This window comes from Glycine max, chromosome 12 (genome assembly GCF_000004515.6).
Source record: "Glycine max cultivar Williams 82 chromosome 12, Glycine_max_v4.0, whole genome shotgun sequence".
NCBI classification, from domain to species: Eukaryota; Viridiplantae; Streptophyta; class Magnoliopsida; order Fabales; family Fabaceae; genus Glycine; species Glycine max.
In genome coordinates this window covers 8,434,381-8,493,784 of record NC_038248.2, presented here as the reverse complement: position 1 = coordinate 8,493,784, position 59,404 = coordinate 8,434,381, and the positions used below count along the sequence as shown (strand labels likewise).

At 29.9% G+C, this 59,404-nt stretch overlaps 4 protein-coding genes, 1 long non-coding RNA gene and 1 other non-coding gene across 9 annotated transcripts; 2 read left to right on the top strand and 4 right to left on the bottom strand.

The window, feature by feature from the left end:
* Nucleotides 1–17,175: 17,175 nt before the first annotated feature.
* LOC100776912 (probable beta-1,3-galactosyltransferase 2) lies at nucleotides 17,176–22,202 on the top strand. Its single transcript, XM_003539814.5, has 11 exons — nucleotides 17,176–17,770; nucleotides 18,627–18,726; nucleotides 18,831–18,901; nucleotides 19,252–19,463; nucleotides 19,578–19,638; nucleotides 19,899–19,971; nucleotides 20,099–20,219; nucleotides 20,349–20,436; nucleotides 20,526–20,651; nucleotides 21,413–21,522; nucleotides 21,627–22,202. Exons 1-11 carry the CDS (start codon nucleotides 17,661–17,663, stop codon nucleotides 21,773–21,775), a joined length of 1,221 nt encoding a protein of 406 aa, XP_003539862.1. The 5' UTR covers nucleotides 17,176–17,660; the 3' UTR covers nucleotides 21,776–22,202.
* Nucleotides 22,203–28,863: 6,661 nt separating this feature from the next.
* Nucleotides 28,864–30,145, bottom strand: LOC121173192 (uncharacterized). 2 transcript variants are annotated; one of them, XR_005887593.1, is made up of 2 exons: nucleotides 29,961–30,145; nucleotides 28,864–29,795 (listed from the first exon to the last, which is right to left on the bottom strand). It is a non-coding gene; the product is annotated as an uncharacterized lncRNA (long non-coding RNA). The 2 variants fall into 2 exon arrangements; XR_005887592.1 differs by having other exon boundaries at nucleotides 28,864–29,792; nucleotides 29,961–30,136.
* On the bottom strand, nucleotides 29,632–29,733 carry MIR171A (microRNA MIR171a). Its single transcript, NR_048609.1, has one exon. It is a non-coding gene; the product is annotated as a microRNA MIR171a (primary transcript).
* A 12,054-nt stretch (nucleotides 30,146–42,199) lies between the features above and the next one.
* ATG8d (autophagy-related protein 8d) lies at nucleotides 42,200–44,370 on the top strand. 2 transcript variants are annotated; one of them, NM_001249046.2, is made up of 6 exons: nucleotides 42,200–42,328; nucleotides 42,469–42,515; nucleotides 43,119–43,174; nucleotides 43,257–43,309; nucleotides 43,864–43,982; nucleotides 44,072–44,370. In NM_001249046.2, exons 2-6 carry the CDS (start codon nucleotides 42,479–42,481, stop codon nucleotides 44,167–44,169), a joined length of 363 nt encoding a protein of 120 aa, NP_001235975.1. In that variant the 5' UTR covers nucleotides 42,200–42,328; nucleotides 42,469–42,478; the 3' UTR covers nucleotides 44,170–44,370. The 2 variants fall into 2 exon arrangements, with proteins under 2 accessions (NP_001235975.1, XP_040862981.1); XM_041007047.1 differs by having other exon boundaries at nucleotides 42,251–42,328; nucleotides 42,466–42,515.
* A 4,143-nt stretch (nucleotides 44,371–48,513) lies between these two features.
* LOC100776375 (uncharacterized) lies at nucleotides 48,514–50,118 on the bottom strand. Its single transcript, XM_003539813.4, has 2 exons — nucleotides 49,960–50,118; nucleotides 48,514–48,989 (listed from the first exon to the last, which is right to left on the bottom strand). The coding sequence occupies exon 2, from the start codon at nucleotides 48,978–48,980 to the stop codon at nucleotides 48,723–48,725; it is 258 nt and encodes an 85-aa protein (XP_003539861.1). The 5' UTR covers nucleotides 48,981–48,989; nucleotides 49,960–50,118; the 3' UTR covers nucleotides 48,514–48,722.
* Nucleotides 50,119–51,866: 1,748 nt separating this feature from the next.
* Nucleotides 51,867–56,290, bottom strand: LOC100800101 (membrane metalloprotease ARASP, chloroplastic). 2 transcript variants are annotated; one of them, XM_006592308.4, is made up of 3 exons: nucleotides 54,664–56,290; nucleotides 52,477–52,640; nucleotides 51,867–52,184 (listed from the first exon to the last, which is right to left on the bottom strand). In XM_006592308.4, exon 1 carries the CDS (start codon nucleotides 56,136–56,138, stop codon nucleotides 54,792–54,794), a length of 1,347 nt encoding a protein of 448 aa, XP_006592371.1. In that variant the 5' UTR covers nucleotides 56,139–56,290; the 3' UTR covers nucleotides 51,867–52,184; nucleotides 52,477–52,640; nucleotides 54,664–54,791. The 2 variants fall into 2 exon arrangements, with proteins under 2 accessions (XP_006592371.1, XP_040863410.1); XM_041007476.1 differs by lacking the exon at nucleotides 52,477–52,640.
* Between the last annotated feature and the right edge of the window lie 3,114 nt (nucleotides 56,291–59,404).

Genomic DNA, 59,404 nt, shown 5'->3' with positions numbered 1-59,404 from the left:
GTTCCCCATCTTTATTGTGTGTACATAATCACATAGCTTTAGTCCTGTTTATAAAGAAGAAATAATCCTTGGCTTGGCTTATTGAGAGTGTGAGTGTTAGCCAAGGCAATTTTAACTAGTATGACAAAGCATCTAGAGCAAGTCACCAAACTACAGTTGGTCTAAATGGCAGCTTTGTGTTGCTTCAAGAAAGAACGAAAGAAGAGTACCAGCAGTGCTTTAAAAGTGACACAAGAATCCTATTACAAGCAAAATGAGGCATCTCTCTCCCTCACCAGTCACCATTTCCACACCACATGGTTGCCTTTGATTTCATCTTTTTTAATCTTCATGTTTACTAGTCCATTAACTAATGCATTTCTTCATTATTTCTTCTTTTTATATCTTCAAGTTTACAAATCCATTTACTAACCTGCTAGAGAACCCTCTACCTTTCACACAATTGTCACAATCATGGAATTTCAAGAAACCATTTTACCCTCCAAATATAGGGTATAGGAAAAAAACAAGTTATTTAAATTTAGGTTGGCTTAGAAACAAATGCAATCTAATTCAAATTGAAATCCGTTGTAGTGTGCTGATCAAAATAATAACGTGAGTGTAAAGCTACTTTAAGTAAAGTTATTAATTAGGTTTTAATAGAAAAATAGTTATTATCAGAAAAATTAATGTCTCCTTAAATGAGATTACTCAATTCAACTCAAATTAAATAGAAGTCCAAAAATATAGTTTAAAGATATTGATCATTTCATAAAAATTAAAACTTTTTTAAAACCCGACCCAACTTTTTTATTGCTTTTGTTCATGTAAGCATACATGAATTCATACACAAATATTAGTATATAAAATTTTGATTAGTCTCCTTCTTAAATTATGCATGATTATTTTATTTATCTTGCATACAAAATTTAAAATATTTAACAGTAAAAAGTTTTAATTAAGTGTGTTGGATATTTTTGATTATTTTAATTTTATATTGTATTGCCTTGATGTAGTAATGAAAGACAGGCTTGAACTAACAAAAAAAAGTGTATGAACATTTTAAATTCAATACAATGTTTTGTAAATTGTAGATTTTTAGGAGAAAAAAATTCTCTTGCTCAACCCCAACCCCCAGAAAATCTTGTGCATGCTAACCGTGTTATATAATTGCAAAATTTGTCTAGTAAATAGGTTTATCTGAACAAATATGTGTCATAAAGAAAATTTAAGGCAGTAGTAGGTGGTATGTGACAACAAACATGAGGACTCACATGTCATGTCGACTGCAACAAGATATTTTTCATGCAATTGATCACCAGTTAATTAATGTATATATTAGGATATTAATTGTACTTTTATTTTCTTTAATTTCATTATGTAAAAATTCTTTTTAATTTTTTAAAATCAAATATGTTATTTTATTTTAAAATCAAACAAAATTTAATCTCGTTATTCATTTTTTATTTTAACGTTTCAATTAGTATTTTGTATGCAAATATGTAGGAATTTATAATAAATTCAAATATAAAATAATTTTAAAAGTACTAAATTTTATAAAAAAAATAATAAATTTTAGTGAGTTTAGTACGATGTAAAATTAAAATTTGAAGATAAAAATAATTAGAAGTTATATATATATATATATATATATATATATATATATATATATATATATATATATATATATATATATATATATCATGTATGGATGAATGAATGCTATGTGATGTTTTGGATGGTGATTTTTAAGTGTAAACATTTATCATTCTTCTTGTAAGAAAAGGAAAAAAAAAAAAGATTCATCACGAAGGGGGAACGCCATAATTCCAGGAGCATGTTAGATGTTTTTTTTTCATTAGCATGCTGACGTGAGTTGAATTTTCCTTACCACACCGGACACTGGTGTGAGCCATGATCTATTGGAATGTTTGTGTGCCATGTGCATGTGCAGCTGATAAATGAAACTATAATGCAATCAATAGCTAGTATTTGTCAAGTTAATGTTAATGTAGGTATTCTAGTGTCTTCGAGGAATTTAAAGTAGTTTTTTTTAATATAATTTTTAATATTTTTTATTTCTTATTTTCTTAATTTAAATATTAAGATTCTTGGCATTTTCTATCTTAATTATGCCCCTGCGATAGACATAACATGTGAAAGTTGAACAAAAGCTAGCTGGAATCGGGGAACACACGTGGCGTTCATCACGATGCTGTAATGTATGTATAGTTAAAGTGCTGTCATGTACTCATGTTTCGAATTTCGCACCACATGCATGGCTACAGATAAATCCCAAATGTCGGCTCACAATAACAATAGGATAAATAAACAGTTAATCAATTCTAATTATACAGTGAAGATAAATTATTTCTTAGTCCTAAACTCTTTTGAATTCATGTTTTTAGTCTTTTAGATTTTTTATTTTTCTTTTCAATTTTTTGTTTTTTTTTTACTTTTTTATTTTTACTCCTTTAACTTATTTTTTTTCTTACTTTTCATATTTTTAGGGACTAAGCATATTTTTAGGGACTAAGCAAAGTTGGAGAAAAGTTAAAGGAGTAAAATTTAAAATGAAAAAAAAAATTAAAGGATTAAAAATAAATTAAAAAATTTAAAATTAATAAAAAAATTTAAAATATTTGTGAACTAAAAACACAATAAATCAAATAGGAAAAGTTTATGACATCAATTAGATGATAAAATTATATTTCCAAATAAATAAAACTTTTTCTTTCGAACATCTTCTAAGATAACTAATGATTTAACTCATTATGTATTCACGTGCATATTAATTTTTACATAGATATATCTTTGTCATTGGCTAGTAAAATGTTGGATATATTGAATGTGAGACTATTCGTTAATCAATCTAATTCAATATTATAAAATAAAATTGGAACATTCATTTTTCATTAGATTAAACTAAATTTTAGATTTAATTTTGAATTCCATCGAATTTAATTTAAACTAAGCTTATATATAGTTAGTAAGACCTAAAAAGAAAGTATATAATTTCTTAAAATAATCAACTAAATTCAAACTATGAAAAAGATAAATCTAAGTATTATTCGCTAAAGGATATAACTTTCTGGGAAAAAAATTTGGTATAGTGTTTGATTTTTATAGATAAAAAAAATTTAAATATCATTTTTAAGTTAATCCGAATAAATAAAAAATTTAATTTCTGAAAATATAATGAAATTAATTAAATTCAAACTTTCATCACACTTATTTAGGTTTAAATTTTCTAGTGTGTCAATGATATGCATACATGTGTCATGATTTCTGACGGTGTTGGTCGTGGTCGTGGCGAAACAAAGTGTCATGAGAGCAATGCAATAAACAAGAAGGATCTTCTTCTCATCTCAATCTCATCCAACCTAGGGGTGGGCAAACAGGTTCAGGTCCATGGACTGGCCGATGGTTCACGCGAACTATGGACCAATTTTTTTAAAAAATTCATGGCTATATAGGATTTTAAGTCCGCCTCGCATAATCCGTGGACTATGCAGGTTTGGCCCGTAGGGTCCGCGGGTTAAGTCCAGTCCAAAGTCCAAACCCAATTAATCTTATAAACTCAAACCAAAATTTCTTTGCATTTATGTTAAAAATTTATTTGGTTGTATTAAAACTTTTGTAATTAAGTATTTGTTAGAGATTTATTAAGACTTTTTAAATAAATAAATATATATATATATATATATATATATATATATATATATAATTGAGTGTAATTCACTATTTTTTTAAGAGAAAAATATATATTTATTTTAAAATTGCATTTTTAAAAAAATAGACTCACGGACCAGCCCATTTGACCCGCGGGATGGGGTGGACCAATATTTTAAATTAGTCTAAGAGTGTGAGACAGGCTAGCCTGATCCACTGTCAATACGGACTTATATGGGCGGGCCTTACACGGGGCGGACTGACCTGTTTACCCATCCTAATCCAACCAAAGTGTTGAACGTGCCCTCTCCCAAACATTATCTCATATATAAAAAATAAGCTTAATAAGTAGTGTAAAAAAATTATATGGTTAATTAATTAATATTACTTTTAATATTTTTAAGAAGAAAAATCATTTTAATATGATATTTAAAATTATTATTATGAAAATCAATAAACATATTCTTATATAATTATTTGTGACCCAAGAGAGATTAATTATTGATAAAATCAATAGATATTTCATATCAATAATTTGATAAAAAAAAATAGTTATTTTTTATTGTGATTTAATGTAAGTACAAAAAATGATGCCTTTTATGGAACCAACTTAGTTTTTTTTGTCTTATACAAGTATTAAATTCATATTTTATAAATTATAGGAGTAATTTTACATATTATTAATTATTTAGTTTAAATTTTAATAAATATATTTTAATATATTTGTTAATAAATATTTAAACACACACTCTAGAAAATTATTATTATTGAGAATATTGTCCTGTATATGATTTTCTTCACCTTAGTAATGTCTTACATACTTCCTTTTGACTTTCTTTTAAAAATAAATTCATTTTACTCATTTATTTTATCTACACGCTTAATTTGGAATAACTAAAATTGAATGAAATTGTTTAATTATAATAAAATAGATCATTGTTGATTTAAATTTTTTATTAGAAAATCAATTAAAATTATGCACGTGTATGTTTCATAATAGTAAAATATATCTGTCTGAATTGATTTAAATTTTACTTTATAAATTTTACCTGAGTGAATCAATTAAAATTGTTCTTATCATTATTACTAATAGAATTGTTTAAATTTTACATTGTATGTTTTATAATAAAACAAGTTATTATATTTTAAAGAGCAAATTATACTCGTCTCCTTAAGGCTAGTGCTTTTTACATTCACACTCCCTCCATATTTTCACCTATAAAAACACCCCATAATTTTTGAAAGTTTGTTACACTCACATGCCCTACGTCGTGATAAAGTTGAATTCATTAATAAAAAAAATGCATCACGTGTGTTACATATGCTTGATTAGTGAAATACTTGAACACTTATGTCCTCTTCTTCCTCATATAACTTGTTAAAAGAGGAGGCCATGCAAAAAAAGAAAAAAAAACTTTACATGTTTGAACATTTTTTTGCCTATAAAGCATTTGTTAGTGCATTTTTGTGGTGCATTTCAAGTGGATCATTGAAGGTTTGTTTGTTGTCTATATCTCCATTGTTGTAGTACCCCTCTTCTTCATTTTATTTTTTTTGGTGTTATCTATATCTCCTTCAAATGAGTTTTTTTAATTGTAATTGTTGTTATTTTAGGTGCACAGATCCTCCATATGTAGTCATCAGACTTACACTCAACAATCATCCTACTTTTTTCATTTTTAACCCGCCACAATTTAAATCCTTCTAGTATTCTAAATTCCTTTAGCATATCCCTAAAATGGGTTACATTTAGAAGCAACTGCCTAATCTTAAAATGAATCTTGCCATCACTGTCCAGCTCAAACTGCTTTCCATGCAATTCCTTCTCCTCATAATTTTCTTCCATGTCTAAATATGAATGCACAACTCTAATGACATCCATTGATTCATCAAAGCCACTTAGGGCATCCTCATCAAAGGTCAGATGAAGACCCTTCACTTAACCCCTCATAAGTAACATCTTCATCACTTACATACACTTCATCAACCTGCATTGTGCAATTTCTGTTGCTACCCATATCATCCTCAATTATAAGAACTTGTTCATTTATACCACATTCACAGGTTCATCGATAATAGGTGCAATAGCTTCAATCAGTTGAGGTTCATGCCAAAACTCATTTTTGTTTCTTGTCATATATAAATGAATATAACGACCCTTTCATTCTCAGCAAACATTAACACCACATCTTTATCTTCATTGAAAAGTCGATAGTTATCATTACGAGATCAAAACCATATGATAAAAGGATGACAAGCAGACAAACCTAACTCTTTGCAAATGAGCTGAAGTTGTTTGTTGCACAGTAAACACCAAATTTGTTAGGATTCACATTGTGGATTTGGCATGGTTCACTTTTCAATCCCACAAAATGGACCAAGACATCAACATTGCCTGGATCTAGACCCAAATATGGAAGGTCATCCATTGTGTTTCTTGCATGCTGACAAAAACAACAGTCAAAATTAAGGAAACCAAACAATGGTCCTAACAAAAACAACAATGATTGCAACAACAAACATGGTCCCCCATTGGAATCACACCAACACTCGCTTCAAATATTATAATCTAATCAACCTAATAAAATAGGTGTCTCGAGTTTGTAGCATAGATTGTACCTTAGAACTTGGTATTTAAAGCAGGACAAACCCCTGCTTGAAACAATACTCAAACCACTACAAAAGCTCAAACTAGGAAGATTAGGAACAAAGATTTGAACAAGTGTAAATGCTCGAACTAGTGCAAACACCTACAACACCTCTCCTACAAAAGCTTGAACTAGTGCAAACACCTCAAAATAGTGCTCAAACCACCATGTTAACTCATTGGCAAATGTATCAAATTGTCACAAGTAGTAAAGTAAAACGGAAGTCTGAATGTTGAGTCCATAGGAACTTTGTTTGTACTTAGATTGATACAAACCCAATTTACAAGCAAGAGATTAAGAATTGAAAGTAAAAAGTTAAAGTGCAAGTAAAAGGCAAGAAGATATAAAAAATAAACAATAATTTGAATGCAAAAGATGACTTCAAAATGCAAATGTGTTGGGGCCTAGCATGCCAAAACTACTTGTGATGCAATGTTAATAATTTTTATTTAGCTAATATTATCCTAGTTGTGACCCGCATCTACTATGATACTCTATCTTTGGTTCCTTGCATGACGAGCCTAATTTATTTATTGTCTCTCTCAAATTCCTTTGCAAAGATAAAGTAGTAAATTGCATTAAGAATAAAGATGCATGAAATAGGCTAAACAAACATCACTCTATTCCTAGACATGATTTCATTTAGATGCCTTTTCCCAGTTCTATAGAAAATAATCGTTTTTCAATGCATTACTTCCTAAACAATACATGAGCATGGATGATCAGATCACAATCAATATCAATAAAGCACTGAAAAGAACAATAAAAACTGGAATTGCATTAAATAAATAGTAAGAGTCACATTACAAGAGTTTGGCCTGCCAGGCTCCCAACAATGGGTGGTTAGCCTCTCATTGCCATGAGAGGCTTTACACTTTAGGGGTTGATGGGGATAGAAGAAGAAAAAGGATGGATAATGGAGGAGAGAAGGGGAGAATGACTAAAGAAAGAGAGTTTCCCCTATTAGAGATGCTCAGACCTTGGGTGTATTCAATAGAGAGCTCTGAGTCTCGGTGTATCTTTCTCGTTTGCTTCCTACTCTTTTTATAGGTTTAAGGTAGCTTAAAATTTACACGACCTCACGCTAAGCACTCCCTTTTGGGCTTAACGGGTATGACGGTGATCACGTACTTAGCGTAGTGGCATCTGGGCTTAGCGAGTATGGCGGTGAGCATGCGCGCTTAGCACGCTTGTGGGCTTCTTCATGGGTCTTTTTCGCCCTAAGCTTGATCTGGCCGCTAAGCGAGACAATGTGTTGTGCCTGTCTTGTGCGCTAAGCAAGCTGTCCCAATCTTTAATTTTTCTTCATGTTTTTGTATCAATTTTTCCTCCAAAGCACTTGTAATTTCCTTCTTTTAAATCCTGTTTTTCAAGAAGTAAAATGATATTAAAATCCTCATTATTACATTAAAAATAATAGTAAAATAGAGAAATTCTAATCATTCTTAGTCAAAATTGACTATCAATTAAATCCAAATTTCATAGTTATCACATTGCAACACCTTTCACCGATTTGGTTTTCTTACTAGCAACACAAGATTGGGAATGATTAGGGATCTCAATTGGGAATGTCCAGGAGCAATTGAGAATGATTGAGAGTGTTTTGGGTGCATTTGGGAGCGATTTAGAAAATACACAAACCTTAGCACGAGATTGGGTGTGTTTTCGAGTGAAGTAAACTAGATTGATTTTCTCTGACCGTGCACAAGATTGAAATAAACACTAACCTCAAGGGACGAGTGTAATTTGCTTTATTTTAAAATATACATATAATTAGATATTTTTCACATTTTTACTCTGACCAACAAAATATACCTTACAACTTACACGATTCTTATATCTATTATATAAATTAAAAAACAGAATATATAAAATCTAAATATTCCAATTTATATGATTCTTATGTACTATAATTTGTTTAAAATTTTATTAGAATTAAAATAAATATAAAATCTACATAATTAAATTATTTGGAGAGAATGGATATGGGTGTATCATGTGGTATTATCTCACATATATATACACACACTAGATAGTATCCATGTGATACACGGAGAAATTTGGAGGGGATTTTTTTAATAAAATTATATACAAAATTATATTAATTTTTTTATATTATTGAAAAAAATCTAAAATCAATTCAAAGTTTCACAATATAAAATTTAATTTAATATCCTATAAAATAAATATTAAAAACAAAATTAAGTGAATTAATTGGAAAAATGTAAAATTACTTAAATGATTAAAAATCAGTATAATATTATATTCATGTTTATTTATGTTAAATTTGATCATATATCACATTCAATATTTAATAAAAAAAAATCAAGATTTTTTTTAAAAATTTTTAAACAATAAAAGTTAGTAAATATGAATTTAGTTATTAATTTCAAACATTTCCTTGCCATTTATTTTTCTATTAATTAAAATTACTTAATTTCAAATGACTAATTTACACAGAACTATTCTTTGTTTTAAAAAACTATTTATAATAGTTTTAAAAGTTTAAAATTTTAAGAAAGCATTTATAATAATTTTTAGATAAATGAAATTATTAATTTGAATATAATTACTTAATCCTAACTATTCTCAATTTCAAGAAAGCATTCATAGTATTTTTTAAAAGTAACATTTATCCATACATTCTCTTTTATAAATATACAAGTATGCCTATTTGTGATTGCATAAAGTGTTATATAAATTGCTAAAGAATTTTCATAAGAATATAAATTTTAAAAATTTTCATACCCAAATTGATTTTATTTTATTTTGAATGAAATGGGCAAAAATCCTAAAGAACAAACAGACTACACAATACCATCTATAGCCGAAGCATCAGCTAATAACATAGTTGATTTTATCCGAGAATAAATTTAAATTTATACAGATAAATTTATATGAAAAAAATCTCACAATTTTATTGAAAATAATAATAATAAATTGTAAGGATTATTTTGAAAATAATGTATGCAAAATGATGATGATAAATTTCTCCCTTTTAATGTCACTGTAATATTCTAAAACAAACTTAATAAAATTTAATAGTTGCACTAAATCAACATGTTATCAAATAAAAATAAATTATATGTGAGAGTAATTAATAAGTTATTTATTTTGTTACAATTGAAGTATAAAATATAGAAAATTAACATCTTTTCATACATTCAACAATATATATTCAACGTAAAAAATATATATTAATAGTGAATTTTTTTTGAGATATATTATACAAAATAAATAATATTTGATAAAGTGAATAATGATATATATATATATATATATATAATTGATAATGTTTGCCACATACATAAAAAAATCTATTTTTTTTTTGGGTAGAAATTCATTGTAAAGTAGTGATGTACCGTACTCCGCACAATATACAATACATATATATTAGAATATTTAAAGTTTTCCAGTAAAAATATATTTAATATTTCAACAAAAATAATAATAAAAAAACAAATTCACATATTATTTTATTTAATGATATATATTTATACAAGTTAATGTTTGATATATATATGCATAATATTTGCAACGTACATAAATTCTAAAAAGTTTATAATGATTGTCATCTACATGTAATTTTTTCTAAAACAAATTTATAGAATATTTCCAAGAAGAAATAAATAAAAAAAATTATAATAAAATAAAACTTTTATAAATAATCAGATGCACATTTAATTTTTTATTACTATTTTTAATTACATTAATGATATATCAATATAATAGGCATAAATAAAAAATATTCTGCTTCCTTTTTTAAATTTTGAGAAAAAGCAAAACATTTTTTACCAAAACTTGACACATGTGTGTTGACAAACACAGTCTGTAAATGTGTTTTAGTAAATTATTCAAGTTAGGTTTCTCTTATATAATTTTGAAAAAAGTTTATTTTTGATTTATATTTAATGTCGATTATTTCAATTTTGATCTTATAAAATGAGCGGTAACTTTGTAGAAAAATAATATGTATCATAAAAATATAAAATATATCCTCATAAAAATGACGAAATTGTACATTTGTAGCTACCCTAAAAGAAACCTTTGTAACCGTGTCAGTGTCCCTCTTTTCTTCATTCTTTATTCTCTGAGCAGATCACCGTATAAGCGTTATACCTAAAACTAAAATTCTTAAAACTACATTATTGAGTATATCATTGTCAAGGATAATAATAATAAAGACGTGTTATGCTATTTTCCCAAAAAGAAAAAAGCAACCAAAAACTAGAGAACAAATTAAGACTTTTAAGTGTTTGCTTGATTGTATGAAAACTAGCCCTCATTTGTTTCTATGTCAACATAACTTGTGAAACTAATTTAACATTTTTCAAACTGAATTGTTTATTTTTTTTTCATAAAAAATAACAAGCAAATTTGCTTTAAAATTCAATTAACTAACAGAGTTCTTAAAAAAATTTAACTAACAGAGATATAGGAAAAAATTGCTTAAAAACAAGACATATAGAAAAAAATTGGGAGCATATCATTCTCTATAATTTCATGTCACACTCAATAATATCTTATCATAACGATGATATAATAATAAATAATTCAAAAATAAAATAAATATTTGAAGTAATTTGCTAATGTATGACTTTTTCCCCCCTTTCTTTTAAGTTTGTGTACTAATACATGTTTCAATAAAATTCCTAACAATAAAAAATAATGACAAAAAAGTCACTAATTTCAAACCTCATAGAAAATATGTATCTTAAAATTTTGGTGCTTAGCTAAAGTTAAGAAATTGTTAGATAATTTTTTGAAATATGAAACATAATATGTTATCATTACGGATAGTTCAATTGTAAATGAAGTTTTGGATGAATGTTAGTAATCTATTTTTTAATATATTTATTAATTATTACATAAAAATAGTGTGAGTTTTATTAAATAGATAGTCAACCTAAATTATTTCATTTTTCTAATAAATGATGGGCAATGTTCTAAAAGAAAATAATGAAAATGCAAGCAAATCTTATGCGAAGAGATATCCCCCATCTTATCCTGAAGCAAGGAAAGGATGCAAGCCAATGAGGCTTGGTGGATAATATAAAAATAAGTAGATAAGAGAAAGCAAAGCTCAATCCAAGGAACAGCAAATCACAAACAATAAGAGTGACTTGAATAGCAACCATAGCTTTGAACTCACATTCCACATAAATTCTACCATCAATGCATTGGAAGATCCTAAATTATTTAATTGAATTTCAATGAAATTCGCTTAAAATTAAGTGCTAGAAGTATATTATTAATATTTTTCTTAAGTAAAATAATTGAAGGTTTTCTTTGACAAGAGCTCCTAATTAATGGAAGTTTGTAAATTGAATTGGATTGATTTTATGAAAAAAAAAAGTCATTCAATCTAATTTTATGGTATTTTTTATTTTGATATCCGACAAATTCAATTCAATTGAATCTTTGAATGTGGTTTTTTTTTATCAACAATGACATTAATGCGAAACTATCAGGTTTTACTAATGATTTTTTTTAAAACTTTAAATAAATACTTTAAATAAATATAAAATTATTTTTTAAACATAAATAATTTAAATAAACACACTAAAAAAACATAAAGATGCTTCTTTTATTAAAATACACACTTATTTCAACAAATAAATTTAAATAAATTAAGTCTTAATTTCACTCGGTCTCATCACAAATTTTAGTAGGCAAGTAAATAAGTCATAAAATATAAAATAAATATAATAAAATTTTATTAAGAATATCATATATCTTGTCTCATAAATATCAATAAATTTCATTATTGAAAAAATAACCTATATACACAATATGCCACATTTTTATTTGTGTTGATATTCATATTTGAAAAAATAACATCTTATCTGTGAGAAACTTATTTTTTAGGCATGAGTTTAGTCTTTATATATATGTTTTCTTAACCCGTTAGTCTATTTAAATATTTGTTTTATATCAAGAAATATAAATAAAAAAATTCTATAACAAATTTTCTTTAAAAATATTTTAACATGCAATGAGCTATCAAAGTCTTTTAAGCACCACCAAAAAAAGAAAACTCATATTTCTCTATCCATCTATACTTATAGAATTAACATATTCCAAATATTAAAATAATTTAAATTGTCAAACCACTAAAATAATTATAATATTATATTAAAAATATTATTGTTAAATAGGTCATTCGTCAGGCTTAATAGATCATTCTAAGACTTATGACTTGATCTATTTAACTATAAATGTTTTTTAAAAAACTTAAACATGACTTTTATACTAAACAAATCAAATCAAATCAGACCTTAAATAAATTAGATGATATACCTTTTAACGAGATTCATCCTACTTTCATTCAAGTCTACTTCTAACAAGAGAGGTCATTTAAAATATGTTAAAAAATAATAATAACAATTTTTTTTAACAAATTACTTATTATTCAGTCACTAAAATTTATTTGAAATCAGAAATTGTTTGAGCCTTAGGCGTGTTTATTTGTGTTTTGTTGTTTACTTTTCCCAAGTTACGAAAAAAAAATCGTAAAAAACAGTTTTTTGCTTTTTATTTCATGCACAAATACTTGAAATACGAATGGATTGAGAATAAGATCACAGTTTCGTAATTAAAAAGTGAAAACATGAAATAAAACCGGAAATAGAAAGACAAGTAAACATCCATCCTTGTACTCTGTATTTAATGCCTCAACTCATAACCTCTTTGGCTTCGTGCCTAGGTGCATTATGCTCAATTGTGTTTGCTGATGCAGTGGGTACTGTTTTCACTAGACCTTGGTCTTTGTCTTTTAAGTTTTCATACAGATAAAAAAAATTCCCTCATTCATAATATTATAATTTTAAGAGGAAAAATGCTTAAAGTGGTGCATTAAATAATATAATGTTAAATCTCTTTGAAAATTAATTACATAAAGCATGGGATGTACTCCATAAGTGAGGAATAAGAAAAAAATCTAGCATGGTGAATCATTGTTGATGGATTGATAAGTGCACTAATTCGTCTCAAGTAGTAAAATTAAAACGGAAGTCTGAGTATCGAATTCACAAGACTTTGTTTGTACTTAGGTATATGAATATTTTATTAATAAAAGAAGTTAAAGAAAATTAATTTGAAAAGATTATGGAAAAAACAATAATTTAAATTGGTAGAAAATTAAATCAAACAAGAGAAGAAATTAAACAAGAATTTAAACTGATTAATTAAAGACAAAAAAATTAGAGAACCCAATAATATTGTAGAAGTAAATTCAAAAGATGAGAATGTTGGAAAGTTAAGCCTACCAGAACTACTCTTTGATGTAATGTTAATGATTTTTCTCTATTTATAATTATTTCTAATTTACACTTGCATCTATTAATATACTCTAACTTTGGTTCGCACATGAAAGAGCCTAATTTATCAATTTCCTCTTCCAATTTTTTTTTGCAGAACTAAATGAGTAAATTGCATTAAGAATAGAAATGTATAACAGGCTAAACAAATATCAACGTATCCCTGGTGATGACTTTATTTAGATATCATTTTCCAGTTCTATTAGAAAATAACGTCTCCCAACAATACCCCTAAAACTTACCATGTAAATGGGTGATCAAGCCACATACAATAATATTAAACACAAGAAAAGATAATGCAAATGTAATATTCATAAATAGATAGGAAGAGAAATTACATCAAGAGTAGTTGATTGTCAAGTTCCCAACAAATGAGGATTTAACCTCTCATAGTTATAGGAGGCTTTACAATTGCAAGAGAGGAATATTTAGTGAATGGGAATAAGATAAGAAAAGGGGATGGAAGAAAGGAATGACTCAATGATTAGTTCTTCTTCTAGCATTTGTCTTCTATAAGAAATTGTATTCTCTTGAAATTTTTTTGTGTTTCTTCTTCTTCTTTCTTCTTCTTTTATAGGTACAAATTAGCTTAGTTAAGAGGGCTTCTCGTGCTTAGCCCATCTTTACTTCCTTAAATTAGTCTGTTTTTCTTAATTATTCCTGCTGTCCTGAATTATCATGGCTTTTTTTGCTTTATTTTACTCACTAAGCATCATAAATTCCTCACTTTTAATACTTTCTGCACAAAAACTTAAATGATGTTAATTTAACAATTATTTACTCAAAAAGAAAGAATTAGGAGAGAAAAATTATAAATTCCTATATAAAAAAAATCCATTTGATAAAAAAATCCATCTAATTCATCCATTAACACTATTTTCATGGATGGATATTCATCCACAAGCAAAAAATTTAAACTTGATTATTTTTAGTTTAAAAATTTAAAAATTAATTATTTTGGCTAATCTCGGTCGAGACTAATTTTTTGTCAACATTGATCGAGACTATTTTTCAGCTAACGTCGATCGATGATGTTTTTTGTTTGACATCAACTAAGTTTTTTTGTCGAACTTGACTTGGGTTATTTTTCGGTCGATATCAGCTAGGAATTCTTTTTGGTCATGGTTGGTTAGGTTTTTTGGGTCAACGTTGGACGATTATTTTTTTAGGCAAACATCAACTAGGGTTTTTTGGTTGACATTGGTTTTAACTATTTTTTGGCCAACGTCAGCTAGTTTTATTGCTGACATTAGCTAGGACTTGATTTTGTTGGCATCGACTAAGATTTTTTTAATCGACATCATCTGAGGCTATTTCGGGGCCGACATCAACCATGACTATTTTTTGGGCCAATATCGACTAGGTTTTTTTTTTTCCATCTTTGGTCGGGACTATTTTTTGCTGGCATCAACTAGAGTTTTTATGGTCAATTGAGACTACTTTTTTGTTGACATCAATCGATGATGATCTTTGGCACACATCGACCATGACTATTTTTTGTCTGATATCGGCTAGGTTTTTTTGGTCAACATCGACCAAGACTATTTTTTGACTAACATCAGTCAGGTATTTTTGATCGATAGTCAGATGAGGCAACTATTTGGTCGACATCGGATAAGTTTTTTGGACGATGTTGGTCGGTGATATTTTTTAGTTGACATTGGCAAAAAAATAGCCCTAATTAACGTCGACAGGAAAAACATTGATTGATGTTAGCCGTAAAAAAGCCTCATCCGACATTGAAAGAAAAAAACCTAGCCGATGTCAGCAAAAAATAGTCATGACCGATGTCAACCAAAAACTCTAGTTGACGTTGGCCAAAAAATGACCTCGAAAAACATCTACCAAAATAAAACCATAATTAGCGTCGACCAAAAATAGCCTCGATCAATGTCGGTCGAAAATTTCATCAATCGACGTTGGCCGAAAAAACTCTGGAAGACATCAACCAAAAAATATCCCCGATCAAAGTCGGCTGAAAAAATCCTAGGCGGCACGACCATCGGTTGAAAAAAATCATTAGCCGAAGTCAGCCAAAAAACTCTGGATGACATCAGCCAAAAAATAGCCTCAAACAAAGTCGAACGAAAAATATCCTAGCCGACATCGTCTGAAAAATAGTATTGGCCGATGTCGGCTGAAAAATATCATCAACCAAAGTCGGCCAAAAAAACCCTAGTTGGCATTGCTCGAACAATAGCATAGACTGACATTGACTGAAAAACATCATTAGCTAAAGTTAGTAAAAAAAAAAACTCTATACAACATCAGCAAAAAAATAGCCCTAACCAAAGTCGACAAGAAAAAACAATAGTTGACATCGTCTAAAAAATAGCATCAATTGATGTCAATTGAAAAACATCTTCAATCAACGTCTATCAAAAAATAACCTTAGTTGACGTTAGCTGAAAATTAGTCTCACTCGATATCAAACAAAAAATATTATTGACCAAAACAATCGGGGTCGATGTCTGCCAAAAAATTGTCCAGACCAACTACAATCGAAAAAAATCCTACGTTGGTCAAATATTACCCGCAAATTCTTTTATTATTAATTTGGATCAATTTTAATTCATTAAGTATTGATTAAAGGTTCTGATGAATTTTGAAAATTAATGGATGGATCATTAATCATCCATAAAATTAAATGAACGAGTTTAGATCCATCCATTTGTTTTTTTTTTTGTTTTTTTTTTTTTGTACTGGATGGATTGGATGAATTTATTGTGGATGAATAATGGAAAAATTGATTCATTTGTCACTCCTAATCCTAGGTTTTTTTTGGTGCAACCGCCCAAAGCCCATGACTAAAGAGTGCCCAAAAGAAATCAAGATAGCTATAGTGTGAGAAGGAAAAAAAAATTCAATTTCTTTTTAGCTATAACTTTATCTTGTCAGCTCTTCTAAAACTCCTTTAATTCTTATATTTTAAGATTTTCAACCATTAAAGCTAACAACATTTTAATTTCTACAAAAAATTAAATATTTATTTATATACGATATTTTATATTTATATGTCATTCAATCACAAATCATCTTTAATATGATTTTTAGGATAATAATCATAAAAGTCAAATAAATTTATTATGCATGTTATGATTAAATAACATTGCCACACATAACCTATTTTCTCATAAAATATATTACTTTCCGTGAAATTGTATTTCTATTTTTTAATGATTTTTTTATTATCAAATTTATACAAAAGAACCTCTATCTATTGTTTCGACATGAACCAATATAATGTCATGACCAATGCTACATTTATGATTTCCAAACCACTAAAACAATTTTATATCTGGAAATAATCATATCCTTTAATCATATAACAAGAGGTTTGATTTTTAGATTTATATATATGAATCAACATATGTCTAAAAAAGAAAATCAACCTCTTATCTCAATTTTCATATGTATGAGTTTCTGGTTCTACCGGCACACAATACACCAAAAAGAAGAAGGAAAATGAAGTGAAGGGATCGACAATTTTTGTAGAATAGTTTATTGCTTGTGCATTACACATGTTATTTAAAGAAAGAAAGTGGTTGGTTACTTGGTTTCGCGAGGACCTGTGGTTATGAAGTGTTTGGGAGGAGAGAGAGAGAGAGGGGGGGTGGTGACAAGAACCTGTACTGTTGTTGCTAGAGAGTTTCCATTAAAGAAAGGAAGCCTCCGACAAGGATAGTTTGGGCATTACGGTAAATATAAAACCGGTCGGTTAGAAGGTCCCTTCACCACCCTTCAACGTCCCTTCACCAAACCTCCAAAGTCACTCACATAGAAATCTAAATTACACCGAAGCATACCTCAAACCTCAACACATTCATAACATAAAGCAAACCAACAACAACTTCAAATAAAACAGAGCATCTCTCTGTTCTCTGTTCTGTTCTGATTCTCTCTCTTTCTGACTTTCTCTTTCTCTCCCCCCTCATATATTCTTCTTTTCTTCAGAAGGACCACTTCACTTTCAGAAACCCAGTTTCGCATCTGGGTTTTTGTTTGTTGAAGTGCCAATTTTGAAGATTAAAATAAAATAACTATGACTTGGAAAAGCAGAGGAGAATTGCCTTCTAGAAGCGTTATCTCGCAGAGATGGGCACTGTTTCTCTGCTTAGGAAGTTTCTGTGCTGGAATGCTCTTCACTACAAGGTTCATTACTTTTTGTTAATTCCTATTGATTCATTACACGTTTTTTTTATTGGTATAGGATGACTTCTCAATTTTCAAGCTTTGATTCATCGTGGTTTATTTATTCTTCAAACCAGTGTTCTCAGATCTTCATCTTCATGACTCCTCGTGTTTTTATAATTAATTATTTGTTTTCGTGAGTTTAATTCATTGACTTGTTTGTATGGTAATTTTCTCACCTCTCTTGTGTTCACCAAAGCTCATAGAAGAAGTGGATTTAGATCTGGATTCAATTGTCATGAGTGACTTCTAAATCATGCCAATTTTCTTTTAAGATTTCTTCTTTACACTGTATGATTGACTCCTATTGACAAGTCCACTATGGTGCCTGGTCTCTGGTCTCATTTCCTAGTTCAGTTCTCATTGCTGATCTTATATGAATCCATCTGAAAATTTAACCACTATTTTTAGTAGCAGAAGGGGTTAGTTTCTCACATGGCGAATCATATTTTGAATCTTTGTTGAGAAAACATCCATATTTTGTGTCTATATCTCAAACAAGATATCCATCAAAAAGTATACCTGTAAAAAAAAAGGAAAAGAAAATACTTTTCGTGTTACTTGGCACTCAGTTCTTTTTCTTTACCTATAGTAGTTGTAATATTATAGCTGTTAGAGAATCTTAGAAGATGATTATTTAATTTTTGGATCTGCCTTGTTATTAATTCGGGCAACTTGTTTGTCGGTGCGTTAGATTTCAATAAATGCATGATTCATTGTGTATCAATATTAACCGTTGAACGTATTGCCTTGGCAACCGGTAAGGTGGTTACTGTGGTACTTTTTTTCTGACCATAAAAGTTAATGTTTATAACAGGATATGGACTATACCTGAAAACAACAAAGGACTAGCACGGCCAACAGCCTCAGAAGCTGAAAAATTGAGTTTAGTTTCAGAAGGCTGCAATTCCAGAATTGTAAGCACCGACAATCTTGTGGTGGCTGAACTTTTTCCATGTTTATAAATTATAATCTGAAATTCCTTATTTTTTTTAATTATGTCTGTTGGTGTACCCTCTAGTTGCAAGAGATGGAAATGAAGCACGATAAAGACACTTATGGTGAAGTTTTCAAGAGTCATAATTCCATACAGTAAGTTATATGTAGTTCCACGATGAAACTACAATAAGAGGCTATTTGGGTTAAGCTTATCCAGAAGTACTTTTAGGAGAAGAATAAAAAATGAGATGAAAGTTCAAATTAACTTATGCACAAGCTACTTTGTAGAAGGTCTTTCATCTTTTAGAGAAATTATATGGGCGAGTTTCAAAAAATTAGCTTATGCATAAGCTAATTTAAGCTTATGGAGAAATTTATTTCAGTTTTTCTTCTTATTTTCTTGTTCTAGAAGTGCTTCGGGATAAACTCACCCAAAAAGGCCCTTGGTCTTGTTATTTTTTATTATTTTGCATGTCAAACTTATGCGAGAGTATTGAATGTAGAACATTGGACAAGGCTATTTCAAACTTAGAGATGGAATTGGCTGCTGCAAGGGCAACTCAGGAGTCTCTACGAAGTGGTGCTCCTATTTCAGATGATATAAGGTTGAGTGAATCTTCGGGTAAGAGAAAGTACCTTATGGTCATTGGTATTAACACTGCATTCAGTAGCAGGAAAAGAAGGGACTCGGTTCGATCTACTTGGATGCTACAAGGTTCATAATTCAACCCCATTTCTTAATATTTTTGGTTATTGTTTTTATTTTATTTCGTCTATCTTACTGGTTACTGTTTGTGATGGTTGATTCTTTTGATAACATGGAAAATAGGTGAGAAAAGAAAGAAGCTAGAGGAGAAGGGCATTATCATGCGCTTTGTAATTGGACACAGGTAGCTATGTTATCTCTTTCTAAATGATTTTGTTGCATAATTAGCGACATTATCATGTTTTTGTCTCAATCAAAGTTCAACATGCTTTAGTTAAAGATTGCACTAATTAGATCTCCATGTCTTTAAGCAGTATTTTAGTCTTCATTGAGAGTGACTGCACACTTATTAATTGTTACTTATCCATTAATTTATCAGTCATAACTAATGAATATATTACACGAATTATAAATTTGATATGTTTTTTTTTCTCCTTTATCTAGTGCTACATCAGGTGGTATTTTAGACAGAGCTATTGAAGCAGAGGACAGAAAGCATGGAGATTTCTTAAGGCTGGTAATGTTTCCCTCCCACATGTCCCTTTTCACATTTTTTTTCACCCTTTCTAAACTCGCTTCAGTGTCAGCTTTTGAAGGGAAAGGGAAAAATGTCACAGATTTTCACTTCTTTATACTATGTGCAGAATCATGTGGAAGGATACCTTGAATTGTCAGCAAAGACAAAAACCTACTTTGCCACTGCTGTGAACTTATGGGATGCTGATTTCTATGTCAAAGTTGATGATGATGTTCATGTAAATATAGGTATTAATAGTAAAGTTTCTGATAATCTCTTATGTATAAAAGCATGAGTTTTATGTTTCTATAGTAAATAACCATGATGTTGTTTTAATATGTACTGTTTGTCTTAGCATTATATTCTTTCTGTTTCAGCAACACTGGGAGAAACTCTAGTTAGACATCGATCAAAACCACGGATATACATTGGATGCATGAAATCTGGGCCTGTCCTATCCCAAAAGTGAGAAATGCTTATTTTTGTTTTTATTGAATTGAATTACTAAAGCACTTTGACCTGTAGCTTCTAACCTGAGAAATACTTTGTTGCAGAGGGGTAAGGTACCATGAACCTGAGTACTGGAAATTTGGAGAGGCTGGAAACAGGTACTTCCGTCATGCCACAGGGCAGTTGTATGCCATTTCGAATGATTTGGCTACATACATATCAATTAACCAGTAAGTCCTACTTCATCTCACTTATCAGAGAAAAAAAGGATAAGGGTACGTTTGAGTAAATTTTATCTAAAAGGATTTTTAGGAGAAAAAAATAAGAAGAAAAAAAGAGATGAATTTCATAAGCTAAAATTAGCTTATGCATAAGTTAATTTGTAGAAGTTGTCTCATATAGGTTCTATAAAAGATGACAGATCTTTTACAAATTAGTTTGTGCATGAGTTAATTCTAGCGTATCGAGAAACTCATTTTATTTTTTTTCTTATTTTCTTATCCTAAAATGAATCTTTATGTACTTTGGTGATCACCTGGCACACCTTGTGCTTAACTGGATTTTAACGAAGATTTTTGTTTTCTGTTCAAAAAAAAATTCTTATCATAAAAAATCCTTTTAGATTAACTTATCCAAACATGCCAAATTATAAATTGGGCACATTACTTCCACACCACACGTTCACACCCTTTAAGGTTTAATTATGTTACACCTAATGTCCTCTTTTATGACATTACATCAACCTCCCTCTATTTATGTAACATCATAAGAAATCAAGGGACTTTTGGATTAATAGGAAGGGTATATGGTGTTATATTATTATATAGATTGAGGAAGGTATGTGTAGGGTAAAAGAAAGAAAGTGTTATTGGGTGTAATATCATTAAATTCCTGGAGTGAGTGGAATTCACCTTTATAAATTAAATCAAATCAATGAACTAAAAGGTTCTTATATTGTGCTCTCACCCTGTGTGTATATGTTTTCTTTCAGGAATGTTCTTCACAAGTATGCCAACGAGGATGTGTCACTAGGATCCTGGTTTATTGGACTTGATGTGGAGCATATAGATGATCGAAGACTTTGTTGTGGCACTCCTCCTGGTAAATACTTTTCCTAAATATATAAATCATATTGAATCCTTATCTGTTTAGTTTGTTTACAAATTATTATTAATTGTTAAATTGCAAATTGGTTATTCTTGCAGATTGTGAGTGGAAGGCACAAGCTGGAAACATTTGTGTTGCATCATTTGATTGGAGCTGCAGTGGAATTTGCAGGTCTGCTGAGAGGATTAAAGAGGTACATAGGAGGTGTGGAGAGGGTGAGAATGTTTTGTGGAGTGCCTCTTTCTAGGAGGCAACAAGTGACGTTGGAGTTCTTCCTAACTCAGGAAGATTAATACTAAAGGCAACGAGTCAAGCCTGCAAGATTTTCTATTTTTTTTTCTTTTTCTATAGTTTTGTGCAGTGTAGAGAAAAAAATGTCATTTTACACGAGAAAAGCAGGAGTGAGAGAGAAATATGATGCTTGCCCCATGGACCTTCAACATTTTAAGAGGAGATTGACCATGGTAGCAGCTAGTAAGAGGACGTGCGCACGAGATATATAGTCCACATCATATTCATTCTTTGATATGCTTGAAGGGCCATTCAGTTTGTTCATAGTTTCATGGCTATCAAGCACCTAATAAATAGAGATATAATTGGGTGGCTGTTGCTGCCTTTTATTCTGCATGAAATTGATTTTTCTGTTTTGGTTGAAATGAAATATGATTCAATGATATCTACTTGTTCTACATCTATATTTGGCACTTCCAACAAGCAAGTACACTAGAAAAAAAAAAAAAAAAAGACACTTGAGCTTCAACCTTCAAACAAGGATGGTGATTGGTAAAATTTTGTTAAGGTGCTATATCAGTCCCTATACTCTTATTCAGACTTACATACACTTGTTAAACCTATTGATTTTAAAAGGATACTCTTATTCAGACTTATACACACTTGTTAAACCTATTGTATTTTAGTTAACTTTAGCATGGAAAATCCTAATGTATTTATTTAACAGATTAGTAGAACATAAATACTATTATGATACTAATTAACTATGAAAAGTCAATAACAAATATTGACTAAAAATATAATATATAACTTGATTGAAAAATATTTGAAATTACAATTATTTAATTTAACACAAATATTTAAAAATATTTTAAACTTTAATAATAAAAGATAATAAAACTATTATGCATGCATGAATAAAGTAAGAAATTATAATATTTATATTATAAAATTTTGTAAACAATTTATTATTATATTTGAATCTAGACTTATTTGATACATAAACCTTCACTTAAATATATCTTTTTTATCTCGAGATAAAAAGTAATATTTTAATCTTTTAATTTGAAAATAACTTATTTTTAATTTCTAATAAGTATCTGAATTATTTCTAAATTGAAAGACTAAAAAAGTACTTGACCATAGCGTGATTTAGGGTTGGCGTTTCCTTAAATTGAGATGTAAGGGTAGATTAGAGAAGTTTGCTTGTTTATTTAGCATAAAACTCTATACCAAAAAATTAAACTCTCTAGACAACTGGCCAAGTTTGTTGCATTGTAATTTCCACTCGTACGCGGCACATGAAGTAATGGAGGTGTAAGAAAAATGTTGCAAACTGAAACTATCATTTTCCAAAACATTAAGGAGCAAAGCAAACTGAATCGGTAGCAAGAAGGCACGGAAACGGAAATGGGTAGTGTTGTTCTAGGAAATTACAACAGGTAGAACTGTGTTCCATTGATTGTTCTTGGTACAAATTCATTGCAGCAAGTAGCAGAAAACACGTGCAAAGATCAACATTAATAATGCTGCTAGAGCCTAGAGGATTGTACACAAATTGTACTCGAACTATGACATATCATATAATATATCTTCTAAGCAGTTTTAGTTCTTCTATGTCCAAATCTGAGGAAACTCATGTTAAGTCAGCAACTACCAAATATATGTTTTGGATATCCCTTGTAAAAATAAAAATAAAAATATTATAACTTCTTTTGGCAACGAATCCATGATTTTTTTTTATAACCTTTTGATATATATAAATGGTGTCTCGCCAAAATGTTTCATTTGATTTATAACATTCGTTAATCTTTTGGAATAATCTTTAACTAATTTGTTGTCCTTCATCTCCATTAACTGAAATTCTTTCTTCAATGCAAGGAGCCTAAGAAATTTGACTCTATTATCCTCAAAACCATTTTGGATATTGTCTCATACATGTTTAGGTGTTTTTAAGTCTGTAATTTTGGTAAAAATGTGATTTGAAAGTCCTAAAAGCAAACAAGGGATGATCTTATATATTTTAGCTTCTTCTCCTCACAAATTTTGATTTGAGAAATAGTAGGATTTTTTCTTAATGACAGTGAGTCAACTTCAAATATACAACATTATATAAACCTTGAGACCTTAAAAAAAACTTCATCTTGATAGCCTAGGTGTGATAGTTTTCACCATTGAACATCATAATTACAAATGAAGAATTGTTGAAAGTAGACATATCTGCATCACACTTGCTTGAAAAATAAATCGTTCCATCTAGTATTTGCTCTCAACCTCACTGTGTTTAGTAGTTAACAAAATTTTGTCTTGCAACTTGTAAGAAGCAAGCTCTTGATATCATTGTTGGAAATCTTTTGTAAAAAAAATATTGGAATTTGTACAAAAAAAAAAAAGAGCAGAGATTGAAATGGAAGAAGAAAAATTGCCATTAAAATCCATACAAGAATGTCTTTCCAACCAATTTAAAGTTACTAAAAAAATCTTTCTTTTTTTTAGATTAGAGATCATGAGAGATCCATACCCAATCAGGTTAGATATTAATTCCAATGGTCTTGCAAACTTTTTAGTATTTATTTTTAATTTCTATGGATAAAAAAGTATTTTTTTTAAAAAAAAATGGATAAAAAGTATTTAACTTTCCTAAATTATTATTTTAGTAGTAATTTTCACACTTATATATTAGTGTAAAAAATACACTTTTAATTTAAGATAATTAATTATACTTCCTCTTTTCATCTGTAGAAGCAAAGCTTTATGGTGAATCAAAGGTGATTCAAAGGTGTGTTGATGATAACAATGATGATAACAAAAGATGATGACAAAGGTGATGACAAAAAGTTCAAAGATCAATCAAAAAACAACTCAAGTGAATCAAGAACAATTCAAGAGTTCAAGATAAGAATCAAGAAGAATTCAAGACTCAAGAAGAAAGTTTATAGTCAAGAATCAAGATCAAGATTCAAGACTCAAGATTCAAGAATCAAGAGAAGGCTTAATCAAGATAAGTATGAAAAGTTTTTCTCAAAAATTGAGTAGCACATGATTTTTCTCAAAACATATTTACCAAAGAGTTTTTACTCTCTGGTAATCGATTACCAGATTGTTGTAATCGATTATCAGATTGTTGTAATCGATTACCAGTAGCAAAATTGTTTTGAAAATGTTTTCAAATTGAATTTGCAACGTTCCAATTAATTTCAAAAAGCTGTAATTGATTACAATGTTTTGGTAATCGATTACCAGTGCCTTTGAACGCTGAAATTCAAATTCAAATGTGAAGAGTCACATCCTTTCACATAAAAGCTTTGTGTAATCGATTACACTTATTTGGTAATCGATTACCAGTGACTGTTTCTGAATAAATCAAAAGATGTAACTCTTCAAAAGGTTTTTGACTTTTTCAAATTGGTTTTAAATTTTTCTAAAAGTTATAACTCTTCTAAATGGTCTTCTTGACCAGACATGAAGAGTCTATAAAAGCAAGACTTTGTTTTGCATTTTAAAGGAATTCATTCTTTCAATCTTGAATACTTTTCCAATCAATCTCTTACAATCCTTTACAAGCCTTGAATCTCTTTGAACTTCTTCTTCTTCTTTGTACCAAAAGCTTTCTGGTTTTCCAAACCTTGAAAACTTGTGATATTCATCTTTTCATTCTCTTCTCCCTTTGCCAAAAAGAATTCGCCAAGGACTAACCGCCTGAATTCTTTTTGTGTATCTCTTCTCCCTTTTCCAAAAAAACAAAGGACTAATCGCCTGAATTCTTTTATGTCTCCCTTCTCCCTTGTCAAAGAATTCAAAACGACACAGTCTGAGAATTCTTTTGATTCTTCCCTTTCCCTAATACAAAAGTGTTCAAAGGACTAACCACCTGAGAATTCTTTTGTATCCCCATTCACAAAGTATCAAAGGTTTAACCGCCTGAGATCTTTGTCCTAAAACATTAGATGGTACATCCTTTGTGGTACAAGTAGAAGGTACATCTACTTGGGTTTGACTGAGAACAAGAGAGGGTACGTCTCTTGTGGATCAATTCTAGTTGAAGGTACATCCACTAGGTTCAAAGAGAACAAGGGAGGGTACATCCCTTGTGGATCTTTGCTTGTAAAAGGATTTTTACAAGGTTGAAAGAAATCTCAAGGACTGCAGGTCGCTTGGGGACTGGATGTAGGCACGGGTTGTTGTCGAACCAGTATAAAAACTCTTGTGTGTTTGTTTCCTTCTTCCCTACTCTTTTACTTTCCGCTGTGCATTTAATTTCCGCTTTTACTTTTGGTTAAGTTTCTCTTCTACTCCTTATTCTCTTAACATCACAAGTAAAAGCCTTAGAATAATAAATTTTTAATTAGTAAAGGTTTATGAATAATTAATTCAACCTCCCTTCTTAATTATTCTGAGGCCACTCAATCCAACACCATCCATTTTAGAGTTAACTTTAACCATATTGAATTTTTTTACTAAAAAATATTTCTAAGAGAGAAAAATACGTTCTAAATTTTACTATCAAGATATATTATTTCACTAAATGATTAATTTTAAAAATGAAATAAACAGAAAGAAACCTAAATTACAACGTGATAACCATATATATCAATGACAAGCCCTCAAAACGAGTACTTAATAAGGGATTACTAGCTTCAGAAATTACTATTGTTGTGAAAGAAACAGCACTAACAAAGAAAGAAACAGCATTAACAAAGAGGTACAAATTTTTAAACTTGAAATGGCTAAATTAAATAGACTTAAATATATATTTTTAGTCCCTCAAATATACTAATATTTTTATTTTAGTCCTTTAAATTAAATTTTTTTTAGTTCTTTAAATTTAAGAAATATTTTTTTAGTCCCTGACAAAGTCATTAAACTGACCAAACAGGAAATATAAAATTTGTAATTTATGATGATTTTTGAATTTAATTTTTAATGTAAATATTAAAGCACAATTTTTGGGGTTAAAACCCCCACAATTTGTGGAAATTTTTTTTGCATGAATCAAATCCATCTTCTTTCTCCATTTTCTTGTTACGATCACCTCAATTGTTTTTTTGGTACAGTCCAAATTAAAACAGTTTTGTTTTTTTTGCTTAGTAAACTAAAACATCAAATTAAATCAAAGAGTATCACGAAATGGCTTCCAGCATATCAACAGGAGGCAAGTCCTAAGATCTACTATGAATTTTGTACATAAGGCACGACCACCTCCATTCAATTCCCTCTTTAACATTGAAACAACAAGCAGAGTAGCAAGCATTGAAATTGAAAGGTATATATATATAAATAAATAAAAAAAAACACGTATGAACAAACATATTGGGTCTGTTTTGTTCTTAAGTGTTCCGAGGAATATGGAGGTGGTGGTGCTGGGATAAGGTATCTTGGGATTCTAACGAAGAAGAAATTGAGGGAGAGAACTGAAAAAATTGGGGGTAAATAATCTAGTTTTTTTATATAAAAAAAATTGTCACAAATTAAGAACTTAATATACCCAGTTTGGCACATACTAATATGTTTGCGGAAAAGAACTAAAAAAAGTATTTCTCGAATTTAAAGTATAAAAAAAGAAATTTTTTACTTAAGGAACTAAAAAAACATAATATCACGTATGCACTAATTTAAGCGTTTCTTTTCAATTGGGCATAAGGTCCAATCCGCCAAACATATCACCTTGGTCCAAAATAATAGCTAGCCCAAGCTTTGTTGAAAGTTGAAACATTGATCAAAATCAGCCACGACCCCACTTAGGTGCAAGACCATTTTAATACACTCATTAACAAGGTTGTTCACCTCATAGAGTGTTTGGATCTGATTTATGCTTTCCTACATTTTTATCTTCAAAATCCTCAAGGTATGGTTTGATTGAACAAAATGGAATGAAAAAAATGCAAAATATTTAAATTAAAAAGTAAAAATTTTCTTTCAATTTATCTCTCCTTTTTAGTAACCAAACTCACTCTAAATGATGCAAAAACAAATATATATTTTTGATTTAATTTAATCTACTTTTACACCATGCCAATAAAGTTTAAACCAAAAGCATTTTATTCTTGAATAGGAATAGTATAGGATAATACTATTGCCCTTTTATGCATCTTATAAATTCCATCAATTGTCAAGAATGTCAGGTATAATATCCTCAAAATCATATTACTTATTTTTATTCAAAATAGTAATCATAGTTTGAAATATTTATGAAATAACTCATTTTAAAACCATATATATATAATTAATTTAGAAGTATGTCATATTAAAATTCATATTATTATATCATAAATAGTGTATTATATTATTCACAAGAAAATGTGCATGACCATTCATATCATAAATAGTATATTTATAATAACAATAATTCATGTCTTGTTAAAATTTAAAGAAATCAAGTACCACTAGAATAGGATTAAAAACTTCTGAATAAATTTTTTTTTTTAAATATAAATAATTATCAGAAAAACAATAGATATGGATAATTTTTAATCTACAACTAAAAAAGGGGCATAAGAATAAACAGCAACGGTTAGGAGCTAACATTTCAAACTTCTCAAACAAAACGTTGAAATGGTAAAAATAATATGGCAAATTACATATCATTTAATTATCAACTCTACATGGATGCTTCAAATATAATATATGAAAAATATATCTATACTTAAGCTTTTCCTTAATTTATTATCATTTATCAACTCTACATGGAGTATCAGCTATACCTTTGAAAAAATAAAAGTGAACATGAAATTCATTTGCTTGTAACTTTCACCTGTGACGTTGCATTCTGGTTTACTTGTAGCTTTTTCATCTTGTTCCTTACCATTGGGCTTAGGCACACATTGTGCTAGGTTGGTTAGCGGTTACAATTCTTTAATAAATTCATTTGTCTTAAAAGAAACGTGAAATTGGCAAACAACTTAATTAACCCGCGTTCTTTTCATTAATATAAAATAGTAGAAATGAATTGCTTTTACGTAAACAATTGACATGACTTTGAAGACGCGTTGTGTTTTAGCCTTGTTTTTCCCTCCACTTGTTAGATTCAAGCATTTTTTTTTTTTAATCTTAGTTGTAAACGTACTCTTACTCTTTTTTATATGCAATGCATACGCGTGTTGGATATATGATATAGTGATGAGTAAATTAATGAAATGTGCCTAGAAAAGCTAACAATAATTCATACAAGAAAGGAGAGAGAAGCATAGAGAGAGACAGTCACAGACAATGCTTCTTCAACCGCTCATGACTTTCCACGCTCTACTCTGCATCAAACTTTGATAACCATAAGTACTTAGTAATTAACGTCAGCAATGAGAAGTGTTCATGATATATATATATATATGTGTGTGTGTGTGTGTGACCCCGAAATCGTGTGCCTTAAGACAGACACAATATTATTCCACAAGCTTTAGTGCCTAAATTATTTCTTGATTTATAAAAATAACTGTTGAAAGAATAATCAAATAAAATATGTCGTGTGTAGAAATAAAACCCATGTCATAAGACATTAAGACTAAACAAAAGGGAAAAAGATATTTGGATAAACAGCTTAATTAAGATTTTAAAACTGCAGATAAATAATTTCGATAGCTACTATTCTTGTTTAAACGATTATAATTTCCATAAGCTATTTCAAAGAGTTTATTGAAATAAGTTAAAAACAGCTTATAGACATCACATAAACTATTTTTATATGCTCTTCCAAATACTTATACAAGTGTTTATGTTAAAAGTAAATACATTTTTTCAAACAGCAAAAAAACAAAAAATAAAACAAGAGAACGGGCTAAAGAAAGAGAATGGTGAAGAGGACACAACCTGCATATCAAAGGCAAGCCAAGAATGCAAACAGAAGAAGCATCTATGATGAGAAGATTTCAGGGGTATGAAGAGCAGTGGTTCGTGATATTGGCACGGCTCAATGAAAAAACAGGACCCAAAAACATTTTGAGCATTGCTTTCTTATTGAACCGGACCAATATCCCGTTGAACCGGTCCCCTCTACCCCTCATTGCCACCATGCTTGCCTTATAAACTTTCTCTACACACATCTGCTGCAAAAACAACCACAAAAAAAGCATCAAAATAATTATAAAAAAAAACAAAAAAAAATTTCAAACCTCAATTGATAAAAAAATTCAGAAGGGGCCCTATATGTTTTTCACTTGGGGGTAGGGGAGAGTACTAATAATAATAACAACACCAATAATGTAACATACCATAACATTCATATAAATAAGCCTTTTGGTTTAAATGAGTTGTGAAGAGAAACCAGGAAGGGACTGACAGTGATCTATGAATGAAGAAGAAATTAACAACACCATATAGGGTTGGACATGTTCAATGTTCATGTACAAAACACAAAGAGAGAGAGAGAGAGAGAGAGACAGAAAAGATACACATACTCTGAATATTACTAAGTCTCTAAAGAGTTTTAAAGAAGGTAGTGCCCAACATGAGACCACGAAATATGGGTATAGTGGTGGTGGCATTGAAGGAGTTGCATTAAATTCTCAACCACCTTGGCACTGAGGAAGTTGGAATATTAATTTAAGGAGGTACAGGAATCGTGAAAAGGCTCAGAGGAGACAAATCTACTGTGGCTTTAAATGTGGTGCATTTATGGGGTTATGGTGTGTGGAAGGGAGAGGGATGTTGGTTCAGTTCAATCAGCATTTATGAATCAAACAGTGTAAAAGAACCTTTGCTTTTTGTGGGTTTAGGCTCTTTGGTGTGGTGTTTACTCATAGCCATCATCATACCAAGCCTCTCATGAGGCACTTCGTAGGTTCAGTGATTCCCTCTATACAAAATGCAATTGATGATGCAGCAACAGCAACAGCAGCATCATCTGTGTATTAATGTATGCATGGCTTTCTTCTCACACGGTTAAGATGCCTCTCCAATTCTTTGCTAGAAATATGGGGAAAATGATGATTAAGAAGTGGGCATGTGAACTAGGAGTGCCAAAAGTAGCTAAGCAGTATTTGGTCTTTTTGGTTCTAAGTTCCCTTTGGTAACGTCTTGTTAGTTTTACATTAGGAAATATTGATGACCTAACCAAATGATGATGTAACATGCTTCTGCGAGATCATTTTCTAGGTAAGATATCCAAGAATCTATTTACACTTAGTTCTAATATACACCTAGAGGGCAAGAGATAGAAAAGAAATGAATAGAAAAGTAAGTTTTAATTACTCTTTTTGGTGTCTATAACATTTTTCCATTTTGTTCTTCATAGTTTAAAACATCCCATTCAATTTACCTTTTGGTTCTCAATATCTAAAATCGCTTAACGTCCTAAATCCTTTTAAATCATTGCAAAACTAAAAATGCAAGTGAAAAACTACAAAGAAAAAAAATCTAAATAGTTTCAACTTTGTAACAAATTTAAAGGATTTGGATGCAAAAACCTTAGGGAATTTTAGACTGTGAAGATTAAAAGAGTTAAAAAAAGTTACAACTATAACAACAAAAATGAAATATTTAATAGACTAAAATGAAAAGTTGTTACTACTACAAGGACCAAAAGGATAATTAACTGTAATAAGTAGTGCTATGTTTTTTTTAATGTATTGACTAGATGATTTTTTTAAAAAAAATAATATTTTTTTTATTTTTTGTTAAAGCAAATTCTATCTATTTCTTAACAAAATATTTTTTTAAAAGCAAATATTTTATGTAAGAAAAAGGTATATATATTATAATTCAAAGTATAAGATGTCTCTCTCAGATTTTCTTTTAGGCCTTGGTGACTGTTTAGTGTCTTGGTAATAAGTTATACAATGTAATAAGAAAAAAAAATAAAGAGTATACATGTGTCCATTTACTGAAATTATATAAATATGGAAGAATTCATAAAATTTTCTATATTTGATGAGTAATTAATTATAGAAAAAACAATTTTAAAACATCTTTAACAATAGAAAACATCGTTTTAAAATAACCTAATGTAAACATATCCTAGCTTGTAACAAAATAAAAGAAGAATGTTTCAAATAAACATGACATTATATATGTAAAAGTGTAAACATGGTAATTGTATATACATAAATAGCCGCACTTGTATTGGTAGACGACATAAAGCTTTTCATAATCGCCTTAGTCCTTTTGAGAGTTCTAAAAAGAGCATTGATGCTTATAGAAAGCTAGATTTTTCAATGAGGAATCTTGGAGTAAATTTTAGCCAATGTTTGTTTAATTTTAGTAATAGCACTATCCCAAACAAAAATAAGCAACGGTGTCCAATTATTGATTTTGCTTACTAATGATTATAAAATGATTATGGGATTAATTTTTTTTTTATGCTCAATAAATGATTATGGGTTTAGAAAAATTCAGTGATTTATGGAAAAGAATTGAATTTGTTAATTTTTTTTCTAAACCACCAGTATTCTTTATTGAAGGTGATTATTTTCAAGAATAAATTATTATGAGGTATAAAATTCTTTCTTTAATTATTTATAGCACTTAAATTTGAAACAACAAGTTTAAACAATCCCACACGAGATAATTATTGTACTCGATAATAACTTGATAGTACATTTAATGTTTATTTGATATAAATAGAACAGGAATAGGAAAATCTCATTACTTAAGTCATGTTAGACTCAAAACATGTCAGTTCTATTGGTCAAGACCTTTTAAAAGCCTATGTGATTAAGGAAAACTTAAGTTACTCAAAAAGTTTTTCAAATCTTACATCAGTTACATGCACTAAAAAAAAGCAGGATTACCATTATTTTTATACTATTTAAAATTATATATTCATTAATCTATTTTAAACAATAAAAATTTGTTAACCTAAATGTTTAGGCCACGAAATACAAAATTATAAATTATTTTAACCTTGTTGCTTAGTGATAGTAATAACACTATACTTTTCTCTCTTTCACCTCATTGTAATTGTGTCCAATTTTTTAGTATCCATAACAATCAAACTCAAGTATAATTTTTCTTACAAATACATACTACTTAACCCATTTATTTATATATATATATATATATATATATATATATATATATATATATATATATATATATATATATATATTCCATTACTAATTCAAAGATAAAAAAATATCATACAACTAATTAATGTATGATATGTGACAAAATTTGAATTATAAAACTGATCTAGCGAAGACTTTCTCTCTGCAAAGTCACTTATCCTCTCCCATAATTATGGCATCTGAACAGCAGCTACAAGGACAATACACAGTATACGCTTCAAACTTTGGATCCATATTACACATACATAATGTTAGTAGGTAGACACAAACATGTGAGAATGACTACACTGCACCATTAAATAGTGCTGCGACCTCTTGATGAGAAGGCAAGCACGTGAATGAGAGGGGAATAAAGTTCACCAAATTTAAATCTGTCATGACAAAGTAGCCTGTGACAAGGCAATGAGCCTCTTTTCTGTAATTAAACCCTTCCCCTATCCTCTTTTGACATTGCTAGCATCGTAAAGAATTGTTAAGACTCAAACACAAAAATTATTTGCTTGTTTTAAAAGTTATACACGTTTAAGGAAATTTTACTCAAGAAGTGACTTAATTTCTTAGTCGCAAGTTTCCAAGCACAACTCCCAAAAGTGCTTTTTTGTAATTAGATGACTTAATTATATTTTTTTTACCATAATTTTTTTTTAATTCTTAACGAATTTTAACCTTAACAAACTAACTTAGTGCATTTTATTCCATATTTTAAAAAAAATTTACAAAATTTATCTTTGGTCATTTTACTCCAAAACTTTGTTGGACATTTTAGTGTAATTGATCTCTTTATTATGTTAAAATAAGAGTGCACACTTGTTTTAATGTAATAACGAGATGTTCGGTTTAGGCAAAAGGTTGGAAGTTACATGGAAGTTACTAACTTCCATCAACGGTTGGAAGTTACATGGAAGTTACTAAAACTTCCATTAACGGCAATTTTTTAAAAATAAATAACTTCCATCAACCGCCAAAAACCACCTGTTCTTTGATTATAAATAATCATCCTGGTTCAGAAAGCATAACATGTGAAAAACTCACAAGACCAAAACAAAACTCTTGAATTATAATCTTCTGATTTTATCCGATTGAACAATTTTGGTTGAACCCCGAAATTTGATTCAATCTGAAAGTGTTTATACACGACTTCAGATTTATCCAGGATTATCTCGATATTTTCAAATTAACCAACAAAAGATTGAATCAAATCTTTCGAGATGACGAACGATAGTTCGAAGATGACAAGCAAGTTTGCAAAGTTGGACAAGTTTGAAGGGCAGGATTTCAGAAGATGGCAGAAGAAGATGCACTTTCTCTTGACAACATTGAATGTGGTGTATGTGTTGAGTACACCGATGCCGGTGTATATGGAAGGCGAAACTCTGGATCAAACAAGGAAGCGTTCGAAATGGGAGAACGACGATTACATTTGTCGTGGACACATTCTGAACGGTATGTCTGACTCTCTCTTTGATATTTATCAAAATGTTGAGTCTGCTAAGGAATTATGGGACTCTCTTGAATCCAAGTATATGGCAGAAGATGCCTCAAGTAACAAATTCTTAGTTAGTAATTTCTTTAATTACAAAATGATTGATTCGAGGCCTGTTATGGAGCAATATAATGAACTGCTGCGGATTTTGGGTCAGTTTACTCAACATGATTTGAAAATGGATGAATCCATTGCAGTTTCATCTATAATTGATAAACTGCCTTCTTCTTGGAAAGACTTCAAGCATACCTTGAAACATAAGAAGGAAGAGTTGACTCTGGTTCAACTCGGTAGTCATTTCATGATTGAGGAGTCGCTGAGGGCTCAGGAAATTGACAAAGTCAATAATAAAACCGTAGCAGGTTCCTCTTCCGTTAATATGGTAGAGGAAAGTGGAACAGTTAAGCAAAATTACAATGCTAAAGGTAACAAACGAAAATTTCAAGGAAATAAGAACAAAGGTCCAAACAAACAGACAAAATTGTCATGTTGGAAGTGTGGGAAACCTGGTCATTTAAAGAGGGATTGCCAGGTGTTCAAAGGAAAGAACAAGGCTGGTCCAAGTGGGTCTAATGATCCTGAAAAGCAACAAGGTCAGATTGTAGTGAATAATTTTAATTCGAATACGAATTCAAATTATGTATCACTAATATCTGATGCATTCTATGTGCAGGATGATGACGTTGCTTGGTGGTTTGATTCGGGAGCAACAAGCCATGTGTGCAAAGATCGTCGTTGGTTCAAGGAATTTAGACCAATCGATGATGGCTCTATTGTGAAGATGGGCAATGTTGCAACTGAACCAATCCTAGGATTAGGTTGTGTGAATTTAGTTTTTACTTCCGGAAAAAGTTTGTATTTGGATAATGTCTTATTTGTACCTGGTATTCGTAAGAACTTATTGTCTGGTATGGTTTTAAATAATTGTGGTTTCAAGCAAGTACTTGAAAGTGACAAGTACATCTTGTCAAGACATGGTTCGTTTGTTGGATTTGGTTATCGTTGTAATGGAATGTTTAAATTAAACATTGATGTTCCTTTTGTTCATGAATCTGTTTGTATGGCCTCGTGTAGTTCTATAACTAATATGACAAAATCAGAAATTTGGCATGCTAGATTAGGACATGTTCATTACAAAAGATTAAAAGATATGTCAAAAACAAGTATGATTCCTCCTTTTGATATGAACATTGAAAAATGCAAAACTTGCATGTTGACCAAGATCACTAGGAAACCTTTTAAGGATGTTAAAAGTGAGACTAAAGTCTTAGACCTTATTCATAGTGATTTGTGTGATTTGCATGCTACTCCATCATTAGGTCATAAAAAATATCTTGTTACTTTTATTGATGATGCATCAAGGTATTGTTATGTATATTTATTAAATACAAAAGATGAAGCTCTTGATAAATTTAAAATTTATAAGAAAGAGGTAGAACTTCATCAAAATGGGCTAATCAAAACTCTTCGTACGGATAGGGGAGGTGAGTATTATGATCCGGTTTATTTTCAATCTACTGGAATAATACATCAAACTACAGCTCCCTATACACCACAACAGAATGGTGTAGCCGAAAGGAAGAATAGAACCTTGAAAGAAATGGTGAATTCCATGTTATCCTATTCGGGTTTAAGTGAAGGATTTTGGGGTGAGGCTATGTTGACAGCATGTTACTTGTTGAACCGAATTCCTAACAAAAGGAATAAGGTTACCCCATATGAACTTTGGCACAAAAAGACACCAAATTTGAGTTATCTCAAAATTTGGGGATGTAGGGCTGTAGTCAGGCTTACAGAACCTAAAAGGAAAACCATAGGTGAAAGAGGTATAGATTGCATATTTATTGGATATGCTGAACATTCTAAAGCATATAGATTCTATGTGCTAGAATCTAATGATTCTGTTGCTGTGAACTCGGTTATAGAGTCACGAGATGCTATCTTTGATGAACAAAGGTTTACATCTATACCTAGGCCAAAGGACATGAATTCCATGTCGAAAGTCTCAGTTAATATTGAGGATATACCTTCAACTAGTACTGAAACTAGAAAGAGTACGAGAGTAAGAAAGGCTAAGTCATTTGGTGATGACTTTCAACTCTATTTGGTTGAAGGGTCAAGGAATGATATTCAATTTCAATATCAATATTGCCTTAATGTTGAGGAAGACCCAAAGACTTTTAGTGAAGCAATGGCTTCAAGGGATGCTGTATTTTGGAAAGAAGCAATCCAAAGTGAAATGGATTCCATCATGCAAAATAATACCTGGAAATTGGTTGACTTACCTCCTGGATGTAAGCCATTAGGATGTAAGATGATCTTTAGGAGAAAGATGAAAGTGGATGGTACTGTTGACAAGTACAAAGCCAGATTGGTTATCCAAGGCTTTAGGCAAAAGGAGGGTATTGATTTTTTCGATACATATGCTCCTGTTGCTAGGATATCCACTATTAGACTGTTGTTAGCACTTGCTGCTATCCACAATCTGATGATTCACCAAATGGATGTGAAAACTGCATTCTTAAATGGTGAATTGGATGAAGAGATATACATGAAACAACCTGAAGGGTTTGTTATGCCAGGAAATGAAAATAAGGTGTGTAAACTGATGAAATCTCTTTATGGCTTGAAACAAGCGCCTAAGCAATGGCATCAAAAATTTGATGAGGTTGTGTTGTCTAGTGGTTTTGTTATAAACCAAGCAGATAAATGTCTATACAGCAAGTTTGATACTCATGGCAAAGGAGTTATCATTTGTCTGTATGTAGACGACATGTTGATCTTTGGTACCGACCAAGATCAAGTTGATGAAACTAAGGCATTTTTGTCTTCTAAGTTTGATATGAAAGATATGGGGAGGCGAATGTGATCTTAGGAATAAAGATCAAACGTGGAAACAATGGTATTTCCATCTCTCAATCACATTATATTGAGAAGATATTGGAGAAATTTAATTTTAAAGATTGTTCTCCGGTAAGTACTCCCATTGATCCTAACCTGAAGCTATTACCTAATAAAGGTGTAGCAGTGTCTCAACTTGAATACTCAAGGGCGATAGGATCACTCATGTATGCAATGATTAGTACTAGGCCTGATATAGCTTATGCTGTTGCTAAACTCAGTAGGTTTACAAGTAATCCTAGTTCTCATCATTGGCAAGCTATGAATAGAGTATTCAAGTACTTAAAGGGAACCATTGACTATGGTTTGACATATACTGGATTTCCTTCGGTTATTGAAGGTTACTCTGATGCAAGTTGGATAACCAATATGGAGGATTATTCATCCACAAGTGGTTGGGTATTCCTCCTTGGAGGAGGTGCTATCTCTTGGGCATCCAAGAAACAGACCTGCATTACAAATTCAACAATGGAATCTGAATTTGTAGCTTTAGCAGCAGCTGGTAAAGAAGCTGAGTGGCTAAGAAATCTAATCTATGAGATTCCATTGTGGCCCAAACCTATACCTCCCATGTCTATCAGGTGTGATAGTCAGGCAGCTTTGGCTAAGGCATATAGTCAAGTGTATAATGGGAAGTCTAGACACTTGGGTGTTAGACACAACATGGTTCGGGAGTTAATCATGCATGGTGTGATATCAGTGGAGTTTGTGAGAACTCAGCATAATTTGGCCGATCATTTAACCAAAGGGTTAAGTAGAGATCTCGTGAAAAGGTCGGCTGTGGGATTAGGATTAAAGTCCATATGAAATCTCTTATGTTAAGATACCCAATTCCCATCTAATATGACATTAGGTGCTGAATTCAATGTGGAAAGCTTAACATATAGAGATTGGAACACATCATCGAAAGTATCCCAAAAGGAATGTGTTCGGTTCTGTAAGTTAAGGAGGTTGAAGTATAACTTCTCAATGGTTCTTTTGAAAAATTGCATTTGCAGGTGCAAGAAAGAAAAGGACTACCTATATAAGCATGAAGTTTAGCCGCTTCAAGAAGCTGGGACTTGGCTTTGATATGCTTATGAAGGATAGGGACACAGGCTAGTAAAACTAGTGTCGAGCAAGAGTAATGTTATAAACTATTGTGGAGATTATCTTCATGTATTCATTATGAATAGAAAGGGTTCAATCCTTAGTGACACCCTGATATTCGAATATTTGAAACGTGTAATTTGCTAAGATGAAATTCAATCGTCACGATATTTCATCTATGCAGTAGTTTGTGGTATGTTATGACTTTGGTGATTTGATCGGTAATTACACTAAAATGGGGGAGGTTTGTTGGACATTTTAGTGTAATTGATCTCTTTATTATGTTAAAATAAGAGTGCACGCTTGTTTTAATGTAATAACGAGATGTTCGGTTTAGGCAAAGGTTGGAAGTTACATGGAAGTTACTAAAACTTCCATCAACGGTTGGAAGTTACATGGAAGTTACTAAAACTTCCATCAACGGCAATTTTTAAAAATAAATAACTTCCATCAACCGCCAAAAACCACCTGTTCTTTGATTATAAATAATCATCCTGGTTCAGAAAGCATAACATGTGAAAAACTCACAAGACCAAAACAAAACTCTTGAATTATAATCTTCTGATTTTATCCGATTGAACAATTTTGGTTGAACCCCGAAATTTGATTCAATCTGAAAGTGTTTATACACGACTTCAGATTTATCCAGGATTATCTCGATATTTTCAAATTAACCAACAAACTTTTTATCCTAAACTTTTTTTTTAGTGAAACATGCCACAAAAATTCCCTACAATGATGTATTACGTAAGAGGATCAAATGATTTTTTTTCCACAAATTCAACATGCCAATTAGTTATATCTGTTGAGTGAAAAAAACTATAATATAATATATATTGGTGGGGACTAGCGTACCGCCATAGGGTTTGAGGTGTTAGATTTTACTTTCATCATGGGTCAATTATGAAGGACTGACCATACGAAAAATGAAATGAAGGAAAAAAAAATCCACCAATAGGCTACTTGCAATTGCATGGTGGATATTAATGCTTCCAAGATTCGATTAGGGACCAACAGTAAATAATTGAAATATTAACAACATTTTATTTTAATACATTTTATTAGATCATTAATTAATAAAAATAATTTTTTATGAGTATCGTAAAGAGTCTCTTTTTGTAATAATGTTATAATTTTTTATAAACATAAATGGTAATAAAAAGTTTGCTAAAAACTAAAAATAATGTGTTAGGTCATAGATTGTAGTATTATTTTTGTTAATAATTCTGAGCCTGATCCAACTTCGTTCATGGGCCGTACGCGTGGCACGTTAAAACAAACATGGGCTTCAATATACTGTTGCCAGACTCTATACTGTTGCCAAGGCATGGGCTCAGAACTCAAACTATTATAATTTAGTGTCTCTTCTTGTTGACCTAACAAATATTCAATGGTCTTTTTGAATTTTTTAATTCGATCCTAAAGTTCCAATAAATCAAAAGAAACGTTTCACTTAATTTTTTAGTAATAAAAAAATAGAAAGTAGTGTTGCCACCCGTCCCTAAAAAAAATATATTAAATGAACGAAACATGGGCATTGGTAAAAAAAAAAACAAATTCACCAAAAAAAATTAAAAATAGCAATTGTTTGCCAATTTTGGATTGGAATTAGTCTCTTATTAGTCTATGTTTACCAATCAAAAATAGTCTAAGTGGGTATTTGTTTGCACTTTGACTACATGTGTTTTCCCATTTTTTCACGTTTAATCTTGTATTTATGTAGAAAATATAATCTAATGTATTAAGGTGTTAGAAGTATTTGAGATTAAACCAAACATGTTATAAGATTATTTTAATGAAAGTGATTCCAAGTCAATCATCTTGTTATGTTTGGTAGCAAAGAAATCGAGAGAAAAAAGAAAGTAGAAACAGAAGTAAGTAAATAAAGTGTGATTGATACGGGTGTTCTTGGGTACGGGCCACCCGCGAATCCGAATTGATTCCAATCAATCCGAACAATTTAAGTTGGATCATTTATGTATTTAGGTTAAAACCAAATCAAATCGATCCAAACCGTTCATGTACGAGTTGAGTCGTGGGTTTAGATTTATATATCCAATCAAAACTGAACTGAACCGATCAAAACCGATCAAAAGTTTTAGAGTTATTTGGTTTGATTTTAAATACTGCTAACATTGAGACTCTAAATGTTGAAACTGCAAGTGTTTTTACTAATACTAGTGTTAGAACTTCTTAAGGTATTACTTTTAGACACATAATTATTTGTTTCACCTTTTTTCATATTTATTTTTCCTGTCATGTTTATAAGATTAATGGATCATATCTTGTTTATTTATTTTAGTAAATCTGGTTGTAAGAAATCTGATTGTAGCAAATCTGGTTGCAGCAAAGCTTATTGTAAGAAATTAATTTATAGGAAATAGTTGTGATTCAAACTATTATATTAAATTTCGTTGAAGAATATTTTGTTTTAATTTGTATTAGTCTATTTTAAAAGATTATGTTGATGATATTAAATGAATTAATTTTACTACTTTTAGACATTTGGTAATATTGTGTTAATTATATTGGATATTTGGATGAATCATGATATAAAATAGTAGTTCTAAGAAGAAGAAAAAATCAAATTTAAATAGATAACTCATTGGCTGAAATCAAACCAAACAATTCATGAATGAGTTAAGTTGGGTTGGGTTAAAAAAAAAAGTGTGAAAACAAAACCGAACCAAACTAAACCGATCAAATTTAATTGGGTTGGATCTTAAATTTGACCAAAACTAACCCAAATAGACTCACGAACATTCCTAGTGATTGGTAAAGAAAAATAAGTGGGGATAAAAAAAATGGATTTGAATATGACTTTTTTTTTTCTTCTACAATGGATCTTGAGACAGAAATGCATGATTAATGTGGTTAATATTATGAAATATATTAAAACTAAATTAGAAAAAAGATAATGTATATTAGAAAAGAGGTAAAGGAATTTAAATCCTTTAAGAGATGAAAAAATCTAAATTAGTATGCAAGTTACAAGAAATAAAGATAATCAAAAGAGATAAGATTAGTCAATCTCCAAGAAATCAAATAAAATCTTCATGAAACTGAAGATGAGATATGAATATTAATTTAAAGATTTAATTGTAAATTTTATTACTCAAACTTTATTGTTTTACAAATTTTATCACTTAAGTTTTATTTTTACAAATTATACCACAACTAACATGTTAAAAAAAAGTTTAATAAAATAAAACCTTGTCATTTTGTTACAAACACTATCATAAAATTTACAAAAATAAAAAATAATTAAATAGTAAAATTTACAAAAATAGTAAAAGTTGGATCGTAAAATTCATGAAAAAAGACTTGAATGATAAAAACTGTGAAATTATAAAAGTTGTGTAGTAAACTTCTTAAATGTAAAATTCATAAAATAATAAAAGTTTAATAATAAAATTTGTAATTAATCCTAATTTAAATTAGAAAAAAGATAAGCATCTTTGATGAAAGCCAAAAAAAATTGAGAAAGATGAAAAAAAAAACCCAAAGATAATGAAATATTGGTTATAAATAAAAAATCTTAAATACTTCACACAATGTTATGAACTCATTGTGATTCAACAAATGAATGTATATTAAGTTGTCATTAAATGGGATAAAAATTATTATTTTTTAAATTCATGTAGATCAAAATTAATCTTAAAATTTAAAAACTCAACTTAAATTTAATAGTATGTAAAGATACTAAAAATATTTTGAAAATCAAATTTGTTACTACTTTAGATAAGGAAGCAACCAAAATTTGAAAGCTAATCGTTAACAAAAAAAAAATATACCTAATCGAAATTTTTGTTATATTTTGAAGAAGAAAAACTGAAAATCTACCAAAATCATTTTGTTTTGAAAATATTTTAAATTTATTCACGTTTTTTATTGTGTTAAATCTTGATCATATCCTAAATCCCTAATTGTGTAACAAGAGAGTTAAGAAACGGTGTCGTTGAGCAGAGACATTGACGCACGAATGAATATAATAGATTTTCCTTAATTCCTTTGCTTAAGGGAGTTTCCTCATTTTTCTTCTTCTCTGATATCAATCACAATTTCTCTCTCTTCTTCACTCTTCATTCTCATTTCTCTTCTGGTAAGCAATAATATCGTTTTCCATTGCAATTCTATTTCTGTTTAACCTTTTTGATTCATCAATTGATCGCTACCTTCGTAGCAAACCCTAATTTCGTAATTTGCCTTTTCTTTTTCTTTAATCTTTGCTCTCTGCTGCAGAATTATTGCCATGGCTAAGAGCTCATTCAAGATGGAACACCCACTTGGTTCGTTTTTCTCTCCTTTTTTTAACGGTTTCTCTATGCTATAGTGCATTTTTAATTGGGAATTACAGTTGATGCTTGTGATTCTTGGATAATACTCGGAGGCATTTGAATTTTCATGCATCTGCTTTGTAATTTCGCATTTGGGGTTTAATTGGGGGTGTGAAATTTGTATTTTTGAGTCTCATTATGTGTTCTTCCAAGAAAGTTAAACTTTTTACTCATTTAGTATTTTCCTTTTTTTTTTTTCCTTATGTTTAGCCTAGCATGAAAAATGACCTATGTTATATCACTTAAATATGCACTTTTCTTGCCTTTGTTAGTTCAGACTTCAGATTTGTGTTTTTCTTTTGGTTTCTAGTATATGATATAATGTGATGATATGTTGCTTTATTTCCTATGAATTGGGTTTGTTGTTATTAGTGAATTCGTGCCTTTTTTTCCTCTTCACACTCACGGGAGATCTGTTTTTTGTCTTGGTAAAGGAAAAAAAACTCTATCAACTAAACATCATTAGTGAGTGTGTATAAACTTGCATTTGTTTTGCCCGTTTGGTGATTTAGGTCCACCATATGTTTTCTAATCTGTGGAAACATTTCATGCCAGAGAGGAGGCAGGCTGAAGCATCTCGAATAAGAGAGAAGTATCCTGACAGAATTCCAGTAAGATCTTATTTCTGCTGTTTGCATATATCATTATAATCTCATTTTTTTGCTGATTAATTTGGTTGATGTTTCGATGTAGGTAATTGTTGAAAGGGCTGAGAAGAGTGATGTTCCTGAAATTGACAAGAAAAAGTAGGTTTCTTCTGTTCTTTGGAAAGTGCAATTGTAAACATTGGCACAGTTTATTTATTCCGAGTATTAGTGTTATTGCTTTTTAAATGTCGGATAGCATTTGCTTTAAATTTTGTAAAGTACATACTATACACTTTTTGTTTGGGTATGGATTGAAGCTATATATACTTTCTATATTGAAGTGTTAAATCTACTACAATGGCCATTTGGCTTAGTGGTAGTCTTATACGTATTGTAAACTGTAAGAGGTTTGGATGATTCCTGACTCTCACTTGATATCATATCACACTCTAAAATTGAAGAAAAAATGGCTGTGAAAAAATGTGATTTAAAACTTAGAAGAATGAGTAACCTGGTTGGAGCATTGGTTGTGCATGAGTATCAGTTTGTTTGATGTGGTCTATGTTTTGATATGCCTATGTTAACTGTAATATTAGATGGAGAACATTGACAATCATTTGAATGTTCAAGTGGATACATGCCATCTTCTTTCATCTTCTTTGTTTCCTCTTTATTTATGGTGTATATTATTGTTCTTTTTTGGATTAATGTAGGTATCTTGTACCCGCTGATTTGACTGTTGGTCAGTTTGTGTATGTGGTGCGGAAGAGAATCAAGCTGAGTCCTGAGAAGGCGATCTTCATTTTTGTTAAGAATATTTTACCACCAACTGGTAACAAAGAACAAACATAATTGTATGTGGAATATTATTGTTCTTATGGTTAATTTTGTGAAGTGAGCTGTGATTTTCTGTTTATGCAGCGGCAATGATGTCTGCAATTTATGAGGAAAACAAGGATGAAGATGGCTTTCTATATATGACTTACAGTGGAGAGAACACATTTGGGCTTGTGTTCTGAAATAATCCGTCGTGACAGGCAACCATCTGAATAGAACTTCCTAAAATTGACCAATGTTAAGAAGTCAGCTTAATTGTAAATTCTCTGGTTTGATGCTTTTTATGTAAAGTTTATTATGTCTACTGGAACTTATTTGAAAATTGTCGTGTTTCTATCAGTTCTAAATTGAATAAGTTTAAGGGTATGTTTGTTCTTTGTTCACATCGTTGATCCTTGACTTGTATCTCTCATTGGTGTCATACAATTATATTTTTACATATATTTAAAAAGGAGTAAATCTCATCCGTGATCAACTTTAACAAAATGGAAGAGAAAGAAAGACTAGAAATAAAAACTTCTCACCTTTTGTAGTTTTCAATCAATTAGAGTGTTAGAGTGCTACCAACACTTTTTTTACAATGGTGATAGCGGGCCTAGAACAAATGGTTTTGTATATTACTCAAGATTCTCATATTTAACCTAATTTCATGTCGTTTCTTATTTAATGAGTTATATGATTTTTAATATATTAATAATGAAGTGTTTGAGAGGGTGTTGATTTGACTAATGTAACTCACAAAATTATAACAGAGAAAATATTGTATGTGGTGGGAATGTAATTGAATTTTTTTACACTTATTTTGGTAGAATATGATAGGTTTATACCGTTATTTTTTTTTATCTCCAAGAATCGAAGACAGTGTTAAAAGATTTATAATAACTCATGCATCTAAGTTATGTTTAGTAAGTCATGTAAGTTAGTATTTAAGTTTTTTTTTTTGTTAGCTGAAAAATTCGATAAACATGTTTTTTTAAGTGGTTTCTAGTAATTATTCATAGCTTTTAATATTTTTTAAGGGCTAGCTTTTAAGTTTTTATATTTTATTTCCTTTTTATTTTTAAAATATTTATTCAATTTTCTTATTATTTTTTTAAAATGTTATTTTATATTTTTTAACTAAACAATTAATTTTATCAAATATTTATAATTTAATAAGTTAACTTAAAAGCTTCCATTATTTGATTACAATGAAATGTTGGTTAAACATAATGATTGTTTTCTTATTTTATCCTATTATTTGATCAAATAGTATGTTTGTTGCCTTTAATTTTAAAAATCATGTTAATTATAATTTTAACTAGTTACGTACATTAGGCTATATAACAACTAATTTACCAAATTTTGTAATCCTCTGCTTGAATGCTTTCTTTTCCTATAAAATAATTAAGATGAGAGTCTGCCTTCTACGGTTAGAGCCAACACAACTTGATGAATGCACTTTTATGGTGACTTGTTTTTACACCAATGAAGGATTACTTATTCTTGAATTTTAGTAACTTAGGTAGCTATACATTTACATAATTTCTATATTCGGCAAATATTTTTTAAACGTGTTATTGTTATTGATCCAATTATTAATATTTTTTTTGTTATTATAACATTAGTGTAAAATTTCTATCATTTTTGTTGATGACTAATGCGTTTTGTGGTAGGATACATCTGCACAGAAAACAATACTTATGCAGACACTCTTGCCTCAGCGTATTCTACGTCTGGGTTTTCTAGGTGGAGCTCTATTCCGCTTTGTATGGCTTTAGATTTTAACAAGAACAATATGGATTACCAAACTATATATTTAAACCCAGGTTTGATAAAAAAAAATAAAAAATAGAAGCTATTTATCGGAAACCTATTAGTCATTTTTAGTAAAATCTCTTTTTTTAATCTGTTTTTATCTACAAAGTTTGAATAGATCATAGTAAAACACTTTTTTAGTATTCAATTATAAATTTTTATGTATGATAAATTTGTTAATATTTACCGCTATTGATTTTTCTGCTGTGTGTGCTTCTGCTAGCCTATAACATTAAATCTCATTTGTCTGCTTTGTTCAGCAAACATCTCGTTCTTTTCGAGCTAATGTACATGGATTAAATATAGTTCTATTTTCAATCTATTTAAATACGGTACATACACGTGAAATGTTACATTGCCACCTCAATTTTTAGACGTCACAACTCTTTCGCATAATCCTTTTGCTTATGTTAATATACTTGTCTCATTTCATCAAAGAGTCACAAAGCCTGAAGTTTTGTCCCGAGAAACACTCAAACGTAAAATGATGCATGCAAACGCATTCTTGTTTCTACTCACTCAAATTTATTTCATTTGTTTAAATTACTCATTTACTTTCTATAGTTTCATAATTTTTATCTTTTTGATCTTTATAGTTTGAAAGTAATTTTTTTAGTCCCTATAATTTATATTTTAATTCTCTTTTAGTCTATGTAGTTTAATAGTGTTCTTTTAGTCGTATTTTAATTCTCTTTTAGTCCCTATAATTTAAAAATGATATTTTTAGTTCTTATAATTTATATTTTAATTACCTTTTAGTCTTTATTAAAAAGAAAAATATAAAAATAATTAGCTACAACTTAGTTGTAAATTATCAATTATTTTTTTCATTACAGATTATCTTATGATAAATTAGTTATGAATTATTTGTTAATATTTTTGTAGTTAATTGTAATTGATAATATTATTCATATTTTGATGAGAATGACTAAAATGAAATTAAAATATAAAGTATAAGGACTAAAAAGACCACTTTCAAACTATAGAAACTAAAAGAGAATTAAAATACAAATTATAAAGACTAAAAAAATCACTTTCAAAACTATATGAACTAAAAAAAATTAAAATATAAATTATAGAGACTAAAAAATTACTTTCAAACTATAAGGACAAAATAAAATTATAAGGATCAAATGAATAATTTAACCTTTCATTTTCTAATCCTCCTCTGCATCACAATTTGTGGTGGTTAATGACTTGAACATGATGCATTCAAAGGTGGAATTGATTTCTTGGATCCTCTGTTGATGTTATGAATTATCACTTCTTCACAAATATCCATTCTCGATCTGGGAGTCATGTATTTCCGTCGTGCTAGCTATAAATCAGTGTGGGAATTGGTAAAATTCAAACGTAACCATACAATATAATACTCATTTTATTTTTATCAACACTTTTTTAAAGATTAATTTTTTTATTGTATTATTTTCTTATACACCAAGTTTGATAATTTTTAGTTCTTTCATTAAATATTTAAAATTATTAATTAGTATTTTCTTTATGATAATTTTCTTTATCTTTTTTTAAGTTTTAGTTAATTATAATCTCAAATTTTAGAAAATTTTCTATTGTTTTTTTTGGTCTGGTATGCTCTCAATTTTTTTTATATTGAACTTTGTTCTTTCTATACTAATATCTCAACTCATTTATATTTCTATCTATTTAAAGAATTCAATGCTCACTAATAATATAAAATATTTTTACATTGTAATTAGATGATAATGTCTTACACCGTCAGTCTATGATTATTTTTCTTATTTAAATTACAATAATGTTTATTATTTTGATATTTGATATTTATTTAGTCTTATTTTCTTTTAAAAGTAATACACGCCATTATTAAATGTTCTTTAGTTATGGATATTTTTTGTTGTAAAAAAAGGTTTATTTTTTTCTTCTTAAAAAACAAAATAAAATTAAAGCCAAAAACTAACCCGACTCAAATTTCTTCTGATTGAGTTGAAATGGATTTAAATTTTAAACATAAAGTGATTAGATGATAAAATAAAAATGTTGGATAACTTTTCTCTTTAAAACTGATTGAATTCAATATACAAATACTTCCAACTAACTTTATCATATCATCGTTGTGTTTCTTCCGTTTGAGACTCTATAACGCGCCCATGCTTATTTTGCGTTTGGGTCTCTAATGTGTAAAATGCATGAATATTAGAAGCTATAACAAATTGGTTTTACTTGGATGAGGAAAATTAACGCGAAAACGTAGAAAGCAACACTATACTTTCTTTTTGGTAAATATGAAGAAAGCAACACCATACTAAATACGCTTTGAGTTATTTTAAATTTTTTTAGAAATTTCTATTAAAACAAAGTTTTAAAAAAAAAATTAAAATAACATATCTTTAAAACTGAAATATATCTTTATATTGAAATATAAAAATAAGTAAAAATCTAATATTTAAGCTGATTTGACATTGAGTTCGTTTAAGTGACACAAAAAACCAACCTATCCAACCCTATTTGCACCTTTTAGTTTCCGGTTGCTTCAAATGCAAATATATGTTTTCAAAAAAGTAAAATAATGTTATATTCATTTATCATAATTTAAATTTAAATATTTGTCAAAATTAATTTAATTACAGAATATAGATTTTACAATATAACATTTGTAAAAACATCATGCAGTCGGCACAAATGGTGTAAACTGTAAAATTTGTTCAGTGAGAGCAGTCACAGAAAGATAGGTGGAGGGTAAATTTATAACATGATTAACATCCAACATTTTTCTATAAGCAAATGAAAAATATATAAAAATAACAAGTTAATCTGGACTGTTGTACTAGAAAGAAAAACCAAAGCATAATTACTGTAATAATTTAAGAAACAAGCAAAACACTTTACTTTACTAGAGCATCATGTATTATTTACCAAAGCTATGGAAATGAAACTGTCCAAGAAGCAAGTGAGTGAGTGAGTTTCACTTGGAAGTCCTTTTCTGATACTGATTCTTGACCCATTTGAGGCCAGCAGAGGTTCCACTCTTCACCTTCTGGGCACCCACAACTGCTGCAGTTTTGGCCTTGTCCATTCCAGCTGATGCCACAGCCTTTGCATCTGCCATCTTCTTGCTGCTCCCACTCTTCTTCATCTTCATCTTCTCCTCCTCCTCATAGTGATCACTGCCAAACCCTCCACTTCCCCATTGGTCAGACCAACTTGGTCCCTTGCTCCCCATATCTCTAGCCTTCAAAAAATTTCAATTCATTATTGAGTGTAAATCGAGTGCATGTTTGGTTTCACGTTGAACCATTCAAGATTACAGTGAAATACCAGCTACCCTCATTTTAGGTAAATGTTTACATGTTTGGTGTCAGATTGAAGAATTTATTTTGAGTCTAGAATTGATTTTGAGTTAACTTGACTCTAGATAGTTTTTGCGTTGAATAAAAAAAACATTATACTGAATTTTTCTGATAACTTACTTCAAGAATAAAAACCCCTAAATATAAATCACTTCCCTTCGAAATCAATTCAAACCAGAATCAATTTTACAAAATTAAGAATCAATTTCACAAGCACTCACCCAAACATATACTGGTTCTAATAAGCAATCAGAGTTCAGAGACTAGAGGCACAACATGATATAGTGGCGAATTGAAAAAGAAATTAAGAGACAAATATTAAAGGACAAAAATCGGGGGCAACAAAAAAATTGCATTTAATCTAATATAAGTCCCACGCGGTCAAATTAATGGCAAGTACACGCGTTAACGTCGATTGTGACAGATAATCAATACGATTACTCAAATGTAAAGAAAAAAATAGGGGGTTATGAATGGGTGAGAAGATTCAAACAAAACCATATCAATTTTTCCTCTCAATGAGATCTCTGAACGAATTCAAAGCAAAGTTTGAAGAGCTTATCAACCAAAATTCACTCATTCGCCCAAAATAAACAATAGATTACAGATAGATCAAGTTATGAATCAAGATAATAAAAGACAACCCAGAATTGTTATTTGGTTACAAAGAATTGTTGAGGAATTTATGTGTGAATGAATTATAGGTCAAACAAGTTCCTTTTTTTTTTCAATTTATTTCATGCATGTACACATCGAGATACATAGAGACCGTATAAAAGGACTAGCATCAGATTACGGAGGTAGAAATCAGTATCATATACCGAGAGAGAGAGAGAGAGAGAGAGAGAGTACCTTTGTAATTGGTTGGTGAGAAAGGAAGAAATGGCGATTTGAAGGCAGAATATGGAACAGCGGTTGTGGGGTCGAATGTGAGGGGCAAGATAATGAATTACACGCTTTTGTATTTGGCTTTTACTTAGGTTTTTATTTTTCACTTTTACTGTATTCAGTTCTGTTTCTTGTTCTATCTTAGTACAGGTGTGGTCTGCAGCCAAGCCAGTTGACTGTTTTTTTTTTTTTGTTTTTTTTTATATTGTGCTTTCTTTAGTTTTTTAATTATGTGATATTATTCACTAGCTGGAAAGGTTAAATAAAGGAACTTTAAACTGTGATCAAATAATAAATTGTTATATCCGATGAGTTATTGATTTGTATAGTACCCCTCAAGTCCTTAATAGTTAATAGGCTTTTCTAACCAGATTAGACAGATAAATAAAATTAGGTAAACTAGTCAGCTCTATTAGATATTCTTAAAAAAATATTATTAATATATCAATTTTACACTTATTTATAATTATTAATTAGTGATGTGTGATGTGAAAATATTAAAATTCAACAACATTATGTATCATTATTAATAAATTATTTTATCTTGAAATATTTAATATTATATTTATTAAAAATAAGAAAGAGAACACTAATATTTTAAGAAAATTATCCCCAAATAAATATTAATTTATGTGGAAAAAATCTTAATTATCAGTAATTTTAAGACAAAGTACTTAAATTTAAGGCAATAAGTTAAGTTAAAATAATATCGTATAAATCAATCTATACATTCAATTCTAAAAAATAAAATGTCTATTTAACTCTAAAGAAAAAGGCTTAAATAAACCCAATAAAATGTAATGAGTTTTGGTTTGGGAAAAAAATTTATTTTTCATCCTTTGAAATTTAAAATCACTAATTTTTGTCATATGAAATGAGTGAATTTTAATTTTGGTATCAAGAAAAACATTTTTCTTTGATATTTATCCTTTCAAACCTAAAATTACTATTTTTGATCCTTAACATTTGTTTTAAAGTAGGTAAATCATTTTAGGAATTTGGAGACTTTTGTTTTTAAAAATGTGACATGCTAACATAGTTCTATAAACACTAATAAATGTACTTTGAGATAATTACTTAAATTTTATTAGCGTTTTTAATATTATGTTAGCATGTGACTCTTAAGAGCTAGGTTTTTAGACCCATGTAGATCCAATTAAATTTTCGTTACCCGCATGCTAACATAATGATTTTGAAAAAGTCACGAATTTTGGCTTAATTACATGGTAACAATGGGCATTTTCCTTTTGTTACATTAATAACATTTTACACTTTTAATTCATATTAAATATTTGTTACTCACATTTTTTTTTTTACTTTTAAGAACTAAGTTTTTAGACCATATAGATCCAATTATATCCGGATAAAAATTGTAATTAGTTTTTTGTTTTCTGAATTAATTGTGTGATTAGTTTTACTTATTATATAATATGAACATTTGTATATGAGGCATAATTAACTCATAAAATTTTAGAAAACAAAGTGTAATTTTAAATTATTTATTCAGATTTGTTCTGAACCAAGACTTGACCTCAGGAAGTGAGTAACCCATCTAGATCACAAAACAAGCCAATCTAATATCCAAACATGTGCTATGTCCCATATAATCTTGTATAGACAAAATACATTTAATTGCATAACTAATAACGGATAAATCCCCTAAAAATTTAGGATCAATATTAATAACATCTTGATATAGACCTTCTTGTATTAGGGAGATTTTTGATTTTCTCTAACTGTGAGGTATATCCCATTTATTGTTTTATCATTTTAGGTTTAATATAATTTATATTTTTCCCAAAAAATATTAATAACATCTATTGATAATGATAAGTTAACAAGGTTATATGTATCTTTTGAGTCAGTCATACTAAGATACACATTCATTCTATCTTTCATTCAACAAAAAATAAAAATAAAAGCATTCATTCTATCTTTCATTTCTAGACTCTAAACTCTATTGAGAAGAGTGCATGTTTTGACAATTCGGGTTTTGTATTATGGTCCCGTTTTTCTCCATATGGGTATTCTACGTTCAACTAGTGTTTTTCTAGTCATATGATTATCATTCTGGAAGCTATGACCAGTGTTTAATCCTGACAGATCTCTTGATGAATCTCCTGCTCCAAGCCAATCACCTATTGGCTCCAAGACCCTTGCTTCATCCCATGCCAGTGGTGTGGGATTTTCTTAAGGACATTCAACAACAACAAATGCACAATATCAAATACTCACAGTCAACTTTATATTGACATAAAATTTCACAGTTACAAATTTTCAATTATCTAAAACTTATTGTGTATGATTATTAAGATAAGAATGTATTATTCAATAATTCAATTTGTTGGATTTGTATTTTATAGAAAGTTATTACATTTACATTAAGATATAAGTGTTCAATATTTTAATTATTAAGAATGGTGACACTCCATCCAAAGAAAATGATATTCCCACCAAGTAAAATAGGTAAGCTTTACTCACCCCGGTCACATTGATCCCTAGAAATATTTCACATTCAATCCTTATAAACTGTTAGCACCGCTCTGAGTAATTCCTTTGTACTAAGCACTATATGCATTTAGAATCTTCTTGTTTCAGCAGGTAAAGTATCACAATATATTGTCTCCAGTTTATAATCTGACAACCTGTCAAATCAACAATAAGTTTTAGAGCCATTTCCCTAATCACCAATATGCCTGAATTAAGTCATTTCCCTAATCACCTATATGCCTGAATTAAGTCAATTACTAACTTTCACGAACACAGTAATCCAAGGGGATGTTTCTTTCACAGACAATTTTTTTAGTTTAGGAAATACAGCAGAAAAAAAAATTTAATTCCGCATTTGTTAGAAGGTAATAAAACAAATAACTTCAGGTTTTTATTATTGGGTAAACAATAATCTCACCCTCAAATAATATTTAATTCCGGTGCAAAAGTTATAAAGTATTTATTTTCATCAGACATGAATCACTCTCAGTGATTAAAAATACACATATACCTTTTTTCCTATCCACTTCCTTCTTAATGTTTTCTTCATGTACGGTTTTTTGGATAAAATAATCATGGGACCGTGATGGATGTAGTGATGTTTTTGGGGAACTATTTTTTGGGGGTTTTTGCTTGGGTTGTTAACTTGTTATTATATATATTCCTAAAGAAAAAAATGTAAAGCAAACACATTTTAATTATTCATGGGCATATAAAAAATATTCCCTACCATTTTAATAGTTTAACCAAATATATATATATATATATATATATATATATATATATATATTTTATAGTATACCTGGAAATAATATTCCCGAAACTAAAAAAATTGTCCGTGAAACAAACACTCCCCAATGATTTGTAGGAAACTTCCCATGTGAGTTAAGACTTCAGCAGTTCAAAATGGTTTTTTTTTGTTTTATCCATAGAAATCGAAGATGATACTAAAGGATTTACAATACTCACACATCTTACTCAGCCATCCAAACTAGACCCCTTTGGTTTAAGGATTAGAAAATGGAGTTTGCTGGAAAATAAACAACTATCAAGCCCTTGTATTCATTCTCGATCATTTTTTTCTGGGCTAATTACTCTAACCTCCCTGTAAATTAGTGCTTACTATTCTTATGAAAATGATACCTGGACACTCCGATACTAAATAGACACTTAAAGAGAGAGAAAAGAGAACCATAGATGTGGCATGTAAGATAATGAAACAAGAAAAAGAAATAAAGAGAGATTATGAGTATTTATACTGTTGGGGGTGGCCAAAAATACCAGAAACATAAAGCCAGTTCTCCTGTTTGAGAAAATACACTAGCAACCCTTATAGGCTAGTGCCAATCGTGGTAAACTGGTAATACTATAATATTGGTTTTGACAAGATGGTGTAAAAATGTGGTCACATGCTAATCATAGTTTGAATTCTTATATATTTCACTTCCACTTCCTGCTTTTAAGGAGAAAGTTGTTCACCTGTTAGGAACACTTTCCACTTTTCAGTTTGACACTCTTTCCTCCTACCATAATCTAAATACAGATCAATTTCCTCTCTCCACTTTTTACGTTTTCTTCATTTTCTCCTCTTTATGTTTTATGTGAAGGTCCCTTTGATTGGCTAGCTAACCAGAAAAAAAATGGTAGATGATAGATATTTGGCTTGATGTTTGTTCCTCAGCTCATTTCATTTTACATACGAAAATGCCTACTGAATGACCACTTCATAAAATTAGCAGACAGCAAGAGACATGTAATGTAGCAAGAGAGTTAACACAATTATGTCAAACAGTTAAATTTTGGACATATATTGAACTCCATTTTTCTTGAGCACAGCATCACATACATAGAAACAAAAAGAAAACGCACATCAATTCCAGAAGATTAAAAAATTAACCAAGGATTTTGCTCTGTATTCATAATGCTTTATTAAAGCATTGTTTAGTCAATGACATCTCTAGAGGCGGAGAATTCATATCAAATAGTAACACCTATATTTGTGCACAAACATAAATTCCAAAGAAAATGCAGAGAGAAGATATTAAAATTCATAATCAAAGATAGTATTTGTAAGTCGTAAGTTAATATTCTAGGATCACAAATCCAATCCGGATCAGATCAATGAATTGGTAACAAAGGGATGCCTCTCACATAACATCCTTGGAGGAAGAAACTTACCTCAATCATTTAAAATGATCTTGCCTCCTCTACAGAATACCCCTGCCTAAGACACTGGTGCAACAGCATTGCAGATGAGAATCATGAAATACTTTTTGAAGCCCACTACTAACTAGAATTCACAATAATTACAACAAGTCTTTAATAAAATCAAGGTTTAGGGTATCACGAACAATAAGGAATAACCCCAGAATTATAACAAGCATAATTCCAGAAGACATGATCGTTTGCTCCACTTCCAAAGGTAGCTTTCTCCCACCCCTGGCAGCCTCAATTAGGATCAATGCCAATGTGCCTCCATCTAAAGCAGGCAAAGGCAGAAGGTTTATAACCGCAAGGTTAATGTTGAGTATCGCGGCAAACTGGAAGAGACCATCGATATTCGACCGTGCCACTTCAGCACCAACAGCAATAATGGCTACAGGACCTGAAACCTTACTAGCTGACTGGGAGAAGTTCAAAAAAGTCTGCTTTAACCCATCTAAAACATTAGAGGCCAGACCCCAAAACTCTTGCCCAGTAAACTCCACAGCCTGCACCAAATTTTTTGGCCTAACCTTAGCTATCTTCACATTAGGGGCTAGCTGAACTCCAATTTTCCCAGTTCCATCAAAATTCTCATCTGGGGTGACCCTTATATCAAAATTCTGCTCCCCCCTTTTAATCTTGAGCAAAACATATCTCTTGGGGTTCCTCTTGATAACATCAACAACTTCAGAAACCGCACTTGGACCTGGTTTTGAAAACTCACTTCCATTGACCTCAAGGATCACATCCCCAGGAACCAACCCATCTCTTGAAGCAGCAGAAAAGGCTCTAACATCCGGCACAACCACCCCAGGAAAGACCTCTTGCTCAGGCAAACCAACAGACAGGACTTGTGCAAAGATAATAGCAAATGCAAAAATTATGTTAGCAACAACACCAGCTGAAACCACAATCACCCTATCCAATATTGGTCTATTCTTAAGCAGGTTTTCATCATCAACAGGAATATCACTCTCTGGATCATTATCAGGGAACCCCACAAAGCCACCAAGGGGAAAAGCCCTGATGGAATATTCAACATTTTTGGCATTAAACTTTGCTAAAATTGGACCAAACCCTACAGCAAACTTACTCACATGGATTCCTTGGAGAGAAGCAGCAAGGAAGTGGCCACTCTCATGTACAACAATGATGGCTGTCAACACTGCAGCAGCCTCAAGCACAGACTGAGGCCCCTCAAAGTTCCCATAATCAAACCCAGCAATAGACCAAGTCCTGAAATCCAACACGTTCCTGCTGTTACCATGCAAAAATTGCTTCTTGCAAGTGAAGTTCACACTTGGGGAGGCAAAAGAAGGGGAAAGGAGCGGTTTTGGGAAGTGGGTTTTGAGCCTCAACCATGGTTCTGAAATGGGTGACTTTGAATTTGCCAATCTGATTATGGAACTTGAATGTAAAGGTGGAGAGGGAGAGAGATTTACGACCATGGCTTCTGAGAAGGGTGGACAACATAGAAAGTGGATATGGATAATTCGTTTTGTTATTTAATTTAACTTTTTTCTTGTTTTGGACCTGTGGAGGAGAAGTGAGGGACATGTCTTCCTCTTATTTTCCACAAGTTGTTGTGTCTGTCATTCTTCTGAATTTTGAAAATCTTTTTTGTATTTATATTTTCTGTTAGGCCCAAAGAAGAAAAAAGTTATGCACTTCTTTTGGGTATGGTTAATTGCACTACCTATTTTTGTTAATTACACCACCCTGATTTGTTTTTTTGAGTAAATTACAAGAAGTTCCTTGAGGTGTCCTTATTACACGCTATATCTGTCTGCTTTTGAATCCTATAGAAAACTTCCTAATTTTTGGGTTTTCATTACGCATACCCTCTCTCAGGAGTAAACGGTTACATTGATTCTCCCTCTAAGGTGTACAAATTGTTACATCAATCCCCCCTTAGGTGGGCTCAAAGTAATGTGAAAAAATAGAGGTATGGGTATAATAAGAGCATACTTCAAGGGAAATTCTGTGTAATTTACTTTATTTTTTTTTATGAAAAATCCTTTATAGAAGCTTCTTTTCATACTCCTATTTCCTTTTAATTGTTGGATTTTTGAAGAAAAAAATGTTTCTATTTAACTATCATTTTTTAAAATTCAAGATAGCATTAATTACTCTTTTATCAATTATATTCTTATTTTTCACCTAATCTTTAATGAAGTTAGGCTTATGCATTCAATATGAAGTAGAAATGAAGAAAAAAAAAACTGAAAAGTTCACAACTATTTTATTTGAATTAAAACAAATTTATTACATCTTTTGATTTTTACCTATAATTTGAATAACAAATAAAAAATAATATGTAAGTAAAAAAATTAATTTTTTTATTAAAATAATATTATACATCAAATCCGGTAGCATGGTGTCCAAGACTTTGGTCCTTTTTCCATTCTTTACAATTTCCTTGATACTATCCTTCTCCAGAACATGCCCAATAACATCTGGAACCAATAAATATAATATTAATTAATATTAACAAACCAAAAGAAAAAATGCAACTAAATAAAATCAAAGTTAAGGATTATGTAAATGCTAACCAATTAATACATCTTCTGTGGTTGATGAAAGAATGTTAGAAAATGACATGAAATCAAACTGAAATTTTGGAATTACTTCATCCTCAATTTAGAGCATATTGTGTTTCCTATAAAATTTAGTTTGAATCTGGGACGAGTTGTTTTGTATTTGACACAATATTGAGCAACTAATATATTTTGAATGATATAAGCTTCTCCTTCTTCTAGAATCCCTTAATACTTTGGTATCAATCCTTTGTTAAGTATGGATGCATGAATTTTATCTGACTATAAGTAAGAAAACAATTGAAGCAATAAGAGTATTGACATAAAACACATGTTACACAATTTTTGGATAGAATTATAATAGTAGTTTTAGTAACCTTTTCATCTAGCAATATCATCTAAAGACTCTTAATGACTTTCGAATTTTCAAACTCTGGTAAAGACCATAATCTAATAACACAGACCTTCAACTTCCAATTAGTTCTCCGAGCCACTATGTTAGAAAGGAACGTAAAAGCCATAGTTTAAACAAATTACTCAACTCGTTTACACTTTGGTTGTATGATTTAGTTCTATTGTTTGGGGGTATGGGTCTATATATAGTAAAATTAGAGTATACATTACATAGTTGAGTGCATAAACACTTCATTAAACAATGCATATTTAATGCATGTAAACACGCGTGTTTAGACTGAGTTTGGGAAAGGTTGAGTCTAACCCCAATGCATATTAACTCATTCATGCATCCGTACTTAACAAAGAATTGTGATAATCGTGTTATTTTTGAAAATTTAACATGTATTATAAATTGGATATATCAAGTAAAGCTGCCAGCTGACCCTTCGTTCACAACAAAAGACAATCATGAATAATAAATAAAAACAAGTGGTAAACCGTTTTTCATTCTATTTGATTTGTTCTGACCATTAACTCTCCATTTTATCACATACAAATATTAAGATTTTAAATGTAATATATCATTTTTATATTAAGTATCTATAATGGAAAACTTTAATTAATACTTTTAGTTATCAAATTGAATACCAAAATAAAAACATTAATTAATAATTTTTAATCAAATTTGACCGTGTGTTTATTATAATAATTTGAAGAAATATATTTTAATCAAGTTTAAATATTACAAATAAAAATATGTGTAAAATTTTACAATTTTAAATATAATATAACATTTTTATATTAAGGATTTATGATGAAAAATATAAATATTTTTAACAAATAAAATGTAGGTAAACCAAAATAAAAACCTTAATTAAGTTGACTGTTAGTTTACCTTTGGAAAAAGTAATGATCATATTCACGTCTTCCAAAAACTGATTAGATATTTTTTCTATTAGATAGTTAAAAGGTGATAAACTCTATAAAACATTAACTAAACACTATAAGGCATTAGGCGCATTATTATTTACGTGTTTCAAAAAGCTTAATAAATAGCCATACTTGCATTTGACGTGTCCTTTTATACTAGAATCACTCAAATGTTGGTGCATGCGACAATTTGTTTGATTACGTGAGCATGTGATTTTGAACGGGAGTTGAGGTAAGATAAGCGGGAAGTTTTACATGCAACTCAATTGGCTTATATGGGCATCTTTTGGATGCAGTCCAAAAGATCTTTTATTATTTTATTTATTAAAAAAAGATTTTTTATTTATTTTTTAAGAGTGTTTGGTTATTAAATTTTTTTTAACTTTTATAAAAATAAAACCTATCAGCTTAGATTTCCAGCTTCTCAAATCTTCTTTTCGGGAATCTCTTCCCTAAATAATACTTGGACAATAATGTTTTCAAAAAATTTCAAAATGACAAAGCATGCCCTCCTCATTTTCTAAACCCTAAAAATTTCTCTTACTTGTTCCTCATAACGTGTTGTGCTGTGCCTTCCTCGGAATTTTTCTCTCATGCTTTCGATCATCCTTCGTCATCTCTTCTTCTTCCTTTGTTAGCATCACTGGTTAACTAATTTTTCATTAATTTCTTTTTCTTCTCAATATTGTTATGGATTAGGGTTATGCTTTTGTTTGTTTCATTAAGCTTGTGAAATGTCTCTCAATCAAGTTCCTGTGAAAAGAAAGAAAGTAGAATAGTGTGATAAAAATATTGAGATTATGTTGAAAGTGTGCATAGAAGAGGTGAATGCTGGAAATAAACCTCACAAC

Excerpts from the sequence above, each read along its gene's own strand:
- LOC100776912 (XM_003539814.5), top strand. The coding sequence starts at position 17,661 with ATGACTTGGAAAAGCAGAGGAGAATTGCCTTCTAGAAGCGTTATCTCG. Across the intron at positions 18,902-19,251 it reads AAGAGTCATAATTCCATACA|AACATTGGACAAGGCTATTT; the intron begins GTAAGTTATATG and ends TATTGAATGTAG. Across the intron at positions 20,652-21,412 it reads ACATACATATCAATTAACCA|GAATGTTCTTCACAAGTATG; the intron begins GTAAGTCCTACT and ends GTTTTCTTTCAG.
- ATG8d (NM_001249046.2), top strand. The coding sequence starts at position 42,479 with ATGGCTAAGAGCTCATTCAAGATGGAACACCCACTTG. Across the intron at positions 43,310-43,863 it reads CCTGAAATTGACAAGAAAAA|GTATCTTGTACCCGCTGATT; the intron begins GTAGGTTTCTTC and ends GGATTAATGTAG. Across the intron at positions 43,983-44,071 it reads GAATATTTTACCACCAACTG|CGGCAATGATGTCTGCAATT; the intron begins GTAACAAAGAAC and ends CTGTTTATGCAG.
- LOC100776375 (XM_003539813.4), bottom strand. The coding sequence starts at position 48,980 with ATGGGGAGCAAGGGACCAAGTTGGTCTGACCAATGGGGAAGTGGAGGG.
- LOC100800101 (XM_006592308.4), bottom strand. The coding sequence starts at position 56,138 with ATGGTCGTAAATCTCTCTCCCTCTCCACCTTTACATTCAAGTTCCATA.